At 50.2% G+C, this 71865-nt stretch overlaps 1 protein-coding gene and 1 pseudogene across 1 annotated transcript; one reads left to right on the forward strand and one right to left on the reverse strand.

The window, feature by feature from the left end:
- The first annotated feature begins 17548 nt into the window (after positions 1-17548).
- LOC141917822 (B-cell differentiation antigen CD72-like) lies at positions 17549-38129 on the forward strand. The gene is made up of 7 exons (XM_074811419.1): positions 17549-17633; positions 17719-17808; positions 18047-18136; positions 18686-19000; positions 19258-19406; positions 24499-24650; positions 37991-38129. The coding sequence occupies exons 1-7, from the start codon at positions 17549-17551 to the stop codon at positions 38127-38129; spliced, it is 1020 nt and encodes a 339-aa protein (XP_074667520.1).
- Positions 38130-39721: 1592 nt separating this feature from the next.
- On the reverse strand, positions 39722-52636 carry LOC141917726 (dual specificity testis-specific protein kinase 1-like; annotated as a pseudogene).
- Positions 52637-71865: the final 19229 nt, after the last annotated feature.

Here is a 71865-nt window from a genome sequence, read left to right on the forward strand (position 1 = left end):
GGCCTGCGAGGCTGCGGCAGCCACACCCCGTCAGCAAGGAGATCCTCTATATGGGGTGCAAGCTCAAATTCTGACGGGTGCAGGTCCTTTTGCTAGCCCCGATTGGCAAGTAGGATTTCAACCAGAGGCGTTACGGTTAACCCAAGAATTGGCCTTAAAAACGATTCTAGCCGTACATGATGAATAAGCAGCGCAACAGGGGTCCACGGAGCCCTATCCAAAATTTATTGCTAGACTACATGCCGCTATTGATGTTAATCCTGAGGCTTGGGGGGCTTGGGACTTTCTTAGTTTTCTCATTAGCATTACTTATGATGGTGCTGATGGGTGGGCTGAGAAAGACTTCAGTCTCTTACCCACCTGCGGCTGAGCCCGGCACCGCACTCTCAGCCCTCCTCCGCCACAAGTGGCAGTTTTTACAGAAGGTGCTGACACTGGGATGCAGCACCCCTTGTCTGCCAACACCACATAATCAATAAGCAATGGCTTTATATATTCTTAACAGTGTTTTGATGTTTGCAGCGTTTATCATTTTATGTTGTGTGAGTAATAAGGGTAAGAGGCCTCTTTGTGTGATTGTTTTGCGTGTGCGAGACGCGGCAGCTGCAGACTGCGGACTTCTCTGACAGAGTGCCATAGTACCCGCTGGGTCACTGGTGCTGCCTGTTTGTTCGGGCTCAGTGTTTGAAGTGTCATAGGTGAAATATCTCCTCTAGCAGGAGGCAGTAATTCTGTGTTAATTGTTGTCTTGAATTTAGGTGCATACTCTGCGGGGAGAGTGCACCCTTGTACCATCTATCTGAGAAGGGTATTGTCATAAAAATCATCTACAACCTTACAGGGGTTGTTCGTTTTAACAGAGGTCAAACTTACTCAGCTTGTTTATTTTACTACAGCTGGGGTGACTCAGGATTTGGATCAGCACATACTCCTCAAACATTTTGAGCTCAGACAGGGAGACAAAGTCAACCTCTGATAAAATGTGCCCTCACTAAAGCAGAAGAATCTGTTGAACTAACAAGCATTTTACATACTGGCGCAGATGTGACTGTAACGTCTGCGAGCAGATTGGCCATTAGCTCGGGTAACTCAAGCGTTTTTCGGGGTTGGTGGTCATGCTGCAATGTTTCAAAGCAAATAACTCATTCATGTAAGGGGCCCAGAAAACTGGGTAGCAAATATTCATCCATTTATATTGGAAACCCCTACTACATCATGGGGTCGTGACTGTATGGCTCAATGGGGAACTGAAATTGGATCAAATTTGTCTTAATCGCCACTGCAGCACAACCCACCCCTAAACCCACCCTGAAACTAACCTGGAAAACAGAATCACCTGTGTGGGTGGGTCAGTGGCCCTCGCCAATGGAACAGTTGTGCCACCTTAATGATTTAATTCAGGAACAATTAAGTGCAGGACATCTCGTACCTACCACCAGTCCTTGGAACCCCCTGGTGTTTGTTATTTGAAAGAAAAGTGGTAAATGGTGACTTTTACATGATCTCCAACACACTGATTCCCCTAAACTGGCATTTTCTAATAATTGATCTGAAAGATTGATTTTTTCTCCATTCCCTTGCATCCGGATGATGCACCTAAATTTGCCTTCTCTGTTCCCAGTATTAATGTTAGTAAACCTGCAACACGGTACCACTGGGTTGTTTTACCATAAGGCATAAAAAATAGTCCCACGATGTGTCAGTGGTTTGTTGCAAAGGCTTTGAGCCCTGTTAGAATGCAGGTCCCCCAGGCTGTTATATATCATTATATGGATGACATCCTTATAGCAGCAGAAACACAGGAGATCATGGAAAAGGCTCTTGCTTTAACCAAAGACTCAGTATCTCAAATGGGGTGACAAATAGCACCTGAAAAGATACAGCGATCATCACCATGGCAGTACCTGGGGTGGAGAATTTGTGAACAGACCATTGTCCCCCAACACCTTAAACTTAAAACTGATGTTAAGACTTTAAATGATTTACAGAAACTGTTATGAACCATAAATTGGATACAGCTGTTGTTGGGCCTAACTAATGATGATCTGCATAGCTTGCTTTATATTTTGCGAAGAGATCCTTCACTGACATCACCCAGAGTACTTACAGAGAAAGCGAAACAAGATCTCCACTGTGCAGCTAATGCCATCTCAGAAACACAGCAAGCACGGCTTTCACATGCAATTTTTCCACCAAAATGCCAGGGCAATACAAAACCAGTTTTCTTTATCAAGGCCTCAGGCTAAAGACATCATTGCGATTTGCCCTGAATGCCAGAAGGACTCTCTCTCTTCAACAGCTAGTAGTGTCAACCCTCAGGGACTCACCTCCTCAGAATTATGGCAATCTGACGTCACTCCCTTTGCTGCATTTGGATCATTAAAATAGGTGCCGTCAATATTGCACCACTTCTCATCACAGATATCAGATCAACAAGAAGTCCAGGGCAAGGTTCAAGTCCTGGAAAGTGGTAACTGGGAAGGACCATATCCTTTAATAACCTGGGGAAGAGGTTATGCTTGTGTCTCCACAGGTCACGGTCCCCGGTGGTTACCAGCAAGCTGTGTGCAATCACACCTGAGGCGTGAGAGGCAGCTTTTGGTGGACACTCAGGAGCCGGCTGTGGGTGCTGTGGGTGCCCCTGTGCCGACAGTTCGCCATCTCTTCAACTGATCATTTAAGCAGAATGTATGGGTAATGCTTGCTGCTGCAATAGGACAAAATACACTATCTCGGTCCTTAATCACACTACAGTTGCCAACTCTTTTAAGAGAAAATGCTGACAGTAATTGCAACTCCTTAATGAAATATATAGGCTTACTAGTCACTAGTGAAGGATGTAGCTTAGATAAAATGTAGTTATTAATAAGGATGAAATGCTATAAGAATGTGTGTATTCAACTTCCTTTGTTTAGCAATATTAAGTATTAGGAACTCAAGTGTTTAACCTTATTAGAAACTCCCTTGGTTTTCCCCCTTGAGTGGTGGCCAGGCTCTGGGTGGAACCCAACAGATGAGATCAGATGTTTCCGCTCAAAGAAAATTGCCAGTTATTTTGGCCTGTTGATTTAGAGGCTGGACCTGCTTGCAGCGATGTTGGATGCCTCACCTACGGATGGACGCATCGCGTAGGATTTCCGGTTTGCGAGGAAGGGCACTCTAAATTCTCGCTGCATCCAGGGTTCCCCAGCAATTGCGGATCTGAATGTTAGTACCCCATTAAGTAAGTGTGCTATTCCATATTTTCCTTACTGTTTATTTTTGTAGTATTTAGTCATATCCCTTAGTTATGGGTACTGAAATTAGCCTACTCTTTTTTACCTAATAACTGTAACTGCTGTATTGTTTCTAGCATTCTGTGAAACTGTTTTAAGTATGCTGTGTTTTTTGAAGTTTGCCTAACCCTTAATTGATAAAGTCTCGAAATAAGTCCTGCAGGTGCAGCTGCAAAACAAAGAAAGGGGAGATGTGGGAGGCATTGGCCTGTCAGCCTTACACAGCCTATAAGCAATATCTAGTGTTGATGAAGAACAGGCCTTGGAAGATAGATAAGAAATTGCTGAGTTGTGCCAAGGTAGCAGGCAAAAACAGCAGAAAGCTGCAATACTGAACTGTGAAAAAGTACTAAGCTGTGAGAAGTTACCGTCGCGGTAGGGCGGGATGCGCCAGGGAATATGGGAAATTAGTTGAGTTGACCCATGAAACTGATAATGGACCAGCCTATACCTCTCAAAAATTTGCTCTCTTTTGTCAACTCTGGGGTATACGTCACATTACAGGTATACCACATTCCCCCACGGGGCAAGCCATAGTGGAGAGAGCACATCAAAACTTTAAAAGTGCTTTGGCAAAAACAAAAAGGGGGAGAGGTCTTGGCTGCTGCAGAACCACTTGCAAAAGCGGTGTATGTGTTAAATTACTTACGGCTCACAGGTGATAGGTAGGAACCACCAGTAGTAATACATAGTTTGGGTCTGAAATCCGGTATAAGCCGGTGTGGAGATAGTGCTTTTGCTCAGTACAAAGATGTTGCTACAGGAGAGTGGAAAGGACCTGTGGAACTAACAATGACGGGTCGAGGCTATGCCTGCCTTATTACCGATACCGGCACTAGATGAGTTCCGAGTCAATGGGTGCGACCCTGGAAAAAGGAAGTTAAGAAAGATGAAACAGAAACCGAATGAGATATTAACTTGGAGCAGGGGTTATGTTTGTGTCTTCACAGATGCCGGCTCTCGCTGGGTTCCTGCTCGGTGTGTTCGGCCTGTATTGGAACCTGCCTCAGGGTGAAGGATGGGTGGTCTCACAACCAAATACCACCGCAAGCCCTGAAAAGCCGTTCTCTACATGCTTGGTAGAAATACCTGTGGATACATGGCCGAACCCACTGCAGTTTTGGCTTGGCAAACAAACTAATGCTACTTCTTTGGCTTTAAGTGGTCTTTTAACTGTTGCTGATAGTGTTAGACATGCTACGTTATAAAATAGAGCTGCGATTGACTTTTGCTTCTAGCGCAAGGACATGGTTGTGCTGAATTTGGAGGAATGTGTTGTATGAATCTATCCGATCATTCAGAATCTGTTTTTAAAAGCATTTAGCAATTGAAGGATGGAGTCAAACGCTTAACAGAAGATGATGGCTTGGACTGGCTGACAAGGATGTTTAAAGGTTGGGGATTATCTGGTTGGTTGATAACATTAGTCAAAACTGTCGGAGTAGTCCTTTTGATTGTAGTGACTGTGCTCTTAACGTTGCCTTGCCTTATAGGCCTTCTGCAAAGGGCCCTGCAGAGGACTGTCGGTGCAATGTTTTTAGCACAGGACCACAGGGGGGTCTGGATCGCTCAAAAACAAATAGGGGGATTTGTGGCATCGCTGGAGAACAACGGACATGTTGTGAGCGATCCAGACCAAGGGGCCTCACTGTAACAGCAAGCTGCAGCTGTGTTCAAGGACACAAACAAGGCCGAGATGGCCTGAGAAACTACATTCCTGCCCAAGAGATAAAGATGTTGGAATGTCGAAAACAGGGGGTCTACCTGGGGGGAGAGCAGCGCGTGGACACCACACCGGGACCAATCATAGAGGGCAGAAGGGTGCGTGAACAAGTAGCTTTAGCCTATTAGCAATAAGATAGTGGCGCGTGAAGCTTGTGATAGAGTATAAATTGCTGTGTAGCCTTTAATAAAGTGGCATCAACTTGATCAAATTGGTCGTCTAAGTTGGGTCCAAGACTTCCGCGTCGGCACATCACTACTGCACTTCACTCGGTTTTATTAAAGTTCATTCTTCATTAATCTGGGTGATTCTTACTGTAATACCATTGATATGGCATATAACAACTATAGTAGTGATGACATACTGTGGCAGGGTTATATAGCAATTAACATCATACAGTTTAATTCATTGGCTATTCTCACCTAAAATCACCACCCTTTGAGGTACACATTGGACTTACCCATTCTCCCGCATCACCCACCAAGTGCACCCAGGTCCTTGAGCAAAAGCAATCCCGCGGATGGGTTTGCCTTTGCCTGAGGAAGGAGTGACCCAGACTGTCTTCCCTAACATACTCTTTATGTGCACTACAGGGACTTTATCCCCTTCTACAGGATATGGAAGTTTTAACTGGGCAGGGCCAGCTCAGTTGGTAGATCCCCTAGTGTTAACTAATCAGGTGGCCTTTGCTAAATGTGTATTCCAATGCTTGAAGATCCCACCCCCCATTGCTCTCAGGGTAGTTTTTAGCAGTCCATTGTCTCATTCAATTTTCCCAGAGGTTGGTGCACAATAGGGGATGTGATATATCCACACAATATCATGCTCTTTGGCCCAGGTGTCTGTGAGATTGTTCTGGAAATGAGTCCCATTATTTGACTCAATTCCTTCTGGGGTGACATATCACCATAAGACTTAATTTTCAAGGCCCTGGATGGTGTTCTGGGCGATGGCATGGGACACGGGATATGTTTCCAGCCATCTGGTGGTTGCTTCCACCATTGTAAGCACATGGCGCTTGCCTTGGTGGGTTTGTGGGAGTGTGATATAGTCAATCTGCCAGGCCTCCCCATATTTATGGTCCACCAGCCGTGGTCCTCCATAACACAGAGGCTTTAACCTCTTGGCTTGCTTAATTGCAGCTCATGTTTCACATTCATGGATAACCTGTGCAACAGTGTCCATGGTCATGTTCACCCCTTGATCACGAGCCCATCTATATGTTGCATCTCTTCCCTGATGGCCTGAGGAGTCATGGGCCCAGCGAGCCATAGATTGTTCACCCTTATGTTGCCAGTCCAAATCCACCTGAGCCACTTCAATCTTAGTAGCCTGATCCACCTGCTGGTTGTTTTGATGTTCTTCCTTGGCCCAACTCTTGGGTACGTGGGCATCTATGTGATGTATTTTTACAACCAGCTTCTCTAGCTGGGACGCAATATCTTGCCACAGTGCTTCAGCCCAGATGGGTTTGCCTCTGCACTGCCAGTTGCTCTTCTTCCACTGCTGCAATCACCCCCACCAGGCATTTGCAACCGTCCATGAGTCAGCGTAGAGATAGAGCACTGGCCACCTTTCTCAATCAGCAAGATCTAAAGACAGTGCAAACTGACTTGATTCACCTTCTCCTTCAGCAGTTTCTGCAACTTGTCATGTAGCACTCCACACAGCAGACTTCCACCTCCGATGATTTCCCACAATGCAATAGGACACATCAGTGAACAGGTCATATTGCTTCTCATTTTCTGGCAATTTATTATACAGTGGGGCCTCTTCAGCACGTGTCACCTCCTCCTCTGGCAATATTCCAAAATGTTTGCCTTTGGCCAGTCCATGATCACTTCCAAAATTCCTGGGCGACTGGGGTTTCCTATTTGTGCCCATTGTGTGATCAGTGTGACCCACTTACTCCACATGGCATCAGTTGCATGGTGTGTAGAGGGGACCCTCGCTTTGAACATCCAGCCCAGCACCGGCAGTCGGGGTGCTAAGAGGAGCGGTGCTTCAGTACCAACCACTTCTGAGGCAGCTCGAACCCCTTCATATGCTGCCAATATCTCCTTTTCAGTTGGAGTATAGCAGGCCTTGGATCCTCTGTATCTCAGACTCCACAACCCCAGGGGTCAACCTCATGTCTTCCCTGGTGCTCTCTGCCAGAGACTCCAGGTAGGGCCATTCTCCCGGGCTGCAGTGTAGAGCACATTTTTAACATCTTGTCCTGTCTGGACTGGCCCAAGGGCTACTGCATGGACTGTTTCCTGTTTAATTTGTTCAAAGGCTTGTCATTGCTCAGGGCCCCATGTAAAATCATTCTTTTTCTGGGTCACTTGATACAGAAGGCTTACAATCAAACTGTAATTTGGAGTATACATTCTCCAGAAACCCACAACGCCTAAGTGTTTTGCTGATTAAGGATACCAATTAAACTCGGACAGCAGAGTGAAAAGAGCAGGCGTATTTTACTGGGGATAACTAAATAATGTAACAGAGTAATACAGAAAACATACAGTAAGAAAAGACAGAATAGTGCACTCAAACAAATAGGAAAATACAGGGTAATGCATCAAATCATTACTACGAGAGAGAGAGAGAATAGTGATTAAGAAAGATCCATCACCACCTGCATACGTTACCATCATCCAGATCCTCAGTCGCTGGGGAGCCCCGGTTACAGCGAGGATTTGGAGAGCCTTTCCCGTCAAGTGAGAAGTCCTACATGGTGCATCCACCTGTAGGTGAGGCATCCAAAGTCGCTGCAAGTGGGTCCAGGCTTATATACTAAAAATCAGCAAGCCAGAATAGCTGGCACCTTTGTTTTAAGCAGAAACATCTGGTTTCACTCTCACATTAGATTCCCCCAGAGCCTGGCCAGGGCTCAAGGGAGAAGCTAAGGGAATTTCTCTGCTTATCTAATTGATTTATGAGCAAGGTCACACATCAGGTCACAAGGCCAGACAACTGTCTCCATGACCCTGTTATCTTGTCACACACAAAGAAAGATAAAGATATATTCAGGATAGACATGTTTTATGGTGTTTAAGCTACATCTTCTATTAACGAGAATGCATATTTCACTAATGACTACATACTAAGTTAGCAGCTTTGGCTTGGGGCCTGTTGTTCAGGCTTCAATACTTCCACTTTTTTGTGGCAGGTGCACCTGCCCAATGAAAACAGAGCTTCTTGGCTGCTGAAGTGTAGCAGCTCCTGACTGCCTTTGTTCTCAGGGCTTCGTGGTAATTGGGCCTTTGGCCAATGGGAGCTGCTATTGACTACAGGTCAGAATCGGCCTGGGTATAAATGGAGTCCCCTGGGGGAGTCATTTGGAGCTCGTCCCCTGGAGCTGCACCCTGCAGTCAAGGATTCTCCCTTTGGGTCAGGACGCTGCCCAAGGAAACTCCTCGAGGGGCCTTGGGTCGGGACGCTGCCCTGAGCAGGTCCTCAAGGTTGAGAGCCCTCACTTATCAGGTGAGTGATAGAGCATTTTGGGTTGCCGTTAAACCCTAGGGAGTGGGGCTTTGTAAAGCATTTTGGGTTGTCGCTAAACCCTATAGAGTTCTTTGTAAAGCGTTTTGGGTTGCCGTTAAACCCTAAAAAGTTGTTCTGTTCTCCTCTCACAGACATTCGAACCTGTAATTTACGGAGAGCTAGTTAACTGTGTTAATAATGAATTTTTTTATTATTTTTGGTGGTTGGTTGTTTATTTGAGAACCTCCATAACAATTGGCGTAGTCGGCAGGATGTCGATAGAGGAGTTATTACAGAAATATAGTCATGCCCCTTCTCCCCCAGAGATACAATGGGCGAAGGAGAGGTGGTTTGATCCAGTGGAAGTTGCGAGAAAGTTGGAACAAAGCCGGGGAAGTTGGTGGAATAGTGGAAGTGAAGGAAAAATGTCCGCGATTTTAGGTGCCTGCTTGATTCAGGTGCAGGATTACTTTGTAGCAGTGGAGAGAGATGCCTTAGAGGAGCGGTTGGAAATCGATCATTTAAAGACAGAATTATTACAACAAAGAGAGAGAAGGCGGTTATTAGAAAAAAAAAATTGAAATTATGCTGGCACGAGCAAAAAAGCCCCCTAGTGTTGTTCAGATTCGAAAGTTAATTACCAGTGTAGATCTTGAGGAGTGGGATGGAGATATTTGGGCAGACTCTGATGAAAGTGGCTCGGAGAAAATAGAGGAATTGGAGGAAAGAAATGTGCGACCTCTCATTAAAACAGAAAGGCATACAGGTCCACAAGGTGGGAACCCCCGAACCACTGTCTGTACAACCCCCTGGACGGGACCTGAGCTTAGTGAACTTCAGGTTAAATATTCACGTAAGCCGGGTGAAACTGAAACTGAGTATTTGTGGAGAGTTTCTTTAACGGGGGGGGGATCGAATTTTGTTGAGTGATGACGAGGCGGGAGGTTTCTGGGGTCCCGGAGTGTTTTTAAGTGATGGACCAGCGGGTAACCAGTTGATAACATCTCGAGTGGCTTACTGGGCTGGGGGTGTGGACCCTAAGGAGAGGGGAGAACCTGTTACCATTAAAGTAAAGGGACTGTTGGAGCTGGCAGAGGGAGTACAAAAGGCGGCTGGCATTCAGGTGATGTATGAGAGGGGGCAGTGCGGAATACTGCTTGTGGTGCCGGTGGATCCCAGCCACCTTAGACCTCTCATCAGAGGGCTCCCAGATGCCTTAAAGATACATGTCCAGTCCCTCAGAGAAAGGGTGCAAAGAGCTATGGAATGCAACCAGCGAACCCCCCCTGCCCTTCACGTGCACGTGTTAACGTGGGCAGAAGTGTTACATGATCTGGTTACTTATGGGCGAGAAATGGGCTGGACTGACCCGGGTGGGGGCGAAGATGGAAGCCGGAGGGTTCGGCAAGTCAGTCGGAAACTCCCCTCCAAGCAGCCTCCTCGTAGAGAGTTTAAACCGCCCCGGGATAAGTCAGGTCGATTTTACGATTCAGGAAGGAATCATCTTTGGCGGAAGGCGTTGGCACTGGGGGTACCCCGAGCAATATTACATGGGCAATCTACTGGTAACATCTCGAATTTGGTGCAATTGATACCGAAAGAGCCGGTCGAAGAAAACTCTCTAAGACTCAAAGTCAGAGTGCTAGAAAGCAGGCATTCTTTATTGCAGCACTGGGTGCACGGGGGATCTCTCCACCTATCATGCACACCTAAGCCTGTGGATTTACGGTTTAAATGCAAGTATCTTATACATATTCATGAGGTTTCACAACACAAACATACATATATTTATAACAAAAGTGTAATTAGTTCTAAAGATTTGTATCAACAGTTCCTTCCGCCTTATCTGAAATGTGATGCGTATCCTTGAGTTGGGAGTCATCATTTTGGGTCATAAGCGTGTCAACATTCTCATGCTCTCTTCCACCTTATCTGAGATGTGATGCGATGCGCATCCTTGAGCCGGGAGCCATCCCTTTTGGTTCCCATGTTTGATATGCGATGCACATCCTTGGCAATGTCCTGTTGGTTCCCATGTTTGATATGTGATGCACATCCTTGGGTTGGGAGTCCTCCATCTCCAGGTGCCGGGGGCCCAGACCCATTCCATTGGGTCATAAAATGCTCGTTTAACTTCTGTCACCATGACGCTACATCCTCTGTCCTTGGGGCCTCTATCTTTGTTTATGCATACTTGTTTCTTTGTTCTCACAGTTCAAAAATGCCTTGTTCCCACAGCTCAGGATACTTGAGCTTAAACAGACAACTCTCAGGTTTACTATAGCTAACCATTCTTTAGTTATGTGCTTAATTTCTTAACATTTCTATATCACAATTGCTGGAGGGCAGAACTCGAGAACAAAGGACAAATATTAGGGTTTGATGTTTTGGCAGGTAAACAGTGGTGTTTACCACACGGCAGTGTAGAGTTTTGGAGTTAGGGGGACAGAAGTTACCTGTGTCTCTCAATATCCACTGCCAACTGCTGCCAAACAGGGTATTTTTGAGGTGATTCATGATACTGAAAAAAGATTATAAATCGTACACATTCCCCTTAGAATTCTCCGGTGTGACCAGTCCCAAACCAAACAAAAGGTGGCAATTAACAGTCGATTATGGGCGGCTGAATGCCCATCCAGGCCATTTGTCAGCTGCAGGGCCTGGCTGGGCTGGGCGCAGCCCTGCAGGAGCGCGCCCACCAGCCAGGTCTGGGACGGGCTCTTTGTGGTTTCTTTGTCAGAAGCAGAGATCGCTTTGCTCCCACGCGGGATGGCGGGCAGTTTACATTTGCATGTCCTGTCCGGGCATATCGGCACTTGCCGACAATTGCTTGCTATGCACTGGCTCAAAAGCTCGCTAAAACCACGCCTGGAGAAGGGGTTAAGAGCTCTGGAAACCCCCCCTCCTGTGGGAGTCCGACAATGAGAAACTGCGAGGAAGCAAAGCGCTGTGTGCAATTGGATCATTATTGCCACACATGGCAGATGATAGAGAAGGAAACACCCAAATCAATTTAATCAGGTAACAGGAGCCACTTTATTGCCAGGGTGGTCCAGGAGTGGGCACACAAGGCATCAAGTGGGTGTTTCATACACCATATTACCCTCAAGCTAATGGCATGGTTGAGCGAATTAATGGCTTGATCAAGAGACATGCCAATGTTTCACGACCTAACTGGGATATAAGGTTGGCACAAACGATTTTTATTGTTAATAACCGCTAGGGACATTATGGGAACCCAAAAATATGAGCATTTTGTCCTACGGGATTATCAGGTGATGATGCTCCTATATTGGACAATCATAATGGCCAGTTCCCCCTGAAAATATATGCAGGCCAACCTGTCATGGTGAAGTTGCCCTCAGTTGGCATTGTGCCTATGCCCTTGGTAAAATCTAGGGGGTTTGCACACCCCATACTATCCTCAGGCTAATGGGCATTGTCAACATGCTTGGGAAGCCTTAGGGAAAGGTGAAAAAACTCACCATATTAGTGCCCAATATATAATTACTAATTTTTAACTTGATGCCCCGGTTCTGATCCGAGGCCTAGATCTGGTTTTTTGTTAGGATCTTGAAGGAACAGGTGACTTCGACATCCTGACTGGCAATGGGGATCCATATGGACAATCAAGACTTGGATGACAACGTGGTGGTGAATGAATCTTGTGAAATTGGCAGCATTCAGAAGAATGTGATTGGACTTGGTGCTATTGTGTTAATGTCACTTTAGGTCAAAAAATGAAGAAAGTGGCAAGAGACTTGAGGCAATTGTTGCTATATTAAGCATTAATTGATTAATTGGATATGTTTGAATCTTCCTTGTTAGAATGGTTAATCAGCTTCCTTCAATTTTGATTGTAATACATTGTATGGTTGGAGGGTTGGTTTTTTTTAAGATTTGATTGTATAATCATCTAGGGATGACAACCCACAACAAGTATGGAGACTCACCAGGACCGCACTCCCTTTTAACCTTGGAGGCAAGAGGTGACTGTACCACCACTTCAAGGAAACCAGCCGAATCATGACTGTAGTCACGGGGTGGATTGTGGCAGGTGCATCCACTCAATGAAAGCAGAGCTTCTTGGCTGCTGAAGTGTAGCAGCTCCTGACTGCTGACGTATGGAAACAAACTCTACAACTCGGAGAGAGTTATAAAGCAGGTATGTTTATTTTGGCTGGGGTGCAAGGGGATTTCTCCACAAAGCTTGCACACCGTCTCTGGCAAGTAGCAAAATATTTATTACACCAAAGCATACATATTCATTAGGAAAGGCTGGGTTATTACAATTAGTTTGGGGGATAGGCGTGATTATTATAATTATTTCTCAGAACTCATTTGCATAGTCTGAGCATGCGTCTTTGGTGGTCAAGGGGAGAAGTACGTGGTCTTCCTCACGGTGTCCACTCTTTCCAGGGCATGCACTCTGAAGCAAAGTCCAGGTGTCTTCTTCCTAAATCAGTGAGATCATCCTCCCTAGATAGCATCTCTGAGTCCTTTTGTTCAAGTTTAAATTTGCCTAAGTGCCCATTGAGGGCTTTGAGTGAGTGCCCATTGAGGGCTTTGAGTCTACTATCAGTGAGTTGTCTTTTTAATTCATACCCCAGGGTTACCTGCTACTTTTTATCATAGCCAATCCCCAAACTATCTGGGTAAGCTTCACTGAATCCACAAAACAGTCTGGGCAAGCAGGATTCTTAGGCAACGTTCAGAAATCATCATATGTTTTTATAAGTAAATAATTTGCAAGGAAAGTGTATCACTGCCTTTGTTCTCAGGGCTTCGTGGTAATTGGGCCTTTGGCCAATGGGAACCGCTATTGACTACAGGTCAGATTCGGCCTGGGTATAAATGGAGTCCCCTGGGGAGCCATTTGGAGTTCGTCCCCTGGAGCAGCACACTGCGGTCGAGGATTCTCCCCTTGGGTCAGGACGTTGCCCAAGGAAACTCCTCGAGGGGCTTTGAGTCGGGACGCTGCCCTGAGCAGGTCCTCGAGGTTGAGAGCCCTCACTTATCAGGTGAGTGATAGAGCGTTTTAGGTTGCCATTAAACCCTGGGTAGTGGGGCTTTGTAAAGCGTTTTGGGTTGCCATTAAACCCTATAGAGTTATTTGTTATGCATTTTGGGTTGCCGTTAAACCCTAAAAAGTCGTTCTGTTCTCCTCTCACAGACATTCGAACCCGTAATTTACGGAGAGCTAGTTAACTGTGTTAATTAATTTTTTTTTATTTTTGGTGGTTGGTTGTTTATTTGAGAGCCTCCGTAACATTTTTACATAAGAATAGGTGGTTTGTTATAACTTAGTATAATACCTACTAGCACAATGGTTATCAGTTATAAAATATACAGGATTCATCTATAGGTCAACTCTGGCTTGGGTCTGTTGTCCAAGCCTTAGCACTTCACTAAGAAAGTGTTTCCTTTTTGCTAGTTAGTGGAGACATAGCTGCTATTTTGCTGATCATATCCATTGGGATCTGACGATGCCCAACTTACCATTTTTTTCCTAAAAACTGAATCTCCTGTGCAGGTCCCTTAACCTTACCTTGTTTTCTGGCAAAACTAGCTTTGACTCCTGTTTGTATTAAAGTTCTAGCATGTCCAGCACGACAGCACTCAGTGGCGGCATGACTTCATTCAGGTCACGACAGTCTACTGTCAATCTCCACTCTCCATTAGGCTGTTAAAGGGTGAGCGAGTCTTGCTGATCACCCCTTCGCTCTCCAGTAGATGAATCAGCTTATGGATGGCAATCAGAGTCCCAACTGGTGTGATATTGCTGCCAGTACACCATTGTGGTAGCAATTGGCACCTGCTGTTCTTCAACCTTCAGCAACCCCACAACAGAAGGGTTGAGAGACCAGGCAAGGTGGACAGCTTTTCAGTTTCTTCCGTCTCCAAGGCAGCTATTCCAAAGGCCCACCAGAACCCCTTTGTGTCCTTGAAATACCCTCTCCTGAGGTAGTCTATGCCAAGGATGCACAGGGCCTCTGGGCCAGTCACAATGGGGTGCTTTTGCCACTCATTCCCCATTAGACTCACTTCGATTTTTAACAGTTAGCTGTTGGGATCCCCCTGTCACTCCAGAAATACAGATGGGTTCTGCCCCTTTATAACTTGACATCATCAGGGTACACTATGCACCAGTGTCCACTAGAGCCTTATACTCCTGTAGGTCTAACGTGCCAGGCCATAGAATCCACAGAGTCCAGTAAACCTGGTTGTCCCTTTCCTCCACCTGGCTGGAGGCAGGGCCCCTCTAATCCTGGTCATAGTATTTGTTACTCACTTGTAAAAATGAATTAGAAGTCCTTTGAAGATCAGCCCTTTTAATCTGTCTGGGGAACTGCCCACTGGAAAATGGAGCGACATTTTTCCTGGAAGAACCCACATTTGTGATTGTTTTTCCTTGCAACTCACATACCTGTGCCTCTAGGGTTGAAGTAGATTTTTCATCCCACTTTCTCATGTCCTCCCTGCGGTCACGCAGTTAAAACCACAGGGTACCCCTTGTTGTGTACCTTCTATCTCCTCTCTCTTGAGGAGAGGAATGCTTACTCCTAATAGCTGAGATATGGGCTCATACAGATGGGGGGAAGAACTTATCCTCAAATCGCTGGAACTCTCAGGACAGTTTCTCAGCTAGTATGTCTAGCAGTTTCTCCACAGCTGAGATGAGGGAGGAAGAGAGACTTTCTTCGTATTGCTGGAGTTAGTCAACCAATTCATCCACCATTGGTGCCTCTTCATCTTTCCAGTCCATTATTGCCAATGAGTTGGCATACGACAATGCTGCACTCTGTAGAAACTTCTGCCACACGGGTTGTGTGCATTGGACTTCATCTGGATCTGTGGGCAACTGCACATTGTCTGGGTCATAATAAACTATCTCCTTTACAGCTAATTCCCTCATGTACTGAATACCTCTCTCCATGGCAACTTGGTGAAGCTTGGGGTTGGGGCACTGGGATGGGCCATGGCTCAGCATACCGAGAACCAACCCTGGGACAGAGGAGAGACGGGCCAACTTCAGCATGGGAACGGGTCACTCTGAGATTGGCCCCATCCAGGATGCAGGTTCCCCCTCTCTGTGCTCTGCTTCTTTGAACATTGTTGTTGTGCAGAAATGTTTGCCCTTATGCCTAAAAGGAGTTTCCACATTGCAGCTTGAACTCTTACTCTTCTCCCCTTCTCCTGGCCATGTCTCCCCACTCTGCCAGAGAGGACACCATGGGGAACCATGTCCCAAGACCTCGAAGGGTCACAATAAATGGCCCCCATTGCTCTCTCCTTGTCCCCAGCCCAGTGCTTCCATGGCAGCAGGCAGGCAGGTTGGGCGGGTGCCACCTTGCCCTTGGTAAATCCCACTGGGCTCCCCCCAGCCACCACCATATCCTCCCTGGGCCTGGACCACCACGTGCCCAGGTCATGATACAAGGAAATGATCACCTGCTGTGCAACTTCTTTACTTATAGCAACTTATAATGATTTCTGAATATTGCTTAATAATCCTGCTTGCCCTGACTGTTCTATGGAAACTTACCAAGGACTACTGTGTTCATCAAAACAAAGCAGTTTTCTGTGGAAACTTACCAAGAACTACTATGTTCGGCAAAAATAAGAGACATGTCCTTGGAAAACAGATATGTTCTAACAAGTTGAGTCTTTGTAGACTATATATGGACAGTAGAAACTAATAAGCTAGTGCTTTTAGATAAGATAGAGGTGGTAAACCGGCTGGAACCACTCTTTTTATTCAATAAATTATTTAGGAGAATCTGCGCATGCTCCGAGGAAAAGTACAAGGTGAGAAAGACTGTGAGCCTTCCTCCAAAAGACCCCCGAAGACGCCCACCAGGAGGCAAATGCGCAGGTGCAAAGATAACATAAACTGTTGATACCAGCCTTTTGAACTAACCCAGCCTTTCCTATGCATATGTATATTTGCATTATGTAATCCAATAAATATGTATATCCATACTCTATAAGTTTCTGGTAAAATGTGCTGGGGGTGTGTGCAAGCTTTGTGGAGAAATCCCCTTGCACCCCGGCGCTGGAATAAATACCTGCTTTATAACTCTCTCCGAGTTGTAGAGTTTGTTTCCGCGCATCAGTCATACCCCATCTCTTTCCTGGGGATTGGGTGGAAGCTGCTCAACTTTTAGCTTTCCAAACCTCCTTCTTGCCCTCTTTGAAGTTGGCTGTGATTTTTGCCTTTCTCCAGTCATGAAGTACTTCTGCTCTTGTAGAGATGATGGAGAGTGGTCTTTCAATGCTGTGCTCCACCAGCACCCCTGCACACCTCCAGTCCTGTCCCAAGAATTGGCTGTGTCCAGCTGGTCCCCAGCTCAGTGCCCCTCTCTGAAACATGCCTTTCTCTGGATGTGGTTCAGTAGAGGCCTCTGAGATGCTGAGGGGCTGGAGGTCAGGACCAAGGAGGAGATGCTGTGAGCGCTGGGGTTGTGGTCTGGGGAACGGAAAGCAAAATGGGTGTCACTGCTTTCTGCAACTCTCTGGTGGGGGTTTGGAGCAATGCCAGAGCCGGGGTCTTCTAGGAGGGGACTAGGGAGAGGACAAGAGGCAGCGGCACAAGCTACATCATGGGGAAATTCTTATTCTCAGAGGCTGGGAGGGGAAATCTGCATCTGCAGAGACCTTCAGCCCTCCATGGGTCTGGCCCCAGGGCAATGTGCTCCTGTGTCCAGGCTGGACCTGCTCTCCTCCAGCTATCCCCTGGCCCAGGGATTTGGGTCCGTCCTTGCTCTGCCAGTGTCCTGACCTCAGGCTGCGCTGCCCTGTCCCTGCCACGTGCCCAGGGGGACCATGAGCGCTTTCAGGGCATGGGAGGGGACAGACCGGAGGTGCTGGGACCAATGAGAGGGTGCTGGTCCCCACAGTCGTGCGTTGCTGGTCCCATCTGCTAGAGCTCAGAGTAAACTTCTGCTTCTGCAGACGCTGACCGCACTTCTCCTTTGCACCCCCGAGAGACAGCGCAATCACCACAAGCAGGACCATCCCTGAAAGGCATCCCAAAGGCAGGGTGGGAGCCAGCAGGACTTAGGGCTTGCCCAGCACCCACATGGCCCAGAGCATGGATTATGCTGACCTGAGGTTTGCCAAGGTGATGGGGGGCTGGAGCATGGCCAGCCAGGCACTGGAGGCAGGTGAGAGCCCACGGGAATGCCCCCAATGCCCCTGCCATGCCCAGCCCCATGGACTCAGCCACTCTCCCCTGCCTTCCTCCAACAGCCCTTGGCATGGGCGAGGCAGAGAGCCCATATGAGAATGTGCAGCTGGTGCCAGTGGGGCAGGATGGGGACGGGGCCCAGCCTAGCCCAGGTGAGTGCCTGGCTGGGGCCCAGGGGACCCAGGGAGGTCCTGGTACAGGTAGTGGGTGGTGTTTTAGGGTGCTCCCGCTCCCATCCTTGAAGAGAGGAAGCACCCACATGGTGCCACCTGTGCCATCATGCTGCCATTCTGCTACCTGCAGGCAGGAGGTCTGGGGGCTGCCAGGGGTTTCCTGGTTTCCAGTTGGAGCTGGCAGCAGGTGATGCCCATGGTCGATTGTGTCTTGCAGGGCACTGGTCCCAGCAGTGGTGCATCCCTGTGGGGCTGCTGGCAACCTGCCTGCTGCTGCTGCTGGTCACTGTGGCCCTGGGGGCTTGCTGTGAGTCAGGGGGGTAGGCACTATGGGGCTGGGGGTGGCTGGGCAGCACAGGGAGAGAGAGGCAGTTGGGCTGGAGTGGGTGCCGCAAGTGAATAAGTGGGTGAATAGAGGGAAGCCCACACACGTTGCTTGGGGCTAGGTCCCTCTGCCCCATCTTCCCCGTGCTGTTCTGTATCCCTTGCATGTCATGGGTGCCTTCCTTGCCTCCCATCACTCATCTTCCCCACCTTGTTCTCCCTTTCTGCTCCTTTCCCTTCCCTTCCAGGCCTTGCCCAGCCTAGTACTGCTGTGCTCTCCCTGTCCCTGCCATGCTCTGTCTGCTCCTACACACTGTCCTGCCTTGCCCTGCTCTCCCCTGCCAGCTTCTGACCATACATTTCCCTGATGGGTCTTTCCCATCCTTTCCTATCCAGCATGGACACCTCCCTGACTTACCGTGCCCTGCCTGACCCAGCCATGCCCACACTATCCCCTGAGCAGGGTCAGTCCCGTGTCCCCCTGCCTGGGCTGTCCCATCCCCATGCCCCAGCTCACCCAGTCTGTCCCCAGACTGGCAGGTTGCTTGCAGCCTGCGGGCTGCCTCCCGTGAGCACGCGGCCAAGCAGGGCCGCCTCTTGCAGGAGGTGAGTGTGCGGGAGCAGAGCCTGGAGCAGACCTGGCTGGAGCTGGCATGGGCCAGAGCGGAGCTGCAGCAAGTGTGGTGGGAGGGCAACAGCAGCTGGATGGAGCTGAGGAGCCTGAATATGGAGCTGGGGCACATCATGGGTGTCCTGGGGAAGACAGAGAAGGAAATGCAGGAGGTGCAGGGGAAGCTCAACAGCAGTGAGAGCACTGTGGCCATCCTGCGCTCCTACACGGCTATAGGTAGGGCGATGGTGGACCAGGGATGGGGTGCCCCAGAGGACCCCAGCACCCCTCAGCAGATGCAGTGCCAAGGCATGGGCACTGGCTTTTTGGCCACATGGTGGGGATGGGGTGGTCCAAAGGTTGAAGCTATGCCTGGAGCAGAGGCTGAGCCTGTGATGTCTGCTGGGCAGATGTGGGGGCTGTTCCTGGTCCAGGCTGGACCCCATGAGATATCTGTGGCTGAGCAAGCACCTGAGCTGTACCCCTGTCCCTAGACTGCTGCCCCTCAGGCTGGCTACTGTACAGGGTCAAGTGCCTCTTCATCTCATCAGAGAAGAAGACATGGAAGGACAGCAGAGATGAGTGTGAGAAGAAATATTCTCAGCTCCTGGTCACCAAATCCTGGAGTCACTGGACCATGCCGGTAGGATGCTGGGGGAGCCGAGGGCAGGAGCTGGTGCATCCAGCCCTGGGCTCCCCAGGTGGGCCACCACTGCTCTGGGGGCCCCTACCCTGCCAAAACATTGGAGGGTACAAGGCCGATCGCTGGAGCACATGGCTGGTGGTGGATGTGGGGTGGAGAGGCTCTGGCACCCCTGGATGCTGCTCAGGCTGGAGTGGGGCACCGGGGCTGCTTAGCTGTCCTACCCCATGGAGCTCTGGCCCCAGGGGCTCCTTGGGGAGACAGCCACTCCCTGTGTAGGGAGTGGCGCTCGGAAGATCTCGCGATGTATGGAAGGAATAGCTGTAGCCCCCCTTGTTACGAGGTAAGGTGATGGATAGGCTTGTAACACTAAGGGCACACCCACGGAGGAGGTGCTTGGCGAATGTATATAGGTAAGATACACAGTTTAATAAACGGACATTTTGTATCCATCATATTGGTGTTTGTGCTGATGTCCCCGAGAAGGTCTTAACCTCCTGCAGTATTAGTCTCTGCGATCTGAGCGCCACTAACACGTGGAGAGGCAGGTTTAATGAGGCAGAGCTAACTGCAACAAATGGTGACCCCGACGTGATTTATGACGTGATTTGAGCAGAAACGAACTGTGGCAGTTGGTGGTGCATAGCAGGAGGTGAAGGAGCTCCATGCAGGACGGGAGACTCCACGGTACGCCATAGATGTCACAGTTAAGGTACTAAAAAGATGGGGTAAACAAAATAAGACTTCTATGAAGTCGAGAACATTAAAAGCAATGCTACAAAGATTGATAAGGCTCGGCGTTTTAGCAGAGCCGATAGACTGTATGAAGCCAGAGCTCTGGCCACAAATAGAGGCAGAATTAGCAGAACAAGCGAAATTAGGAAAGCCAGAGCATTTAATGGCTTGGGGGGAGATGCAGGGGGTGGAAACTGAGGTGCATAGGGGAGAACTAGCAGAAAAATGGAAGGCGGACATGCACCGTTGGGGGGCGGAGATGTGGGAGGCATTGGCCTGTCAACCTTGCACAGCCTGTGAGAAAGTGCTAGGCTTTGATGAAAAACAGGCCTTGGAAGAAAGATAAGAGGCTGTTGAGTTATGCCAAGGTGGCAGGGAAAAACAACGGACAGCTGCAACACTAAACTGTGGAAAAGTATTGAACTGTGAGAAGATGCTACCGCGAGAACAGCGCGTGATCAAGAGGGTGATTGGCCTGCAAGCGCGGAGTTGGCGGCGGCGGCCCCGGGCCTTCCCAAGCCCCCCCCTCCAATGCCAGAAGCAGCAGTTTTTACAGAAGGTGCTGATGCTGGAATGCGGCGTCTCTTGTCTGCCAAGACCACATAATCAATAAGCAATGGCTTTATATATTCTTAACAGTGTTTTGATGTTTGCAGGGTTTATCATTTTATGTTGTGTGAGTAATAAGGGTAACAGGCCTCTTTGTGTGATTGTTTTGCGTGTGCGAGACGCGGCAGCTGCGGACTGCGGACTTCTCTGACAGAGTGCCATAGTACCCGCTGGGTCACTGGTGCTGCCTGTTTGTTCGGGCTCAGTGTTTGAAGTGTCATAGGTGAAATATCTCCTCTAGCAGGAGGCAGTAATTCTGTGTTAATTGTTGTCTTGAATTTAGGTGCGTACTCTGTGGGGAGAGTGCACCCTTGTACCATCTATCTGAGAAGGGTATTGTCATAAAAATCATCTACAACCTTACAGGGGTTGTTCGTTTTACCAGAGGTCAAACTTACTCAGCTTGTTTATTTTACTACAGCTGGGGTGACTCAGGATTTGGATCAGCACATACTCCTCAAACATTTTGAGCTCAGACAGTGAGACAAAGTCGACCTCTGATAAAATGTGCCCTCACTAAAGCCGAAGAATCTGTTGAACTGACAGGCATTTTACATACTGGTGCGGATGTGACTGTAATATCTGCGAGCTTTGGTAACTCGAGTGCTTTTCAGGGTTGGTGGTCATGCTGTAACATTTCAAAGCAAAGATCTCATTCATGTAAGGGGCCCAGAAAACTGGGTAGCAAATATTCCTCCATTTATATTGGAAACCCCTACTACATCATGGGGTCGTGACTGTATGGCTCAATGGGGAACTGAAATTGGATCAAATTTGTCTTAATCGCCACTGCAGCACAACCCACCCTGAAACCCACCCTGAAACTAACCTGGAAAACAGAATCACCTGTGTGGGTGGGTCAGTGGCCCTCGCCAATGGAACAGTTGTGCCACCTTAATGATTTAATTCAGGAACAATTAAGTGCAGGACATCTTGTACCTACCAGTCCTTGGAACCCCCTGGTGTTTGTTATTTGAAAGTAAAGTGGTAAATGATGACTTTTACATGATCTCCAACACATTAATGATGCCATGGAGCATATCTATCTACACCTCACGAGAGGCTAAATAAGGCATTATATGCCATGAACTTTTTAAACATCTCCCCTGTCTCACAGGTACTATCAATATTGCATCAGTTCTCGACGCACATATCAGATCAACAAGAAGTCCAGGGCAAGGCTCGAATGTTAGCAAAAACCTGGAAAGTGGTAACTGGGAAGGACCATATCCTTTAATAACCTGGGGAAGAGTTTATGCTTGTGTTTTCACAGGTTACAGTCCCGGTGGTTACTAACAAGCTGTGTGTGACCACACCTGAGGTGTGAGAGGCAGCTTTTGGTGGACACCCAGGAGCCGGCTGTGGATGCCCCTGTGCTGACAGTTTGCAGTCACTTCGACTGATCATTTAAGCAGAATGTATGGGTATTTCTTGCTACTGCAATAGGACAAAGTACACTACTGTTGCCAATTCTTTTCAGAGAAAATGCTAACAGTAATTGCAACTTCTTAATGAAATATATAAGCCTATTAATCACCAGTGAAAGATGTAGCTTAGACAAAATGTAGGATGGAATGCTATAAGAAAGTGTGTATTCAACTTTCCTTGTTTAGCAATATTAAGAATTAAGGACTCAAGTGTTTAACCTTATTGGAAACTCCCTTGGTTTTCCCCCTTGAGTGGTGGCCAGGCTCTGGGTGGAACCCAACAGGAGGATGAAATCAGATGTTTCCGCTCTAAGAAAATTGCCAGTTATTTTGGCCTGTTGATTTAGAGGCTGGACCTGCTTGCAGCGATGTTGGATGCCTCACCTACGGATGGACGCATCGCGTAGGATTTCCGGTTTGCGAAGAAGGGCACTCTAAATTCTCGCTGCATCCAGGGTTCCCCAGCAATTGCGGATCTGAATGTTAGTACCCCATTAAGTAAGTGTGCTATTCCGTATTTTCCTTACTGTTTATTTTTGTAGTATTTAGTCATATCCCTCAAAGTAGTGAAATTAGCCTACTCTTTTTAACTAGTAACTGTAACTGCTGTATTGTTTCTAGCCTTCTGTGGAACTATTTTGAGTATGCTGTGTTTTTTGAAGTTTCCCTAACCCTTAATTCATAAAGTCTTGAAATAAGTGTTGCAGGTGCAGCTGCAAAACAAAGAAAAAGCCCGCTGTGGGAGGCAGGTGTCAATCCACGGGGTCTCTCTTCCAATCAGATATGGCAAACTGATGTAACAGTATGTGAATTGTTAAAACCAAATAAGTATCTCATAGTAACCATTGACACCTTTAGCTCTACAATATTAGCCACAATGGCTCATAAGCAAACAGCCAGACACATTATTGTGCATTGGGAGGGCGTTATCGCCTTGTTAGGGAAGCCACAAGAGATCAAAACATTTAATGGCCCTTGTTTTGTTGCTAGACGCACAAAAGAATGGTGTGCATTGTGGGACATCAAATTAGTACACGGCCTTCCTTATAACAGTCACGGACAAGCGATAGTGGAACGTGCACATCGCACCCTGAAAGCAAAGCTCCAACAGCTTGGGGAGGGGGAAGGTCATAGAGGGACAATACCCATAGACCACCAACAGGGTCTTTTGTCACGCGCTTTGTATACCTTAAATCATTTTGTTCGAGGTGATGAGTCTACACCTCCCCTGTGGAAACATTTTATACCAGCCCAGGCGACGAAGAACTATCCTTTGGTCCAGATCAGGGAACCGGGCACGATAGCTTGGGAGTCAGGGTGGTCACTGAGGGTGTTTGGGCGTGGGTACGCAGCAGTGGAAAAGGACGGCCTAATCAAATGGATACCCGCACGGTGTGTAAAACCTGATCTAACATAAGATGGAGTTTTGTGTTACAGCGTTGGTGGTGGATCACCCTCCTTGGTTGCATGTTGCCAACTCACGCAGGATATTGGAGAGAGCGGGCACGAGCACATCACCGCGAAGACGTCTGTTTTCCTCTGGATACAGGGGCAGAATCTTGCTATGTCTTCATCACAGCCACCTTTGTAAAACCAGAATGGTTTGGGTGGCTTGACAACGTGTGGACTTAGATTACTAGTTAGCTTAGTTGGGATTGGCTCATTTGGGGAATTATTAGAATATGTAGTGTGCTTCTTGCTATTTGTATTGCCTTTACATGTATTAGTGCCGTAGTTCGTAGATTGTTTAAGAAGGTTAATGTTTTGGTTTTAGACCGACATATGGGTCTTGCTCATCACCGCTTGGAACAGCGCAATAATGACAATCAATCAGGAATAATGATGTTATAAAGCATGGGGAGGGGGAAGTGTAGGGAGTGGCGCTCGGAAGATCTCGCGATGTACGGAAGGAATAGCTGTAGCCCCCCTTGTTACAAGGTAAGGTGATGGATAGGCTTGTAATGTTAAGGGCACACCCACGGAGGAGGTGCTTGGCGAATGTATATAGGTAAGATACACAGTTTAATAAACGGACATTTTGTATCCACCACATTGGTGTTTGTGCTGATGTCCCCGAGAAGGTCTTAACCTCCTGCAGTATTAGTCTCTGCGATCTGAGCGCCACTAACACGTGGAGAGGCAGGTTTAATGAGGCAGAGCTAATCACGACACTGCAGTATTAGTCTCTGCAACCTGAGCGCCACTGACACGTGGAGAGGCAGGTTTAATGAGGCAGAGCTAACTGCAACATCCCTGCAGACACCACAGTCCATAGACGCTGTGGAAAAGCCATGAAAAAAGCCCTTTTTCCCCTTCCCCAGACCTTCCTGAAGAATGCAGACATCCTGTACTGGATTGGGTTGCAGAAGAGCAGCTTCCCCTGGTACGACTATGGTTGGCTGGAAAAAGGGGACCCAGATGGCAAGGGGGTCTCAGACACCTGGTTCTGGGTGGGCAGTTCCCTTTATGAAAGGTACCTGGTGGCACAGCCTCTTGACGAAGCCCCCTCTCCTCCAGCACAGCTTTAGGAAGCATTTTAAATTCCAATTGTACCCAGTCCTGGACACAAGCGCTGGGCAACAAAGAGCATCAAAGCAGCTGAGGCTGAGGAGAGGCAGGTGCAGCAGTGTGATGAGATGCTCAAAGGCCGTGCAAAGGGACAGTCAAGACTTGAGGGGCACGTGCAGGGCTTGCACAAGCAGGAGGCAGCAAGAGGGGACAAAAGAAACCGCAAGTTATATTTGGGGTCTAGACAAAGCATTCAAGCACCACCTCTATCACCCACATCCCTCCTCAAGGGGAAATCAAGCCTTCCCACCTGCAGAGAGTCTTGAGTTCCTCCCCTGTTGCTGTTAGCTCTGCCTCTTTGAACCTGCCTCTCCACGTGTCAGTGGCGCTCAGGTCACAGAGACTAACACTGCAACACCGCAATTAGCCTGCCTCATTAAACCTGCCAATCCACATATCAGTGGCGCTCAGATCGCAGACTAATGCCGCAGGAGGTTAAGACCTTCACGGGGACATCAGTACAAACACCAATATGATGGATACAAAATGTCCGTTTATTGAACTGTGTATCTCACCTATATACGTTCACCAAGTACCTCCTTCGTGGGTGTGCCCTTAACATTACAAGCCTATCCATCACCTTACCTCGTAACAAGGGAGGGCTACAGCTATTCCTTCCGTACATCGCGAGATCTTCCGAACGCCACTCCCTACACTTCCCCCTCCCCATGCTTTATAACATCATTATTCCTGATTGATTGTCATTATTGCGCTGTTCCAAGCGGTGATGAGCAAGACCCATATGTCGATCTAAGAACAAAACATTAACCTTTTTAAACAATCTACAAACTACAGCACTAATGCATGTAAAGGTGATACAAGTAGCAAGAAGCACACCACATATTCCAATAATTCCCCAAATGAGCCAATCCCAACTAAGCTAATTAGTAATCTAAATCCACACGTTGTCAAGCCACCCAAACCATTCTGGTTTTACAAAGGTGACTGTGATGAAGACATAGCAAGATTCTGCCCCTGTATCCAGAGGAAAACAGACGTCTTCGCGGTGATGTTCTCGTGCCCGCTCTCTCCAATATCCTGCGTGAGTTGGCAACACGCAACCAAGGAGGGTGATCCACCACCAACGCTGTAACACAAAACTCCATCTTATGTTAGATCAGGTTTTACACACCGTGCGGGTATCCATTTGATTAGGCCGTCCTTTTCCACTGCTGTGTACCCACACCCAAACACCCTCAGTGACCACTCTGACTCCCCAGCTACCGCGCCCGGTTCCCTGATCTGGACCAAAGGATAGTTTTTCGTCGCCTGGGCTGGTATAAAATGTTTCCACAGGGGAGGTGTAGACTCATCACCTCGAACAAAATGATTTAAGGTATACAAAGCGCGTGACAAAAGACCCTGTTGGTGGTCTATAGGTATTGTCCCTCTATGACCTTCCCCCTCCCCAAGCTGTTGGAGCTTTGCTTTCAGGGTGCGATGTGCACATTCCACTATCGCTTGTCCTTGACTGTTATAAGGAAGGCCGTGTACTAATTTGATGTCCCACAATGCACACCATTCTTTTGTGCGTCTAGCAACAAAACAAGGGCTGTTATCTGTTTTGAGCTCTTGTGGCTTCCCTAACAAGGCGATAACGCCTTCCCAATGAACAATAATGTGTCTGGCTGTTTATTGTGGAGCTAAAGGTGTCAATGGTTACTATGAGATTCTTATTTGGTTTTAACAATTCACATGTTGTTACATCAGTTTGCCATATCTGATTGGAAGAGAGACCCCGTGGATTGACACCTGCCTCCCACAGTGGGCCTTTTTGACAGTAGGGACAAAGTGCCACTATGTTTTTTGCTTGTGACAGAGAAATATGACATGTTTTTGCTAAGGCTTTTGCTCCAAGGTGTAAAAAGGCATGTAAACTCTTTGCGGCGTCCAATGATGACACACTCCGTGCCGCTTGGTCAGCCTTATGATTGCCTTCTACAATCGGACCTGGTAGGGATTGGTGACTGTAGGGAGTGGCGTTCGGAAGAACTCGCGATGTACGGAAGGAATAGCTGTAGCCCTCCCTTGTTACGAGGTAAGGTGATGGATAGGCTTGTAATGTTAAGGGCACACCCACGAAGGAGGTACTTGGTGAGTGTATATAGGTGAGATACACAGTTTAATAAACGGACATTTTGTATCCATCATATTGGTGTTTGTACTGATGTCCCCGTGAAGGTCTTAACCTCCTGCGGCATTAGTCTGCGATCTGAGCGCCACTGATATGTGGATTGGCAGGTTTAATGAGGCAGGCTAATTGCGGTGTTGCAGTGTTAGTCTCTGCGACCTGAGCGCCACTGACACGTGGAGAGGCAGGTTCAAAGAGGCAGAGCTAACAGCAACAAATGGTGACCCCGACGTGATTTACGACATGATTTTGGGAAAAGATAAGCTGTGGCAGTCGGCGGTGCACAGCAGGAGGTGAGGAGCTCTACGCAGGACGAGAGACTCCGCGGCGCGCCATAGATGTCACAGTTAAGGTACTGAAAAGATGGGGTAAACAAAATAAGACTTCTGTGAAGTCGAGAACATTAAAAGCAATGCTACAAAGATTGATAAGGCTCGGCGTTTTAGCAGAGCCGATAGACGGTATGAAGCCAGAGCTCTGGCCGCGAATAGAGGCGGAGTTAGCAGAGCAGGCGAAGTTAGGAAAGCCGGAGCATTTAATGGCTTGGGGGCAGGCAAATGCAATGATGAATGCTACCCCGGAGGAGCACTCAGCGAGCTCCGACGATGGGGCGGACCCCCGGAGGAGCACTCAGTGAGCTCTGACGATGGGGAGGGGGAAACCGAGGTGCGTAGGGGAGAACTAGCAGAAAAATGGAAGGCAGACATGCAGCGTTGGGGGGCGGAGATGTGGGAGGCATTGGCCTGTCAACCTTGCACAGCCTGTGAGAAAGTGCTAGGCTTTGATGAAAAACAGGCCTTGGAAGAAAGATAAGAGGCTGTTGAGCTATGCCAAGGTGGCAGGGAAAAACAACAGACAGCTGCAACACTAAACTGTGGAAAAGTACTGAACCGCGAGAAGATGCTACCGCGAGAACAGCGCGTGATCAAGAGGGTGATTGGCCTGCAAGCGCGGAGTTGACAGCGGCGGCCCTGGGCCTTCCCAAGCCCCCCCCTCCAACGCCAGGAGCGGCAGTTTTTACAGAAGGTGCTGATGCTGGAATGCAACGTCCCTTGTCTGCCAAGACCACATAATCAATAAGCAATGGCTTTATATATTCTTAACAGTGTTTTGATGTTTGCAGGGTTTATCATTTTATGTTGTGTGAGCAATAAGTGTAAGAGACCTCCTTGTGTGATTGTTTTGCGTGCATGAGACGCAGCCCAGCTGCAGCTGCGGAGTGTGGAGTTGTCTGACAGAGCACCTTAGTGCCCGGCCTGCTGGGTCACTGGTGCTGCCTGTTTGTTTGGGCTGAGTGTTTTAAGTGTCATAGGTGAAATATCTCCTCTAGCAGGAGGCAGTAATTCTGTATTAATTGTTGTCTTGAATTTAGGTGCATACTCTGTGGGGAGAGTGCACCTTTGTACCATCTATCTAAGAAGGGTATTGTCATAAAAATCATCTACAACCTTACAGGGGTTGTTCGTTTTACCAGAGGTCAGACTTACTCAGCTTCTTTATTTTACTACAGCTGGGGTGACTCAGGATTTGGACCAGCATGTACCCCTCAAACATTTTGAGCTCAGACAGGGAGACAAAGTCGACCTCTGATAAAAAGTAACCTCACTAAAGCCGAAGAATCTGTTGAACTGACAGGCATTTTACATACTGGTGCGGATGTGACTGTAATATCTGTGAGCTTTGGTAACTCGAGTGCTTTTCAGGGTTGGTGGTCATGCTGTAACATTTCAAAGCAAAGATCTCATTCACGTAAGGAGCCCAGTAAACTGGGTAGCAAATATTCATGCATTTATATTGGAAACCCCTACTACATCATGGGGTCGTGACTATATGGCTCAATGGGGAACTCAAATTGGATCAAATTTGTCTTAATTGCCACTGCAGCACAGCCCACCCTGAAACTAACCTGGAAAACAGAATCACCTGTGTGGGTGGGTCAGTGGCCCTCGCCAATGGAACAGTTGTGCCACCTTAATGATTTAATTCAGGAACAATTAAGTGCAGGACATCTCGTACCTACCACCAGTCCTTAGAACTCGCTGGTGTTAATTATTTGAAACAAAAGTGGTAAATGGTGACTTTTACATGATCTCCGATGCATTAATGATGCCATGGAGGATATGGGTACATTACAGCCAGGCATGCCCTCCCCAACAATGAGTCCCTGAAACTGGCATCTTGTAATAATTGATCTAAAGGATTGGTATTTACCATTCCCTTGCATCCAGATGATGCAGCTAAATTTACCTTTTCTGTTCCCAGTATTAATGTTAGTGAACCTACAAGACGGTACCACTGGGTTGTTTTGCCACAAGGCATGAAAAATAGTCCCTCGATGTGTCAGTGGTTTGTTGCAAAGGCTTTGAGCCCTATTAGAATACAGGTCTCCCAGACTGTTTTATATATCATTATATGGATGACATCCTTATAGCAGCAGAAACACAGGAGATCATGGAAAAGGCTCTTGCTTTACCCAAAGACTCAGTATCTCAAATGGGGTGACAATTAGCACCTGAAAAGGTACAGCGATCATCACCATGGCAGTACCTGGAGCGGAGAATTTGTGAACAGACTAATGTCCCACAACAGGTTGAACTTAAAACTGATGTTAAGACTTTAAATGATTTACAGAAACTGTTACGAGCTATAAATTGGATACAGCTGTTGTTGGGCCTAACTAATGATGATCTGCATAGCTTGTTTGATATTTTGGGAGGAGATCCTTCGCTGACATCACCCAGAGTACTTACAGAGAAAGCAAAACAAGATCTCCACCAGGTAGCTAATGCCATCTCAGAAAGACAAGCATGGTGAGGTGTGCCTGGCCATTCGTATCAACTGATATTATTTAATCCTTCAGGGCAGTCCTATGCTCTGCTGTTTCAATGGGATGAAACACTTAGTGACCCTCTTGTTATTATTGAATGGATTTTTTTTTTGTCACACCAAATGCACAGGATGGTCACTACTCGTCCAGAAATGTTTGCCAAACTGATCATGAAAGGTGCCACCAATATTGTGTCACTTCTCATCGCAAATACCAGATCAACAAGAAGTCCAGGGCAGGCTTCAAGTCCTGGAAAGTGGTAATTGGGAAGGACCATATCCTTTAATAACCTGGGGAAGAGGTTATGCTTGTATTTTCACAGGTCACAGTCCCGGTGGTTACCAGCAAGCTGTGTGTGACCACACCTGAGGTGTGAGAGGCAGCTTTTGGTGGACACTCAGGAGCCAGCGGTGGGTGCTATGGATGCCCCTGTGCCAACAGTTCATGATCTCTTCAGCTGATCATTTAAGCAGAATGTATGGGTAATGCTTGCTGCTGCAATAGGACAAAATATCTCTGTCCTTAATCACACTATGGTTGCCAACCTTTTTAAGAAAAAATGCTAACAGTAATTGTAACTCCTTGATGAAATATATAAACTTATTAGATACCAGTAAAAGATGTAGCTTAGATAAAATGTAGTTATTAATAAGGATGAATTGCTATAAGGATGTGTGTATTTAAGTTCCTTGTTTAGCAGTATCAAGAATTAAGGACCCCAAGTGTTTAACCTTATTAGAAACTCCCTTGGTTTTCCCCCTTGAGTGGTGGCCAGGCTCTGGGTGGAACCCAACAGGAGGATGAAATCAGATGTTTCCGCTCTAAGAAAATTGCCAGTTATTTTGGCCTGTTGATTTGGAGGCTGGACCTGCTTGCAGCGATGTTGGATGCCTCACCTACGGATGGACGCATCGCGTAAGAATTCTGGTTTGTGAGGAAGGGCACTCTAAATTCTCGCTGCATCCAGGGTTCCCCAGCAATTGCGGATCTGAATGTTAGTACCCCATTAAGTAAGTGTGTTATTCCGTATTTTCCTTACTGTTTATTTTTGTAGTATTTAGTCATATCCCTCAAAGTAGTGAAATTAGCCTACTCTTTTAACTAGTAAATGTAACTGCTGTATTGTTTCTAGCCTTCTGTGGAACTATTTTGAGTATGCTGCATTTTTTGAAGTTTCCCTAACCCTTAATTCATAAAGTCTTGAAATAAGTGTTGCAGGTGCTGCTGCAAAACCAAGAAAAGAGGATGTGGACTCAGACTAACAAATCTGCACAATGGTTAGAGGCCAAAGCAGTCCAAATGGCACTCCAGCAAGAGGCAGAGAATCCTGTTAATATTGTTACAGACTCTTTATATGTTTATAAACTTGTACACAAAATGACAACAGTAGGATTTGTGCAGACAGAAGTGTCGACCTTACTTTATGAAGCTCTACAACAGCGAATACGGCAGGCCTTTATTACACACGTGAATAGTCACCAATCCCTACCAGGTCCGATTGTAGAAGGCAATCATAAGGCTGACCAAGCTGCACGGAGTGTGTCATCATTGGACGCCGCAAAGAGTTTACATGCCTTTTTACACCTTGGAGCAAAAGCCTTAGCAAAAACATGTCATATTTCTCTGTCACAAGCAAAAAACATAGTGGCACTTTGTCCCTACTGTCAAAAAGGCCCACTGTGGGAGGCAGGTGTCAATCCACGGGGTCTCTCTTCCAATCAGATATGGCAAACTGATGTAACAACATGTGAATTGTTAAAACCAAATAAGTATCTCATAGTAACCATAATAAACAGCCAGACACATTATTGTTCATTGGGAAGGCGTTATCGTCTTGTTAGGGAAGCCACAAGAGCTCAAAACAGATAACAGCCCTTGTTTTGTTGCTAGACGCACAAAAGAATGGTGTGCATTGTGGGACATCAAATTAGTACACGGCCTTCCTTATAACAGTCAAGGACAAGCGATAGTGGAACGTGCACATCGCACCCTGAAAGCAAAGCTCCAACAGCTTGGGGAGGGGGAAGGTCATAGAGGGACAATACCCATAGACTGCCTACAGGCTCTTTTGTGACGCGCTTTGTATACCTTAAATCATTTTGTTCGAGGCGATGAGTCTACACCTCCCCTGTGGAAACATTTTATACCAGCCCAGGCGACGAAGAACTATCCTTGGGTCCAGATCAGGGAACCGGGCGCGATAGCTTGGGAGTCGGAGTGGTCACTGAGGGTGTTTGGGTGTGGGTACACAGCAGTGGAAAAGGACGGCCTAATCAAATGGATACCCGCACGGTGTGTAAAACCTGATCTAACATAAGATGGAGTTTTGTGTTACAGCGTTGGTGGTGAATCACCCTCCTTGGTTGCGTGTTGCCAACTCACGCAGGATATTGGAGAGAGCGGGCACGAGAACATCACCGCGAAGACGTCTGTTTTCCTCTGGATATAGGGGCAGAATCTTGCTATGTCTTCATCACAGCCACCTTTGTAAAACCAGAATGGTTTGGGTGGCTTGACAACGTGTGGATTTAGATTACTAATTAGCTTAGTTGGGATTGGCTCATTTGGGGAATTATTGGAATATGTGGTGTGCTTCTTGCTACTTGTATCGCCTTTACATGTATTAGTGTTGTAGTTTGTAGATTGTTTAAGAAGGTTAATGTTTTGTGTTAGATCGACATATGGGTCTTGCTCATCACCGCTTGGAACAGCGCAATAATGACAATCAATCAGGAATAATGATGTTATAAAGCATGGGGAGGGGGAAGTGTAGGGAGTGGTGTTCGGAAGATCTCGCGATGTACGGAAGGAATAGCTGTAGCCCTCCCTTGTTATGAGGTAAGGTGATGGATAGGCTTGTAATGTTAAGGACACACCCACGAAGGAGGTACTTGGTGAGCGTATATAGGTAAGATACACAGTTCAATAAACGGACATTTTGTATCCATCATATTGGTGTTTGTACTGATGTCCCCGTGAAGGTCTTAACCTCCTGCGGCATTAGTCTGCGATCTGAGCGCCACTGATATGTGGATTGGCAGGTTTAATGAGGCAGGCTAATTGCGGTGTTGCAGTGTTAGTCTTTGCGACCTGAGCGCCACTGACACGTGGAGAGGCAGGTTCAAAGAGGCAGAGCTAACAGCAACAGGTGACTATTCACATGTGTAATAAAGGCCTGCCCTATGCGCTGTTGTAGAGCTTCATAAAGCAAGGTCGACACTTCCGTCTGCACAAATCCTACTGTTGTCATTTTGTGTACAAGTTTATAAACATATAAAGAGTCTGTAACAATATTAACAGGATTCTCTGCCTCTTGCTGGAGTGCCATTTGGACTGCTTTGGCCTCTAACCATTGTACAGATTTGTTAGTCTGAGTCCACATCCTCTTTTCTTGGTTTTGCAGCAGCACCTGCAACACTTATTTCAAGACTTTATGAATTAAGGGTTAGGGAAACTTCAAAAAATGCAGCATACTCAAAATAGTTCCACAGAAGGCTAGAAACAATACAGCAGTTACATTTACTAGTTAAAAGAGTAGGCTAATTTCACTACTTTGAGGGATATGACTAAATACTACAAAAATAAACAGTAAGGAAAATACGGAATAACACACTTACTTAATGGGGTACTAACATTCAGATCCGCAATTGCTGGGGAACCCTGGATGCAGCGAGAATTTAGAGTGCCCTTCCTCACAAACCAGAATTCTTACGCGATGCGTCCATCCGTAGGTGAGGCATCCAACATCGCTGCAAGCAGGTCCAGCCTCCAAATCAACAGGCCAAAATAACTGGCAATTTTCTTAGAGCGGAAACATCTGATTTCATCCTCCTGTTGGGTTCCACCCAGAGCCTGGCCACCACTCAAGGGGGAAAACCAAGGGAGTTTCTAATAAGGTTAAACACTTGGGGTCCTTAATTCTTGATACTGCTAAACAAGGAACTTAAATACACACATCCTTATAGCAATTCATCCTTATTAATAACTACATTTTATCTAAGCTACATCTTTTACTGGTATCTAATAAGTTTATATATTTCATCAAGGAGTTACAATTACTGTTAGCATTTTTTCTTAAAAAGGTTGGCAACCATAGTGTGATTAAGGACAGAGATATTTTGTCCTATTGCAGCAGCAAGCATTACCCATACATTCTGCTTAAATGATCAGCTGAAGAGATCATGAACTGTTGGCACAGGGGCATCCATAGCACCCACCGCTGGCTCCTGAGTGTCCACCAAAAGCTGCCTCTCACACCTCAGGTGTGGTCACACACAGCTTGCTGGTAACCACCGGGACTGTGACCTGTGAAAATACAAGCATAACCTCTTCCCCAGGTTATTAAAGGATATGGTCCTTCCCAATTACCACTTTCCAGGACTTGAAGCCTGCCCTGGACTTCTTGTTGATCTGGTATTTGCGACGAGAAGTGACACAATATTGGTGGCACCTTTCATGATCAGTTTGGCAAACATTTCTGGACGAGTAGTGACCATCCTGTGCATTTGGTGTGACAAAAAAAAAAATCCATTCAATAATAACAAGAGGGTCACTAAGTGTTTCATCCCATTGAAACAGCAGAGCATAGGACTGCCCTGAAGGATTAAATAATATCAGTTGATACAAATGGCCAGGCACACCTCACCATGCTTGTCTTTCTGAGATGGCATTAGCTACCTGGTGGAGATCTTGTTTTGCTTTCTCTGTAAGTACTCTGGGTGATGTCAGCGAAGGATCTCCTCCCAAAATATCAAACAAGCTATGCAGATCATCATTAGTTAGGCCCAACAACAGCTGTATCCAATTTATAGCTCGTAACAGTTTCTGTAAATCATTTAAAGTCTTAACATCAGTTTTAAGTTCAACCTGTTGTGGGACATTAGTCTGTTCACAAATTCTCCGCTCCAGGTACTGCCATGGTGATGATCGCTGTACCTTTTCAGGTGCTAATTGTCACCCCATTTGAGATACTGAGTCTTTGGGTAAAGCAAGAGCCTTTTCCATGATCTCCTGTGTTTCTGCTGCTATAAGGATGTCATCCATATAATGATATATAAAACAGTCTGGGAGACCTGTATTCTAATAGGGCTCAAAGCCTTTGCAACAAACCACTGACACATCGAGGGACTATTTTTCATGCCTTGTGGCAAAACAACCCAGTGGTACCGTCTTGTAGGTTCACTAACATTAATACTGGGAACAGAAAAGGTAAATTTAGCTGCATCATCTGGATGCAAGGGAATGGTAAATACCAATCCTTTAGATCAATTATTACAAGATGCCAGTTTCAGGGACTCATTGTTGGGGAGGGCATGCCTGGCTGTAATGTACCCATATCCTCCATGGCATCATTAATGCATCGGAGATCATGTAAAAGTCACCATTTACCACTTTTGTTTCAAATAATTAACACCAGCGAGTTCTAAGGACTGGTGGTAGGTACGAGATGTCCTGCACTTAATTGTTCCTGAATTAAATCATTAAGGTGGCACAACTGTTCCATTGGCGAGGGCCACTGACCCACCCACACAGGTGATTCTGTTTTCCAGGTTAGTTTCAGGGTGGGCTGTGCTGCAGTGGCAATTAAGACAAATTTGATCCAATTTGAGTTCCCCATTGAGCCATATAGTCACGACCCCATGATGTAGTAGGGGTTTCCAATATAAATGCATGAATATTTGCTACCCAGTTTACTGGGCTCCTTACGTGAATGAGATCTTTGCTTTGAAATGTTACAGCATGACCACCAACCCTGAAAAGCACTCGAGTTACCAAAGCTCACAGATATTACAGTCACATCCGCACCAGTATGTAAAATGCCTGTCAGTTCAACAGATTCTTCGGCTTTAGTGAGGTTACTTTTTATCAGAGGTCGACTTTGTCTCCCTGTCTGAGCTCAAAATGTTTGAGGGGTACATGCTGGTCCAAATCCTGAGTCACCCCAGCTGTAGTAAAATAAAGAAGCTGAGTAAGTCTGACCTCTGGTAAAACGAACAACCCCTGTAAGGTTGTAGATGATTTTTATGACAATACCCTTCTTAGATAGATGGTACAAAGGTGCACTCTCCCCACAGAGTATGCACCTAAATTCAAGACAACAATTAATACAGAATTACTGCCTCCTGCTAGAGGAGATATTTCACCTATGACACTTAAAACACTCAGCCCAAACAAACAGGCAGCACCAGTGACCCAGCAGGCCGGGCACTAAGGTGCTCTGTCAGACAACTCCACACTCCGCAGCTGCAGCTGGGCTGCGTCTCATGCACGCAAAACAATCACACAAGGAGGTCTCTTACACTTATTGCTCACACAACATAAAATGATAAACCCTGCAAACATCAAAACACTGTTAAGAATATATAAAGCCATTGCTTATTGATTATGTGGTCTTGGCAGACAAGGGACGTTGCATTCCAGCATCAGCACCTTCTGTAAAAACTGCCGCTCCTGGCGTTGGAGGGGGGGGCTTGGGAAGGCCCAGGGCCGCCGCTGTCAACTCCGCGCTTGCAGGCCAATCACCCTCTTGATCACGCGCTGTTCTCGCGGTAGCATCTTCTCGCGGTTCAGTACTTTTCCACAGTTTAGTGTTGCAGCTGTCTGTTGTTTTTCCCTGCCACCTTGGCATAGCTCAACAGCCTCTTATCTTTCTTCCAAGGCCTGTTTTTCATCAAAGCCTAGCACTTTCTCACAGGCTGTGCAAGGTTGACAGGCCAATGCCTCCCACATCTCCGCCCCCCAACGCTGCATGTCTGCCTTCCATTTTTCTGCTAGTTCTCCCCTACGCACCTCGGTTTCCCCCTCCCCATCGTCAGAGCTCACTGAGTGCTCCTCCGGGGGTCCGCCCCCCAACGCTGCATGTCTGCCTTCCATTTTTCTGCTAGTTCTCCCCTACGCACCTCGGTTTCCCCCTCCCCATCGTCAGAGCTCACTGAGTGCTCCTCCGGGGGTCCGCCCCATCGTCGGAGCTCGCTGAGTGCTCCTCCGGGGTAGCATTCATCATTGCATTTGCCTGCCCCCAAGCCATTAAATGCTCCGGCTTTCCTAACTTCGCCTGCTCTGCTAACTCCGCCTCTATTCGCGGCCAGAGCTCTGGCTTCATACCGTCTATCGGCTCTGCTAAAACGCCGAGCCTTATCAATCTTTGTAGCATTGCTTTTAATGTTCTCGACTTCACAGAAGTCTTATTTTGTTTACCCCATCTTTTCAGTACCTTAACTGTGACATCTATGGCGCGCCGCGGAGTCTCTCGTCCTGCGTAGAGCTCCTCACCTCCTGCTGTGCACCGCCGACTGCCACAGCTTATCTTTTCCCAAAATCATGTCGTAAATCACGTCGGGGTCACCATTTGTTGCTGTTAGCTCTGCCTCTTTGAACCTGCCTCTCCACGTGTCAGTGGCGCTCAGGTCGCAGAGACTAACACTGCAACACCGCAATTAGCCTGCCTCATTAAACCTGCCAATCCACATATCAGTGGCGCTCAGATCGCAGACTAATGCCGCAGGAGGTTAAGACCTTCACGGGGACATCAGTACAAACACCAATATGATGGATACAAAATGTCCGTTTATTAAACTGTGTATCTCACCTATATACACTCACCAAGTACCTCCTTCGTGGGTGTGCCCTTAACATTACAAGCCTATCCATCACCTTACCTCGTAACAAGGGAGGGCTACAGCTATTCCTTCCGTACATCGCGAGATCTTCCGAACGCCACTCCCTACACTCCCCACCACATGTAACCCCTCCTCGGCTCACCACCACTTCCTCTTGCGGTGTCTGAGAGCAGTGGGGAGGAACAGACCCGTCTGGCCTGGGTGCTGGGTACCCAGCCCCTGCTCTCTGCCTGTCCCTCCATCCTCAGCCCCACAGCTCAGGGCAATGCTGCAGCTGCTAGATGGGCAGCTCCTCCAGCTGTCCATGTGCCCTCAGGGAGCACCGGGCTCTGCCCACCACTGAGCACTGCAGGGATGAAGTATTCCCCAGCCGAGAGGCTGAGATTCAAGCAGGGGGGAGGCTAAACAGAGTCACAAGTAATGCAAACCTCGGGCAGAGGGGTTTCTAGGCCTGCCCGAGGGAGGGCAGGGATGCATCCACGGAAGTTTCAGCCTGTGAAATCAGTAGGGCAGGACTGGGGGATCCCCCCCTTTGACTGCATCATTTAAGCCCTCCCTATCAAGCATGCAAGAGGGAACACATCAGTGGGCCCAACTGCCTGCAGCCCTCAGTAGGGCACGGTGGATAGAGTGGTGGCAGACCCCTGATTTGCCATTTCCCCATCCAGGGCATGGCAGTCAAAGTTGAACAGGTCCTGTGCTATAATAAGCCACGGGATCATCAAACCCACCCAGTGCACTGGTCCCAATGACCTGCACCTCTGGATCTGCGAGAAGGCAGTGGGGCAGAGCTCCCCCTTCATATGATGATGGCTGATGGCCCTGGCACTGCTGCAGTGAGTATGCCCACGCCAGGCTCTGCTGTGTCCTGGGGTGTGTGGGGCCCATGGAGTGTGCATGGAGGAAAGTGGGGAGCCTGAGCCTCTGCATGGGTCATGTTGACCCCTGACTTGTCAGGAAAGGGAGATAGATGCAGGCACATCTCCATGCAGCCCCTGGTCTGTGGTAGCTCAAGAGACACCCCACCCCCGCCAAGCTGTGGGGCAGCAAAGGGGCAAGATGGGGGAAACCCCTTTGCAAACTGCCTTCCCAGTCTCACTGCATGCAGGGGAAGCTGGGCAGCACCTCACCTTCACCCTCTGCCTTCCCTTGCAGCACCCACGCTGACTCTGCTTCAGCCTTGCTGCATCCCTGCCTGGGATGTCCCATCCACACAAGCAACCCCTTTCCCTCTTGCAGACCCCTGCTCAGGGGCCACCTGGTTCCTTCCTGTCTGCTCCCCTGGCCACAGTGATGCTTGGGCATCATGCAGGCCAGGGGAGGCAGTGGTGGTGACTGTTTTCCCCCAGCTGACATGCTTCAGCAGAGTGGTACAGGCCTCACAGCTCAGCCCCACAGTTGCACAGGGTACACTGGGTATTCCTGAGCACAGGGGCTGGCGTACCATGGGGAGCATGTACCCCGCTGCAGAGCAGAGCGAGCCCTGATGCTCAGCACTGCAGCCGTGCAACAGTCCCAGCATGGAGCAAGCTGTGGTGCAGGGATGCAAGGATGTGGGAGCAGGGGACTGCACAGCCCCACACCTGGCCAGGTCCCCTCCCCATGGCAGGGACTTTCTGCCTGGCCCCATCCCAGGAGCAGCTTGGCCCTAGGTTTCAGGCAAGCCAGCAAGCAACAGGCTTGGCAAAGGAGAGAAGTTGCACCTGAACTGGCTGACGCCTGTGCTGGCAGTTGTGGGTTTTTTGCTAATTAGGAAGTAGAGCAGTAACCTTTAGGATTGTATTATGTGATAGAGCCTTTCAAAAGCAAAAGCAACTCCAGCACTTGCAGCGGACTGATCCTTTGCGAGACAAATCATCAGGATTTACTTCACATGTGCATGTGCATTAAGCAAAATAGCCCTGATGTAACACGGCAGCCAGGCAAGAGCAGAGGAAGTCATGTTCAACGAGACAAAGACACTGTCAGTTTCTTATGGGGTCATGTGTGCCATATATAGTTGATTAATTGCTATGTGAATTAGCCTGCTTGAAGAGCAAAAGGGTGTTAAAGGCAGGTGTTTTGGAGGTGGCATGTATCACTGTCTTATCTGCTGGCTGAACCCACTTTGTAGCAATAAAGAGACACAGCTTGTCTGCTCTTTGCTTTCTTGTGTACCACCATAAACATGGACTCAAGGGCACGAACCCAATGAACCTAAATAATAAATGGGAATTTGACTGAAGCCGTTTCAACTGAAATGGTCAATTCAGGGGTGTTAAGACCTGTGGCTGAGCCAGGCTGGTTCATGGTCCCTGAGGGGGGACACCAGAAGCCCTGGGCAAGCCCATGCCACCCTCTGGGGGTGGGGCTCCCCTCCCCATCCAACATGCATTCCAGAGACAAAGTGGCAGCCCAGGTTGCTGGAACATTCAGTTTTTATTGAACACTTTAAATAAGCTGGGTATATATTACTAGCAATTATTATTAATAGTAAAGAACTCCACAAGAGTTTTGCATTCACCAGTGCATTGTGTGGGAGGGCGGAAAGCCGGCCCCCAACCTTGCCAGGGGCCAGGCAACCTGTCCATGCTGTCCACCATCCCCTTCACCTCCAGCCACCTGTGAGGCTCTGGGGTGGGATACCAGGCAGGATGGCACCCTGGCCCCTCTGCCAGCACCCCACTCCTGACCCTGTGTGCTGGGGTGACACAGGGCACCATACTGGCTCAGCACCCAGCCCCCATAATTGGGCAGGCAGGGGGCAACTCCAGTGCTGGCAATCCTCCCTGGACACTGCCCCATGGGCATCATCCCTCTCCCAGGCCCTGCACTCCTCTCCCCATGTCAGGAACTGGGTACACTCCCCATGCTTGTGAGGAAGCATGGGGACACCCACTAGCCCCACAGGGTCCCCCAACACACACATACACACACTGACCCCTCTGCCCCAGCACAGCCCCGCACACCCCATGGCCTGGGGGGCCATGGGGGGCTCCTGGCTCATTGCACACCCCTTGGCAAGAACCCGCAGAGAGGTGAACCTTTGGGGAAGGGTGGTCCCTCATCCAGGGCTTGAATCCCGGGGGGCCCTGCAGGGGACCAGCCCTGCTGCCCAGGGCAGCACTGGAGCATGCCCAGGGAAGGGGTGTTATTGCACTTCAGTCCCCAGCAGGGACCCAGCCTGCCCCTGGGGCTCTCTGCAGACCCCTGAAGCTGATCCTGGTGGGACAGGTGCCTGAGCAGCACCATGGCGGCCACAGCCTAGGGCACCATGGCCACCAGCGGCTACGAAGCGCTGAGCGAGCAAGGATACACTGCAGGGATGCACCGGGCTCCCGTACCTGCCCAGTTCTGTGGCCACAGGCGGGTCCGAGGGGCAGCCAGACACAGCCCCACTCCCCAGGGGTCCAGCACTAGGACTGTGCCTCTGGCAGCTTCAGGCTGGACTCCATCAGCACTGGCCCCAGGGCATTCTGGTGGCAGCCCTGGTCATGGGTGAGGAGGCTCTTAGCCTTGCAGCTGAGGTTCTGGTAGCTGGGCAGGCTGGGTGCTGGCTGGTGGCAGATGGAGATGAAGCTGAAGGGACCCAGGCAGCAGCCAGGGCAGGACAGCACCTCATCCTGCTTCAGCACGGTGCCAGAGCTGTGCCCAGGCAGCATGGCTATGCACTTCATCTGCTCCAGTGTTGTCGCACAGGGGATGCTGAGCTCGGAGAGGCCACGCTCCAGCCTGCTGCCCCAAGCCAGGGGTTTACTCACCACCACGTGGTGGTTGTTGAAGAGGAGCCTGTTGAGGGATCATGGCTCCAGCTCCCAGGGTCAGGCACCCAAGGCTGCCGTGTGGATTAAGTTGCTGTTGGGGGGTGGTGGGGGAGGCTGCGGCAGCTTGGGGCTGTCAGGGCCACAGTCCATCCCCTCCTCCACCCCGGGGCTGGGGGGGGGAGGCTCGTCCCCAAAGCAGGGGGAGGAGGGCAGGGGGCTGGCGGTGGGACAGGGGGACCCCATGCCCAGTGCCAGGCCCCCTCAGCAGGGCAGCTCGGGGGAGGCAGGCAGAGAGTGGCACTTGTGGGGGGTGGCAGTGAAGGACAAGAAGTCACACTGCACCTCCACAGCAGGCTTGGGTGTCACAGGGGTGCTGAGCTGGAGCAGGGCAAGGGGTGGCAGGTCAAAGGTGAGCAAGATGACTGACTTGCTCAGCATGTCAAAGAGCCTGATCTTCCCTCCCTTCAGGTCCTCGCACTGGGAGAAGGAGTTGACACAGGGTGGCAGCTCCTTGGTCCTGGCCCTGCTGTAAGGCTCCAGCGGCTGCAGTAGGGCCAGCGATTTGGGGGGGAACATGTTGGACTGGCTGCAGGACAGGCACTGGTCCGGCTGCAGGTGCTGTGTCCCCAGCTCACACAGGGGCAACTGCTCAGCACAGCTGGCTGCCCTCCCAGCTACCCCTGGGCACGGGCACACGAGTGGGTCTTTGGGGTGCCCATGTACCATTGAGTGTGGCTGCCGTCCCAGGTGTGGGCAGGCTCTCCCCGACGCCAAAAAGGGTGGCCCCAGTGCCCTCGGTGCTGGGCTGGTGCTGCAGGACGCCCTCCAGGCACTGCGTGATTTCCAGGAACGAGAGGTGGGAGGTGGGCTCCATCTGCGGACAGGAGGGGTTCCCTGTGAGGTCTGCATTCCCCCCCCGGCACCCCAGGGTGCCCTGCCCAGCAAAGGCAGCTCCCTGCCTCTCCCTCTGTACAGGCAAGGCTGCCTGTCCTGCCTGGCTGCCCTGGCAGTGAAGATGGGAGGCTCACACTGCAGCAGTGGAAAGCAAGCTGGAGGAAGGCTGCCGGGCACTCAGTTCCCACCATGGTGCGGAAAGCGGTGACGTCCAGGCCAAAATCCTGCAGGGAAAGGAGGAAGTGTGAGACCGGGTCCCCCAGAGCACCACATAGCTCAGAAGACCCAGGGTGGCTGGCCTCCCACACCCACGGCACTGACTGCATGTCACCCAGGGCTGCAGACCTGGCAGCACCCCAAATTAGATCAAGGCTGGGGGATGCTGGGACACAGATCCCTCCTGCTCTCTGCCTGAATCCAGCCATCCCCTTCTCCCACCCAGGCTGACTCTGGGCTTCGAGAACAAGTTATCATCAGAGAACATCCCTCCCTGGGCAGCAGCACCTGCTGCCAGGAGACATTTGGGACACAGCACCCCTGCCCCGAGACATGGGGCAGCTCCTGCACATGGGGCTCTGCCCCATGCAGAAGGATGGTCCCCCTAGTTTGGTGAAGTGGCCCCAGCCACAGTGCCGCTGTCTGTTGCCCTCTTTCCCCGTCCCTATCCCAGGAAGTCACCTTGGTGCAGGGCAGGTAGTCGGGGTCAGTGGGAATGCGAGCAATGGTCTCGCACAGGATGATGCTGTACGCGAACACATCGGCCTGCAGAGAACCGGGAGTCACTGGGGGGGGACCCCACAGCCCCGAGGCGATGTGCCCACCCTTCTGTAAACCCATAGCCCCCCTCCTCCCCACGGAGCCATACCGGGGTCCCTGCCACCTTGCTCCTGAGGGATGCCCAGTTCCTTCCCTCCATGTGCCAGACTGCCCCCAGGGCCGTAAATCCTGCAAACCGCCAGCGGCACAAGCCTGGATAAAGCCCCACATGCAGCAGCCATGGCGCATCACCTTCTCATTGTAGATCTCCCCTCGCAGCACCTCAGGTGCCATCCAGTACGGTGAGCCCACCACGGCCAGCGGCTCCTTCTCGCTGCCCTCACTGGGGGACATGGTGGGACATCAGGGGCCGCCTGCAGACTCCTGCCCCTGTCCTACCTCCCATCCTCCCGCTGGGGCAGCCCGAATCACCATCTCCATCTCCCTTCCTGGGCCAATCCTCCTCCATGCACCCCACGAACTCATGTCTCCCCACCCACACCATCCCCTTCTCCATCCCCTCCTAGTCAGCCCCAAATGTGTCCATCTGTCTAATGAGTCCCCACCGATGAGGACCACTCCCACCATCCCCGCCCTTCTAGCTGCACCCCAAATGTCCATCCCTCCCCAGCTCCTGCTCCAAATGGGCCGTAAACCCCCCAAGGACAGAGATGGACGGGTGGATGCTACCCACGCACCTGTAGGTGGGGATCTTCTCCGCCAAGCCAAAATCACCCACCACAGCTGTGTAGCCATTGGCCTCGCAGCGCACCAAGCAGTTCTAGGGGCACAGGAGGACTCCTGTCACACTGCCACACCAGCCCTGCCTTGCCAGCCACTGCTCCCAGGATGCCCTGGGCACAGCGCAGCCTCCTGTTCCCCGTCCAGCTGTGCCCGGGCAGCAACGTGTGTATGGGACAACGAGGGCAGCGGCATGCCCCATACCTTGGAGGTGAGGTCACGGTGGAAGATGCCCTTGGAGTGCAGGTAATGCAGGCCACAGGCGATGTCAAGGGCCAGCTTGACACGCACGGACCAGGAGAGGGGCACAGGGCTGTCCAGCAGCTGCTCCAGGTTCCCACCGTTGATGTACTGATGGAAAGAGCCAGGTCATTGCATCACTGCACCCCCCCCTCCCATAAAGCTGGATCCCCATCTCTCACCCCAACGCATCCTCCAACCACCCCACAGCACAGCCCCCCAGCAGACCTTGCCCTGCACATGTGCCACTGGCCAAGAAAGTGTCCCCATAGCAATTGCCATCCCCTCCCTAGGCTCTGCCTGCAGGAACCCCAAGACTTGTGGCTGTCACCCCACTCACCTCTGTTAGCGCGTGCAGCTGTCCCTGGTGCACACACACCCCAATGAACCTGTGAGACAGAGGGGACCCAAGGATGGCTGCGGCAGGGACCAGACCCAGGAGCTTGCCCAGCCCCAATAGCAGGTCCTACCTGAGAATGTTGGGGTGCGAGAGGCGGTTCATCAGCTGCACCTCCCGAAGCATGTTGCTCCGGTTGCTGGTCAGCTTGTTCATCTTCAGCACCATGATCTGCCCAGACTGGCGGTGCTGCACCTGGAGGGGGGTGCAGGGGTGGTTGAGCCCCACATGTCTCCACAGCTCCCCCAGATGCCAGCCTGAACCTGGCGCCCACCCCCAGCCCTAGAGGTTGGAGCTAAGCACCCCACACACCCAAGGCATGGGGCACCTCAGGGACTGCTAGGGTTAGGGGGACCCCCAATGCCGATGATGCACAACTCCATCCTCCCTGGGGCATCCTGCTTGTCGCACTCCCCCCACTACACTACACTGTCCAGCCCTCCAAGAGAGGCAATGACAGCTCCTGCAAACCGTGACCCCAACCCCACTGCAAGTATAGGCAGGTGCAGGATTGGGGCGCACCAGGGAGAGCTTTTTCAGGTCAGTACCACCCAGCCAGACCCCACCAGCATGGGGTGGAGGACAGAGGGGGCACATTGCCCCCAAACCAGGCCTGAGGGTGGCCAATGCTACCCTGGTGCACGACCCCAGCCCCATGAGGCACAGTGCTCAGACAAGGTTGTATAATTAGCCATCCCCAGCCTGACACTGTCATGTGAGCTGGGGACCTGGCCCCCCACCAGGAACAGCAGCTGGGAGCACGGCCAAGCATGGACACGCCTGTCCTCTGGCAGCCCCCAGTATGTGTGGGGCGAGGGACGGACATGGGATCCCCTGCCCCAGCACCGTGCCAGGGGGCTGAGCCGATGCTGGGGGTTCCCTCCTGAGCAGGTGCTGGTGGTGGGATGGGATCCCCCCAAAGCAGCAGTTGGGGGGGAAGACACCCTGATGGGTCCCAGCTGCCCCCCAGCACACACTGAGCCGTGCACAAAGGTGCAGGCATTCCTCGGCGCTACCATCAGCTCCCTGCTCTTCTCCTTTTTAGTTGATGCTGGTTGAAGCTGCTGTGTCAGTGCCAGCCACTGGCCTGCCCCATGCCCCAGGGGTCGCATCCCCAGGAAGAACACAGGAGGCTGGCTGGAGGCAGGGTCCCCAGTGCCCCCAGTCTGCTCTCAGTTTGGCCCCTGTCCCCATCACAGAGGGGGGAGGCTGATGTGCTTGGCCCTCTGGAGCTCTCTTCCCACCCCATGACAGGCATCGCTTCAGGGAGCATCCTGGGGTGCACACAGAGATGGGGACCTGTCCAGTATCCAGTACCCAGGGGATGGGCAACAGCTCCCCACCACCAAAGGGCCTGGGGGAAAATTAGGTCTTTATGAAGATCCCTCTTCATGCCTGGGTGCACCAAGGCCAAACCAGCCCCAGGCTGAGTAGAAGCAACAGGCAATAGCCCAGCCAACCCCTTTGTGCCACCATCAGCTCATTGAATTCATGGAGAGGCTCTGAATAATTCAGCAGCCACCTGCCCACGGGCACCCTGCTCCAGTTACACCTGCGTCACCTCCAGGGCAGCTCCAGCCAGCCTGCTGGGACCCCTGGCCTGCCTCCTTCTTGCTGAGCACTGGACAAAGCATCTGGGCTTGGAGAGAGCCTGTCTCAGGGTGACAGCACAGTCCCTGCTGCAGGGAGCACACTCCTCCAGCCCTGTGTGCACCCAGGGTGACCCATCTAATGGCACCCCAGGTCCTCCCCATGTCCACCACACGGCTCACCCCACCCTATCACTTGCAGTGCCTGGCACTGCTGTCAGTCCCATCCCAGTGCCTGGGGGTCCCTGCCCACACTTGCACCAGCAGGCAGAGCAAGGGGCACCCCCACACCATCTCCACTATCCCTGCTTTCCTTCCACTCCATCCCCACACACGGGGCAGCTGGAGGCAGCAGCAGTCACAGAAACGGGGCTCCCAGCCTGGCCACAGTGGCTGTGTGTGCTTTAAGGAGAGGACCTGCCTGGCCAAAGCAGCCCAGGTCAGAACCTGCCTGGGAGCACCCCACTGCTGGCCCCACAGATGAAGCCAGCGGGACCCCCCAGCCCTGCCTGGCTGGGTGCTGCCTGGCAAACCCAGTGCTCCCAACCCAGCTCACCCAGTGGCAGCGCTGCCTTCGCATTGCCACAAGGGACTGTCAGGACTGGCTTGCTTGGTTTGGCTGGCAACAGCAGCTGCCAGATGCCAGGACCTGGCTCGATGGTGCAGGCAGGCTCAGCCCCACCAGGATGGCTGTGGGCAGTGAGGCTCCAGCACCACGTGCCCACGATGGGAATGCCAGGCAGCACACATAGCACTGGTACTCGGTGGCCATGTACTGTGGGGCTGGCCGGGTCACCGCCAGCAGCAGTGTCCCTGCATCAGGGAACAGCCCCTGGCAGGCACCAGCTCAGCCCCACATAGCTGGGACGTGCCTGTGGCTTAATTCCTCATTAATAAGCCTCCTGCTATTGCAGTAGGCTGGATCAGGTCCAAGTGCAGCCATATGACATCTAATGCCTTAATCCTGGAGGAGAGGCAGCCTGGGGGAGGGAAGGTCTGGTGAAAGCCCCTTCTCTGGGCTTTCTCCCAGGGACCCCAGGAGCCCTCAGCCAGCACAGCCCTGCCCTGGTGCCCTGCTCCAGGACTTCATCCCCAGGGGTAGGGAAGGCTCCAGGGGCTCCCAGAACAGCCCCCCACACACAGGGCATGGCCTCATCAAGGGTGTTCAGCACCCTGAGCTCGTTTGTGAGGCCCCATCCTACCGTCTCCCCTGCATGCTCTGTGGCTCAAGGCCAGTCCCTGCTCGGGCTGGCAGAGAAGAGGCTACACTCCCCTGGGCTCCCTGCGGCCTCCCACATGCGCTGGCCAGTTTATCCAGTCAGGCCAGGTGCTAGCAGCAGCCCAGCACCCTGGCCACCCTCCTCAGGAAACAGATGTAGCAGAGGAGGGAGCATGCCATGACTCCAGGCAGGATGCAGCCCCTTGCTAAGGGAGTTTCCTTCCCTGGTGCTGTCTGGGGAAGGCAGCAGGCAGTAGAGCCTCCCCAAGCAGGACCATGTTCCCCCTCATCTCTCCACGCTCTGGCATGGCACCCAGGAATCCCAGTGCATTCCCCAGAGCTGAGCTCAGCCTGGCAGCCACGCCAGGGTGCGGGGGAGATGACAAGATGCCAGCCCCCACCCAGGAGCCAGGCAAGCCCTTGACCCTTGCCAATGTCCCCCAGCATCCTGCATGGCTCCTCCATCAGGCACCTCGTGGAGGTACCACAGCCAAGCTGGGGTGTTGCGGCACATTGGTCCCCATCCCATCTGTTGCCAGCGTGCAGGGCTGGGGAATGGGATGGGCCTGGTTGTGGCCCCAGCCTGGGCACAAGGGATCTGAGCTCTTTTAACAGTGGAAATTAGAGTCTTATTTAAAGAGCATGCTAATCAGAGCAAGCAGACAGCCTGCTCCCTCCCTACAGCCCATGCTCCCATCTAGACACAGGGCAAAGCCCCCACCTGCCCCCCCCCCCCCCACCCGGGGGTCTCAGCAGTGATACAGAGAAATGATTTTTAAGAAATAAGTTTTAAGACTTATTTACTTATTTACTTATAGCAAACTGCTTAGCAACTTATTTACTTATAGCAACTTACAGTATTACTTATAGTATTTCTGAATATTGCTAAGAATCCTGCTTGCCCACACTGTTCTGTGGAATTTTACCAAGGACTACTGTGTCCATCAAAACAAAGCAGTTTACTGTGAAAATCTACCAAGAACTGCAGTGTTCAGCAAAATATCATGTGTTTGTCCTTGGGAAACAGATGTGCTCTAACTAGCTGGGCCTTGGTAATGAGTAAAGATAGCCATATACAGACGGTAGAAGTTCCATTGGTTCTCTTAGATAAGATAGAATGAATAAACCGGCTGAAAAACACTCTTGTTATTCAAGAAATTGGCCAAGAGAATATGCGCATGCTCCAGGGAAAAGTACAAGGTGAGAAAGACTACGAGCCTTCCTCCCAAAGACCCCCGGAGACACCCCCCAGGAGGCAATGCGCAGGTGCAAAGAGAACATAAACTGCTGACACCAGCCTCTAGAACTAACCCAGCCTCACTCATGCATATGTATGTTTGTGTTATGTAATCCAATGAATATGTATATCCACACTCTATAGGTTTTTGGTAAAATGTGCGGTGGGTGTGCAAGCTTTGTGGAGAAATCCCCTTGCACCCCGGTGCCAGAGTAAACATACCTGCTGTATAACTCTCTCCGAGTTGTAGAGTCTGTTTCCGCAAGTCAGCAGCCAGCCCCCCTGCACTCCGCACTGGGGCCAGGCTCACATATTGCCCCACTCAGTGCACGTCCCCTTGTCCCATCTCAGTGCAGGCAAGGCACCGTCACGCAGGGACATCATCTTGCACCCCTCACCCCTGGCAAGCCCAGCGGAGAAAGACAGGAGGGCAAGTAAGGGAGCTAGCAATGCCACTGATAATCCCATAGCTGCCTGAGACAGCTGCATCTGAGCTCATGAGAATCCCAGTAGTGCAACAGGTCTTTTACTAAGAAGGACTGGAAAACCTGCTCACCACACAGAAAAAGCAGAACAGAATTGGTCAAGACATACTTCCTCCAAGGAAGCAAAAGGAGCAGGGCACACAGCACCTGCTCCCGATGAACACTTGAGCGTCAGCAGCCCTCACCTCCCATGCTCTCAGAAGTGGCACTGCAAGCACAGTGGGAGTCAGGGCAATGCTGGCATCACACTGCGGTGGTGGGGCATCATCAGCCCTCACCAGCAAGCCCGGAGCACACCCTGTGACAGTGCAGGAGAGGTGCCAGCAGGTCCCCAGCTAGTCAGCACGTTTCCAGCGCCCGGGGCTCCTAAATGGCAGCAGCAGGGCCAGGGCTGCTCCTGGCCTCACCACAGCTGGCTGACCTTGGCAAATTCACTTCCTCCCCACCTGCCTTAGTTTCCCCATTCGTGCTGTCAGTGTCACACCGCTCCACCCTCCTTTGTAAAACAAGGCAAGGTCCACTGATGAAGGGCAGCAGATAAGAGGGAGGGAGTTATATCATTAGTTGCACTGGTAAATTGGGAATAAATGCAAAATCTCAAAGGTTGGCAAGGAAGCGAGCAAAGATGGGTGGGCAGCAGCAAAGGGAGCTGCTAATCCCACCCCGGCACCGTGGAAATGGGGTGCTGGGCTGAGCACACTGAAGGGCTGCGCCCTGGGAAGCAGCATCTCTGGGAGGATGTCCAACAGCGGGGCATAAGGGGCAGAGCTGGATAAGCAAAGACCTCTGGATACAACCCCTGGGAGAGTGTAGCCAGGATACTGCCCACAGCCCCTGCGTCTGCTGCAGACTGCACATGGGAAAGTAAGAGAGAAATTTGGGGAAGAGATGGAACAGTAGTTTAAGGGCTAGAGAAAATGTCTAGCACAAACACACCCAGCTCAATCTGCTCAGTCTATTGGAGATGGAGAGGCAGCTCGCTGCAATGTCTGTGTACCTGAGAAAATGGGTGGGCCTAGTGCCTCTGAAATTGTGCAGGGAAAGGCAATGGGAACCAGCTGCTCCAGAGGGAAACGGCCCAGCTCTACAGCACAGAGGGGGATCGGCAGGGAACAACTCCCATGGAAAAGGGCAGCTTTCCATCACCGGTGTCTCCTGTCTGCTCTGGACAGCCTTCCCAAGAGAAGTGCTTGGCTGGAGCAGGCTAAAGGTCAACTCAGGGGCAAGCTTGGGACACCAGGGCTCAGACGCTGAGCCCTTTGGCTTTAATGCTGGAATCACAGTCAGATGCCCATGCCAGTGCCCCAGCACCCTGCCTGGCCCTGGCTCAGCTGTGCACCAGAACTGAGCTATCTGCATAGGGACACATGTCCAGGTCCCCTCCCCATCCCCCATGCCCACTAAGGCTGGAATGAGGCAGGACCCAGCAGCCACACAAAGGAGCCGTCAATGCTCATGGCCATAGAAAGCACAGCAGGAACAAGGGAGGTGGGAGGAAAACGGGTCCCATGCTGCCCTGCCAAGCTACATACTCCTCACAAGCTCAGGCAGCCAAACCCCAGCTCAGATCCCAGGCCTGCCCCACGATCCTGCTGAGATCTTGGACTCAACCAAGCACAAGCACAAAGCCCCATCTGGCCCCCTCCTGCCCCCCTGCCTCCTCTCTGGCACACACACATGTTGACTCCTGCCACCTGATCCTGCTCCCACCCCCCAAGTTCCGCTGCTCCCCCAAATCCTACATGCAAGTGGCCCCACAAGAACATGAACAATGGGTGGGAGAAGGAGCATTTTGTGGCTCCCACAGGGTCTGGGGAAGCAGAAACAGCAAGGCAAGGAGAGACCATGGCCTGACCAAGACACAGGAGCATCCATTATTAAAGAGCCATATCCATGCCTGACATTATTAAATGCCTCCCTCTGCTCCAAGGTGCTGCCATGTGCTCCAAGCCAGAGATCAATAGCAGGAACCTGGCCATCAGAGAGGCCACATCTCTGCAGGGGCATGAGGGAGCACGGAGGAGGGGGACTCCTCTGCATGCCTGCCACTGCCCCTCACAGGACACCTCTCCTGCGGCTGCAGAGGAGCCAGGTCTCAGGGTCTCCTTGCTGAGTGGGGAATGGCACCAGGGCTGGGAAGGGACTCCAGGTTCCTGCTGGGATGTGGCTGCCCAGCCGTGCTGCACATGGGAGCATGGTCCCACACAGGGGACGCAGCATAGCACTGCCTGGGACCTCAGCAACTGTGGTGGGAGGTGGTGGGGGTCCTACCCAGTCCAAAGCTGCTCTTTGAGGGGGATGAAGCCACTAGAAGCATAGCCCGATACCTTGCCTGATGCCTTGTGGCGCCTTGAGTGATGCCAAGGACGAAAACAACACATGCACACACCTCCCCTCAGACAGGGAGAGGCAGCTGTGGCAGTGATACCAAAAACTTAAACAATTTAGTTAATATACCAATAACGGGCCCCTTCGTATAAGCTCTGTACCAACAAGATAAGCAAGCCTATGTTCCAAAGAGCGACCCTTCCCCAATTCAGTATGCTTTGTACTGACAAGATAAGCAAGTCTGCATGTGTGTAGGCAGTCTCACAATGTATGCATTAGGTTTCCTGGAAATGGGCAGGTATTCAACATATGCATTAGATTCCCTGGAAATAAGCAGGTACTTCTCTGGAATTATATAAATATTCATTTTTAAATGTACATAATGAGTGTGCCTTTGTCTTTCGGTATGCAGTTAGGTGGAGTGATCCCCCCATGCATCCAGCGCTGAAATAAAGAGAATGCCTGCTTCGTAATGCTATATTGGTGTTAAGAGGTTTATTCCCGATTTTGGTGACAGCAGCAGGGCAGGGCACAGCCCCTCATGCCCCAGCAGTAGTGCATGGGCTGGCAGGGTATTGTCACCATGCACCTCTGCTGCGCTGTAGGGACCCCAAGCTCCCTGCCAGCACCCATGCACCCCTAACCAGGGACCAGGGTGCAGGCCACACATGGACATCACTGCTCTGGCAGTCTCAGAAAAGACAGGGGACAAAGGCAGCTCAGGGGTTCCAGCCGAGGGCCAGCCCCCGTACTGCTCTACAGCATCACACCTCACTCCAGCATCACACCTCTCTCCCAGACCCGGTCACCTTCGGGAGGCTCCCGTGGGGCACCCTTCACATCTACCTGCCCAGCGCAGGCTAGAGCAGGCCCAAGAACTCTGGAAACCACCTCGGACTGGCTGCAAACACTGCCTGCATCCCCCGCCACAGGCACACCCTGGGCTTGGAGGGATCGGGGCTCCAGACTTTTGACAGGGGTTCCCGGGGCTGGGATGCTCGCCACCCCATCGGCGCCCCGGCCCCCCATGCGGCCCCGTTATGACCCACGCCGCAGCGCTTCGGAGCGCTCAGTCTTCCCAGGCTGTAAACAGAGCCGACACTCCCCTCCCTCTGCACGGAGGGACAGAGCCACAACACCCCCGGCGTGGATTGGGCTCCCCGCACCCCAGGTACCCGCTGCATGGCACCGCCTCGCCCCCACCCCCCCTGACCTCTCCCAGCTGTTGGGGCAGGGGGCCCAGACCCCCCCCCCCCCCGCACCCCACTGAGGGCCTGGGCAAGGCTGTGGTTCCCGGAGGATGCCCAAACCCGGCGGGATGCCTCGGGGACCGCCATCCCCGCTCCTACCCCGCACACCTTGAAGATCTCGGAGAAGAAACCGGCTCCGATCTTCTCGCAGTAGAAGTCGTCGATGCGCGCCAGGGTGGAGACGGCGCTGCGCAGCGCCCTGTACGAGGAGGGCCGCAGCCGCTCGCAGTCCGGCCAGGGCCCCGCCGCCGCCTCCCCCTTGCCCTCCCCTGGCCGCCGCAGCAGCTTCTCCCATTCCATGTCGGTCCCGCTGAGCACACCCAGCGCCATTGACGTCCCCGGCCAGGCGCGGCGCGGCTGGCCATCCCCACGGCTGGAGCGCCGTCGCAGCCACTGCCGCCACCACCACCCCCCCCTCCCAGGCGTTGCTGGCAGCAGGAGCGGGGCGGGGCGCACGGCTATTATGGCCCGGCAGCGGCTTCCGGATCCCCGCCGCGGCCCGGCGCCTCTGCCGCTCCAAACGCTGGTACCGGCGGGGCGGAGCTGGAGCGGGGACAGCCCTTAACTCCTTGGAACCCGCCACCGCTGAGCCCTGCTGGAGCCCCCCTCGCACCGCCGGGCAGCGGGGACCCTGCACGCCCTGATGTCTGCATGCACCAGCCCCGGCCCCTGTGGAGGGTCCGTGGGTGCTGAGCTGCCAACTCTGTGCATGCCCTGAGCGCCCCGTGCACGGCTTAGACTTCATGGACACAGTGCTCTAAACCTCCACTACTCTAAACCTCCAGACTTTGTAGATGCGGAACTCTTTCTCCGCATAGCACCCGGTCCCTGAGCGGATGGGCCAAGGGCATGGGGATCTGATCACCTCATATATCCAGCCCCACCCTGAAGGGAAGTTGCTACAAGTATACTTGAAATTACAAGACCTCCTGACCTTGCTAATGTATAGAAACCAGTAAAGTAGGACATTTAGTTTTAACGTTAACCATCATTTGTGTTTTATGATTTGCGGAAACAGACTCTACAACTCGAATAGAGTTATAAAGCAGGTATGTTTACTCCGGCCGGGGTGCAAGGGGCTTTCTCCACAAAGCTTGCACACTGTGAAGAATATGGTAGTGATTCATGTTAAGAAATATAATGACGTTGATATGGAGAGCAGGTGTGCTGCTGGTATTTTGCAATGTATATATGTTAAAAGGGGATTTACCGTGGTTTTATTGTTAAAATGCTTTGGAGAGTTTTTTTTCCTCAGTAAACACAGACTCCTATGGACTGTTATTGCACAAGTGGAAAAGTACTGGAGGGACCCCTGTCAGAAGCCCCTAGCAACACCAGAAAGCCCAGGAAAGTTTGAGGGGCCCTGCTGCGCATGTGAAGACTAGGATAGGACTATAAAAGGGAGTGACGCAGCACCATCTAGTGTTCGTCGGTGCGGAGCAGAAACCCCCCCTGCTCCTCAAGCGTACCGAGCCTTTTTGTTTTACTTGTTCTTATTGCAGTAAATTTATAAAAGTTATTTTCTGGCTCTGCCTCTGCATTTATAACACACACCCACAGCACCTTTTACCAAAAACTTATCGAGTGTGGATATACATATTCGTTGGATTACATAACACAAACATACATATGCATGAGTAAGGCTGGGTTAGTTCTAGAGGCTGGTGTCAGCAGTTTATGTTCTCTTTGCACCTGCGCATTGCCTCCTGGGGGGCGTCTCCGGGGGTCTTTGGGAGGAAGGCTCGTAGTCTTTCTCACCTTGTTTTCTTCCCCGGAGCATGTGCAGATTCTCTTGGCCAATTTCTTGAATAACAAGAGTGGTTCCCACTGGTTTACCACCTCTACCTTATCTAAAAGCACCAGTATATCAGTTTCTACTGCCCATATATGGCTATCTATCCACTACAAAGACTCAACTTGTTAGAACCCATCTGCTTTCCAAGGACATGTGTCTTATTTTTGCTGAACATTGTAGTTCCAGCAACAATGTCATCATATGGGGGATTGTGGGAGGCATCGGCCTGTCAGCCTTGCACAGCCTCTGAATCAACAGCTAGGCTTTGATGAGAAACAGGCCTTGGGAGAAAGATAAGAAACTGCCGAGTTGTGCCAAGGTGGCAGGGAAAAACAACGGACAGCTGCAACACTGAACTGTGGAAAAGTACTGAACTGTGAGAAGTTACCGCCGCGTGAACAGCGCGTGAACAAGAAGGTGATTGGTCTGCACAGCACGTGTTAGAGTGGTCTTATGCTGATAGGAGAGAAGGTTGATAGCTGTCTAATTGCTGATTTGCTAATTATGAAGTAAGAGCTTTGGCGAGAGCATAAGTATGTACTATTGGAAAAATAAACGGCTTTGCTTGATATGACTCTCATAGAGTTGTGCAAGTCCGATATCCTCCCATAACAAATCCCTGGGGTAGCACAGTCCATGTTAATTGCATCTTCCTTCTGGACTCTGGGTTTTCCCATTCAAATGCAAACAATAACTGACTTTCGGAGCTCAAAGGCAAGCAAAACAAGGCATCTTTTAGATCCAGCATGGTAAACCAAGACAATTCAGGTACTAATCTGATCAGTAGTGTATATGGGTTTGCTACAACAGGATGCAGATCTCCTCCTCTCTTATTGCTATATACTCTCCATGCTCTGTCCAAGAAGGTCTCCAAATTCCTACTCTCTGGCAGTTTCAGCTTCTGCAGCTTCTTTTGAATGTCACGTGCTGATTGCCCTATAAATAATGACACTAACTGTTGTATTCCCACCTCTGATCCTGGATCTAAGGGTGTGTCGCCTCATGGTATCCCGCAGCTTCTCCAGGAATTCTGATGGAGTATCTTTAGGTCCCTGTCGAATGGCGTATAGGGCCGAACAGTTAATTGCTTTCAGTATAGCCCGTTCCATGCCCCTTACAATCCAATCTCTATATGCATTTAGCAATCTCATGTGGGCTCCTCTGTTGGGGTCCCAGCGTGGGTCCTTGTACTGGGTCTGGCTGAGCTGGAATTGGTTTTCCCCTATAGCAGCCCTCATGGTGCTGTGTTTTATGTTGGGAGCTGGCAGGGTGTTGATAGCACACTGGTGTTGTGGCTACTGCTGAGTAGTGCTTACACAGCACCAAGGCTCTTTCTGACACTTTCCCCCTGCAGTGGGACGGGGTGGGCAAGATCTTGGGAGGGGACACAACCAGGACAGCTGACCCGAACTGACCAAAGGGATATTCCATACCCTGTGATGTCTGCTCAGTATAAAGCTGGGAGAAAGGAGGAAGCGGGTGGGGTCACCCTTGGTCCTCCGAGGCAACCACTACGTGTATCGGAGCCCTGCTTCCTGAGAAGGCCCGACATCGCCTGTTCATGGGAAGTAGAGAATAAATCTGTTTTCTTTTTTTGCTTCTGCGCGCAGACCTTTGCTTCTCTTTGCTTATATTAAAACTGCTTTTGTTTTACCCACAAGGGTTGGTTTTTTTTTTTCCCTATCTTATTTTCTTTCCCCTCTTTGCACTGTTGAGAAAAAAAGGGGGAAGAGGGGGAAGTGATAGAGCGACTTGGTGGGTACCTGGCATTTAGCCAAGGTCAAACCACCACAGTCCTGTAAGGGGAAGTGATCGTTTATATCTTCCCCTGTACTTTTGAGGTGATCGGTAGCCAGATCCTGGGCTGTTTTTAATATTAATTATTTTTCAGTTTCTGTCATGTGATCCAATAATAATTGTATGTCACTCCAATCCAGATCATGTTGTTTGATTAGAAACTGAAAATGCTTGGTCACCCCAACAGAGTCGCTTCAATACCCCTTCGCTGCACTTTTCCAAGTTTCGAGATCAAAGGAAGTGAATGGCACTTTTATTCTGACAGGGCCCCCCCATCCGGCCCTACGGCCTCTCTCAGAGGAGCTGGCACCACCGCTCGCTTCTCCCGTCTCCAGGTGAGAGGATACGGGGCTGTGAGGCGGGGAGCCTGGCTCTGGTTCCTCCGAACTTTCACTCTCCTCCTGTCGGCTTCCTACCAGTGGTTTATAGTACTCTGGTAAATCCTTTATTTCGGCCCCTTTCTCTTTCCCTTCCTTCTTATTTTCTTTTTCCAGTGCCAGCACTAGTGGATCTCATGGGGGTGCCAGGCCACTGTCTATTTGATATTCAGGATGGTCTCGGAGGGTGAAAAACATGTCTGCATAGGAGACTTCATCCCTCCTTAAAACAGCATCACTTGTAGCAGGGTGTTATAATTCAAGGACCCATTAAGGGGTCATTTTTCCCCTCATCCAATTTATATAGAGGCCACCACTGATTGCAATATTTTATTAGGGTCTTTTTATTCACACTTGCACCTGGAGGTCCCCCTATCTTCTTCCAGCATTTTAAAACACAGCCTAGGGGACTCTTTTTAACTATTCCCCCACTCTGGCCGCTGCCCATCTCGTCTACTTTACCTTAAAACACTCCTCAAGTAAGCTGACAATATCCCCTCAGGCAGATGGTACAAGGGTGCACTCTCCCCACAGAGTACGCACCTAAATTCAAGACAACAATTAACACAGAATTACTGCCTCCCGCTAGAGGAGATATCTCACCTATGACACTTCAAACACTGAGCCCGAACAAACAGGCAGCACCAGTGACCCAGCAGGCGGGCACTAGGGCGCTCTGTACTAAGGAATGTTCACTGGTCCTGCACTACCCCCCAATTGGTACAGAGTCTGCCCTGCGCTTCGTTCCTCTCCGGCCACTTCCCTCGCGGGATAACGGAACTGCGGGTCAGAGAACTCCACACTCTGCAGCTGCAGCTGGGCTGCGCCTCACAACCGCAGAACAGTCACACACCCACACAAAGGGGCCCCTTACACTTATTACTCCTACAACATCAAATGACAAATACTACAAACATCAAAACACCAATTACAACAATTGCTAAATCAGAAAAGTCATAAATCAAAGCCAAAAGCATAAATCATATACCATGAGCCGTTTGTCGTTTATCATTTACCACAGATCCACACCTGATCGATATCGACTAAATTATTATAAACGGTACCAGATTTTACATTTGATGGTAACACGGCAATGCCACATCACTCCTGTACCCCTGTACTAGGAGTACCCAGGTCGACCCAGGATACCAATGTGGTCAGAGTGTCGAAACCACCCTGCCAGCCACGGGCCCACCACCACTTGGGGACTCGAACCCCAATCCCAGGGGCGAGCACAAAGGCTCTTCACCTCGCGTAGGACGTCTCCTCACAACTTACAGGTCTCCCCCTTCTCCAACCTACCTGATCCACTGATAGATGGTCCTTGTCTGCCCCTGCTGAGATCGGGAGAGCGAGGGAGGTTCTCCGAGAAAGAAACCTCAGGGCGCGCCTAAAACTTCCCCCTCTCAGCCGGTCCTGCAGCCAGCCAGAGAGGGTCCCATCTGGGTGCAAACTGATTTGCAGAAACAGACTCTACAACTCGAATAGAGTTATAAAGCAGGTATGTTTACTCCGGCGCTGGCGTGCAGGGGGATTTCTCCACAAAGCTTGCACACCAACAGCACATTTTACCAGAACCTTATAGAGTGTGTATATACATATTCATTGGATTACACAATACAAATATCCATATGCATGAGTGAGGCTGGGTTAGTTCTAGAGGCTGGTGTCAGCAGCTTATATTCCTTTTACGCCTGCGCATTGCCTCCTGGTGGGCGTCTTCGGGGGGCTTTTGGAGGAAGGCTCACAGTCTTTCTCACCTTGTACTTTTCCTCAGAGCATGTGCAGATTCTCTTGGCCAATTTCTTGAACAACAAGAGTGATTCCCGCTGGTTTACCACCTCTATCTTATCTAAAAGCACCAGTATATCAGTTTCTACTGTCCATATATGGCTATCTATCCACTACAAAGACTCAACTTGCTAGAACACATCTGCTTATCTGCTTTCCAAGGACACGTTTCTTGTTTTTGCTGAATATTGTAGTTCGTGGTAAGTTTCCACAGAAACTGCTTTGTTTTGATGAACACAGTAGTCCGTGGTAAGCTTCTGCAGAAGTCAGGGCAAGCTGGATTATTAAGCAATATTCAGAAATCATTATAAGTTGCTATAAGTAAATAAGTTGCAAAATAGGTGATCATTTCCTTGTATTAGTTTCTAGCTTTTATTTTTCCCATATTTTGCTGCAATGCTGTCCTGGTTTCATCCAGGATAGGGTTAACTTTCCTTGGGCTGAGAGGGAGCACAGCTAGAGGGCCGGGTCCGGATCGATCATTGGAGTATTCCATATCATGTGACATCATGCTCAGTATATAGGCAGACACATGCTCTCTCATGCACCGTTTTTTCCATTTATGGGTCAGCGTGGCGGGATTTTCTGGTGCGGTCAGATCACTGCTGTGGGGGGGCAGGCTGCATACCTGTCGCAGCACTCGGTGAGCCACTGCTTCATTTTTACCCGTTTTGGACCTACTATTGTTACTGCTGATTTTGTTACTATTACTAATTTTTTTTTATTCAACCTACAGTTTTCTTCTTTTGTCCCTCCCCTATTAAACCAGCAAGGGGGTGGGGGGGGAAGTAAAAAACTGGCCACATGGTGACTGGCTACCGGCTGAGTTCAAACCACAACAGTATTTGGCACCCAGCATGGGGCCTGAGGTTTGAGATAAGGACAGATGGGGTCATAATGCTGATTGCTTGACTCCTTAAAATTTTATCACCTCATTTGCAATATGTATTTCCCATGCTGTTGTTCACAGGCCCTGAGAGTTGGGTTAAGACTTTGTTTTTGCTGTACTATATGATACTCATCTATGATAGGGTGCAGTGATTGGCCCTGGGGCTATTTATTGTGTTTGAGAAATTCAGGAATTTCAAATATCCTTGGAATGTTGACATTAACATGGTCATCTTACTGCTAGGAGCTAGTGTGTTCCTGCATGTGGTTCAGGCTTAGTTCAGGGTTAAACAACTATTTAAGAGTATCACTTGGAAATCTACGCCAAGGCTGGAGAATTATGAGTGGCTGGGAGTGTGGAGTAGCATGGGCAAGTACCTAGAACAGTGGGCACCTCCGGTGTATTGGAACTTCACCCCCAAACAGGTGCAGAATCCTGAAGAACTAGTAAACTATTATGAAAAAATATATGTTGTCACCCAGGTAATTCCAGAGAGGAACAGCTCACTGCAACATGCTCGGGCCTAGCCCACGCTTACCGAGTGCTATTAAACACTGTTCAGCACCCTCAAGAGGAATAGAAGGGCTCTGGATCTGGTAACAAAGTAACAGACACTGCAGCAACTACAAGCCCGAGGAAAGGCTCTACAGCTGAACCAGAGAACCAACCCATGACAATGTCAGTTGCTCTCATACATAAGAAGAAATACACAAGAAAATCCCCTTGCAGTGTACAGGGTGACGATGAACCAGGCCCATCACGAGAACAGGAGGAGGCAGAGCCAGTGATAGTCACCCGATCCTTATCCCTGAGTGAATTGCGAGACATTGATTCATGGAAAAACAGACTCTACAACTCGAATAGAGTTATAAAGCAGGTATGTTTTACTCCGGCCGGGGTGCAAGGGGATTTCTCCACAAAGCTTGCACACCAACAGCACATTTTACCAAAAACTTATAGAGTGTGGATATATATATTCATTGGATTACATAACACAAACATACATGTGTATGAGTAAGGCTGAGTTAGTTCGAAAGGCTGGTGTCAGCAGTTTATGTTCTCTTTGCACCTGCGCATTGCCTCCTGGGGGGCGTCTTCGGGGGTCTTTTGGAGGAAGGCTCGTAGTCTTTCTCACCTTGTACTTTTCCCCGGAGCACGTGCAGATTCTCTTAGTCAACTTCTTGAATAACAAGAGTGTTTTCAGCTGGTTTACTCATTCTATCTTATCTACAAGTACCAGTGGAACTTCTACCGTCCATATATGGCTATCGTTATTCATTACTGTCCTGGTTTAGCTAGGATAGGGTTAAGTTTCCCCAGCAGTGGGGAGGGAGCTCTAGCCGGGTTATTCGATACCATGCTGACGTCAGGTCCGGGCGCCCAAGCGCGGGAAGAGCAGGGACGGGTTTTGTACGGTTGGTCCCCTCACTGCTGTATTTGTGCAGTATATATTTTGTTCTGTTCATTGTTATTACTGTTATTGTTATTGTTATTGTTATTGTTATTGCTGTTGTTGTTGTTGTTGTTGTTGTTCGGTTTGTTGTTGTTACACTGTTGCATTAAATTTTTCCTTATCTCAACACCGGGGCTTTGTATTTCACTCCCTGCCCCGTCCGGTCCGAGGGTGGGGGAGGGGCAGTGGCAACGTGGTCTCGGGTCCCAGCAGGGCCTAAACCACCACAGCCTTTTTGGCGCCCAACGTGGGGCACAAGAGGGTTGAGATAAGGACAAAAAAAAAAAAAAAAAAAGACAAACCCTCACCAGAGTGTGTTAGAGCAATCTGTTAGGTGCAATTTTTCTGTTTTTATTTGTATTGTTTGATAAGGAACATTTGCAATGCTGGCCAACTTGCTTGCGTGGTGGGGCTGGATTAATCTGTATATCCACTGTATGTTCCCAGTGCTGGTGTTTGTTGGCGGTGGAAAATGTGTCAAGGGTCTTATTTTGCTATACTGGCTACTGACTGCTTATAATGTGCTTGTATCACTGCTTGTGGGGGTGAACCGGTACCTGTTTGCTGCCTGGGCTTTTGTTAGGGGTCTCACCCCCTCTATGGGTGAGCCAGGGGAAGAGATCCTCTTGGGTTTTGAGAGTTTCAGCTATCCCTGGAGCATCCAGGCCAGTGTGTTTGCGGCACTGTGCTTTCTGAATGTCTGCCAGATCTTGTTTTGGGCCATGCGGTATTTCTCCAATGACAGCACCACCCGGAAACCTGCCCCGAGGGCAGATAGTTATAAATGGCAAGGTGTGTGGGAAGAGATGGGCAAGTGCCTGGGTCAGTGGTCACCCCCAATGCTTTGGGATTTCACTCCCGAACAAGTGCAGAGTCCTGATAAACTGGTGGAGTGTTTGGAAAAGGTGTGTTGCAAATCTGACAAACCCCGGGAGACACAACTCGCTCTGATGTGCTGGGGACTTGCCCATGCCTACCGTGTCATCTTTAACGCTACTCACTGCCCTCAAGGGGGAGAAAGGGCTGCAGGATCTGAAAGTGAACTTACTGGTACAGCAACTGGGCCAGGGGAACAGGCAGTGCCAGTATCAGTCACCCCGATACAGAAAACCAAATATACCAAAAAGTCAGCTCGCATAGTAGGGGATGGAGATAAGCCAGGCCCAGCACGAAAACAGGAGGAAGAGCCAGAGGTGATCACCCGATCTCTATCCCTGAGTGAGTTAGATATGTGGAAGGATTTCAGCTGCCTTCCAGGCGAGCAGATTTTCACCTGGCTGCTGCGATGCTGGGATAGTGAAGCTGGTGTTTTGGAAGTGGAGGGGAGAGAGGCCAAGCAACTGGGATCTTTGTCCAGGGAGGCTGGCATTGACAAGGCAATAGGGAAACAGGCTCAAACCCTCAGCCTTTGGAAGCGACTCCTGCTCGGTGTGAGGGAGAGGTACCCCTACAAGGATGATGTCCTATGTCGGTTAGGCAAGCGGACCAACATGGAGAAAGGCATTCAAAACCTCAGGGAATTGGCTGTGTTTGAAGTGGTTTATGGTGATCTGAATGATGAGCAGTCACCAATGGATCCAGATCAGGCCCCTTGCACACAGTTGATGTGGCGGAAGTCCCTGCAGAGTGCACCAGAAGCACACTCCAAAGCATTAGCAGTAGCATCCTGGTGGCGAGACACCCAGACTCAGACAGTGGATGAAGTGATTATCCAGCTCCGGCAATATGAGGGAAGTCTCCCTTCCTCCCAACATGCCTGGGTTTCAGCTGTAAGGGAACTGTCTCAGAGGCTCCAGAAAGTGGAAGAGGACATGTCCTACGTTCCACCTGCACGGGCCGATGTCTCAGCCATTAGAAGCAGGCGCTTCCCCACCCAAGAGAAGGGCAGTGGAAGGTACACACTACAGGGCACCTTGTGGTTCTTCCTCCGCGACCATGGAGAAGACATGAGGAGGTGGCATGGACAGCCCACTCCCGCCCTAGCTGCACGAGTACAGCAACTGAAAGGGAAGACCACCATGAAAGGGGAGTCTTCCAAGAGAAATGCAGTTCCAGTGTCTAGTCAGAAATCCCCCAGACAGAATAGAATGGCCAAGGTTATGCCTGACCCTCTTGAGGGGGCCTGTGAGTCATTCTTGCAGGAGTCACTCTTAGATCAAGTGAGTGATGGTGAGCGGGATTAGAGGGGCCCTGCCTCCAGCCAGGTGGAGGAAAGGGATAATCGGATTTACTGGAAGGTGTGGATCCGATGGCCTGGCACATCAGACCCACAAGAATATAAGGCCTTGGTAGACACTGGCGCACAGTGCACCCTGATGTCATCAAGCCACAGTGGGGTTGAACCCATCTGCATCTCCAGAGTGACAGGGGGATCCCAACAGCTGACCCTATTAGAAGCTGAAGTAAGCTTAACTGGGAAGGACTGGCATAAGCACCCCATCGTGACTGGCCCAGATGCCCTGTGCATCCTAGGTATAGACTACCTCAGGAGAGGGTACTTTAAAGACCCAAAAGGGTACCGGTGGGCCTTTGGTATAGCTGCCCTGGAGGAGGTTGAGCAATTGTCCACCTTACCCAGCCTCTCAGAGGACCCCTCGGTGGTGGGGTTGCTTAAGGTTGAAGAGCAGCGAGTGCCAACTGCTACCAAGATGGTGCACCGGCGGCAGTACTGTACTAACCGAGATTCCCAGATCCCCATCCATCAGCTGATCCGTCAACTAGAAAGCCAGAAGGTGATCAGCAAAACTCATTCACCTTTCAACAGCCCTATATGGCCAGTGAGAAAACCTAATGGCGAATGGAGACTGACCGTGGACTACCGTGGCCCGAATGAAGTTATGTCAGCGATGAGTGATGCAGTGCCGGACATGCTAGAGCGCCAGTATGAGCTGGAGTCGAAGGCAGCCAAGTGGTACGCCACGATTGACATCGCTAATGCGTTCTTCTCCATCCCAATAGCACCAGAGTGCAGGCCACAGTTTGCATTCACTTGGAGGGGTATCCAGTACACCTGGAATCGATTGCCCCAGGGGTGGAACCACAGCTCCACCATTTGCTATAGACTGGTCCATACTGCACTGGAGAAAGGTGGGGCTCCAGAACACCTGCAGTTCATTGATGATATCATTGTATGGGGGGACACAGCTGAGGAAGTCTTTGAGAAAGGAAAGAAGGTAATTGAAATCCTTCTGAAGGCTGGTTTTGCCATCAAGCAACAGAAGGTTAAGGGGCCTGGAAGGGAGATTCAGTTCCTAGGAATAAAATGGCAAGATGGGCGTCGCCACATCCCAATGGATGTGATAAACAAGATAACAGCCATAGCCCCACCAACCACCAAAAAGGAGACTCAGTCTTTCCTGGGCGCTGTGGGGTTCTGGAGGATGCACATCCCAAACTACAGCTTGATTGTGAGCCCTCTCTACCACGTAACCCACAAGAAGAACGATTTTGAATGGGGCCCTGAGCAACAAGAAGCTTTTGAACAAATTAAGCAGGAGATTACCCAGGCAGTAGCCTTCGGGCCAGTCCGGGCAGGACAGGAGGTTAAGAACATGCTCTACACCGCAGCCGGGGAGAATGGCTCTACCTAGAGCCTCTGGCAGAGAGCACCTCGGGAAACCCGAGGCCGACCTCTAGGCTTTTGGAGCTGGGGATACAAAGGCTCTGAAGCTAACTATACCCTGACTGAGAAGGAGATACTGGCAGCGTACGAAGGAATTCGAGCTGCCTCAGAAGTGGTCGGCACTGAGACACAGCTCCTCCTGGCACCCCGACTGCCGGTGCTGGGATGGATGTTCAAAGGAAAGGCTCCCTCCACACATCATGCAACAGATGCCACGTGGAGTAAATGGGTTGCGTTGATAACACAATGGGCTCGAATAGGGAAACCCAGCCACCCAGGAATATTGGAGGTGATCACGAACTGGCCAGAGAGCAAAGCTTCTGGGATGACACCAGAACAGGAGGTGACACGTGCTGAGGAGTCCCCACCATATAACGAGCTGCCAGAGAAGGAGAAGCGATATGCCTTGTTTACTGATGGGTCTTGTCGCATTGTGGGAAAACATCGACGATGGAAGGCTGCAGTGTGGCATCCCACACGAGAAACCACTGAAGCTGTTGAGGGACAAGGTGAATAGAGCCAGTTCGCAGAGGTGAAAGCCATCCAATTGGCTTTGGAGATTGCTGAGCGAGAAAAGTGGCTGAGGCTCTATCTCTACACTGACTCGTGGGTGGTGGCAAGTGCCCTGTGGATGTGGTTGCAGCAATGGAAACAGAGCAACTGGCAACGCAAGGGCAGACCCATCTGGGCCGCTGAAGTATGGCAGGATATTGCAGCCTGGGTGGAGAACCTCGTTGTGAAGGTGCTCCATGTGGACGCCCATATGCCCAAGAGTCGGGCTACTGATGAACATCAACACAACCAGGAGGCGGACCAGGCTGCTAAGATCAGAGTTGCTCAGGTGGACTTGGAGTGGCAGCGTAAAGGTGAACTGTTCATAGCCCGGTGGGCCCATGAGACCTCGGGCCACCAAGGCAGAGATGCAACATACAGGTGGGCTCGAGATCGAGGGGTGGACCTCACCATTGACACCATCGCAGAGATCATCCATGGATGTGAGACGTGTGCTACAATCAAACAAGCCAAGCAGGTGAAGCCCCAGCGGAATGAAGATCGATGGATGAAATATAAATATGGAGAGGCCTGGCAGATCGACTACATCACACTGCCACAGACCCGCCAAGGCAAGCGCCACGTGCTCACAATGGTGGAAGCGACCACTGGATGGCTGGAAACTTATCCAGTGTCCCACGCCACCGCCCGGAATACCATCCTGGGCCTTGAAGACCAAGTCCTGGGGCGACACGACACCCCAGAGAGAATTGAGTCAGACAATGGGACTCACTTCCGAAATAACCTCATAGATGCCTGGGCAGAAGAACACGGCATCGAGTGGGTCTACCACATCCCCTACCACGCACCAGCCTCCGGGAAGATTGAGCGCTACAATGGACTGTTGAAAACTACAGTGAAAACAATGGGAGGTGGAACCTTCAAACACTGGGACACACATCTGGCAAAGGCCACTTGGTTAGTCAACATAAGAGGATCGGCCATCGAGCTGGCCCGGCTCAGTCAAAACTTCCACGTGTTGTAGACGGGGATAAAGTCCCTGTGGTGCGCATGAGGGACCTGCTGGGAAAAATGGTCTGGGTTAGTCCTGTGCCGGGCAAAGGCAAACCCATCCACGGGATTGTTTTTGCTCAAGGACCTGGGTGCACCTGGTGGGTGATGCAGGAGGATGGAGAGGTCCGATGCGTGCCACAAGGGGACTTGATTTTGGGTGAGAACATACCATGAATTATATTGTGATTTTGTTAATTTTTTTTTTTTGTTATTGTTAATTGCTAAATGACAGATGGGCATGATGCAGATGGTATAGGATAAAGGGGTGGATTATGTCCTGGTTCAGTTAGGATAGGGTTAAGTTTCCCCAGCAGTGGGGAGAGAGCACTAGCGCGGTTATTCGATACCATGCTGATGTCAGTTCCGGGCGCCCAAGCGCAGGAAGAGCAGGAACGGCTTTTTTCCAAGTCGGTATCCTCACTGCTGTATAAGTGCGGTATATCTTTTATTCTGTTCATTGTTATTACTGTTATTGTTATTGTTGTTGTTGTTGTTGTTGTTGTTGTTGTTGTTCAGTTTGTTGCTGTTACCCTGTTGCATTAAATTTTTCCTTATCTAAACCCCGGGATTTGTATTTCACTCCGTGCCCCGTCTGGTCCGAGGGTGGGGGGAGGGGCAGCGGCAACGTGGTCTCGGGTCCCAGCAGGGTCTAAATTACCAAGACTAAAGTAGTTAGAGCACATCTGTTTCCCAAGGACAAAAACAATATTTTGCTGAACACTGCAGTTCTTGGTAGATTTTTACAGTAAACTGCTTTGTTTTGATGGGCACAGTAGTCCTTGGTAAAATTCCACAGAACAGTCTGTGCAAGCAGGATTATTAGCAATATTCAGAAATACTATAAGTAATACTATAAGTTGCTATAACTAAGTAAATAAATTGCTAAGCAGTTTGCTATAAGTAAATAAGTAAATAATCTCAAAACAAGTAATCATTTCTGTGTATCAACATGCGAAAGGATTTCAGCTGCCATCAGGTGAGCAACTCGTCACCTGGCTGCTCCGATGCTGGGATAGCGGGGCCAGTAGCATGGAATTAGGGGGTAGGGAGGCGAGGCAGCTGGGATCCCTGTCTAGGGAAGGGAGCATTGACAAAGCCACTGAAAAGAAGACACAAAATCTCAGTCTCTGGAGGCAACTCCTGTCAAGCGTGAGGGAGAGGTATGCCTTCAAGGATGATGCTATCTGTCCATCCAAGTAAGTGGACCACTATGGAGAGAGGCATTCGATACTTGAGGGAGCTAGGTGTGCGTGAGATGGTTTACTATGACCCAGATGATGCGTGGCTACCCACAGATCCAGATGAAGTCCAATGCACCCGGCCCATGTGGCAGAAGTTTGTACGGAGCACACCCTCATCATATGCTAATGCATTAGCAGTAATGGCCTGGAGAGACGAAGAGGGACCAACAGTGGATGAATTGGCTCACCGACTACGACAATATGAAGAAAGTGTCTCTTCCTCCCTCGTCGTGGCTGTGGAGAAATTATCTCAAGAGTTCCAGCAATTTAAAGAGGACATGTCCTACTCCCCACCTGCAGGGACTAGAATCATGGCTATTAGGAGCAGTTGTTTCTCTACTCAAGAGAACTGGTATACCCCACGGGGGAAGCTGTAGCATTGCCTGCATGACCATGGAGAAGACATGAAGAAATGGGATGGAAAACCTACCTACCTCCTAGAAGAGCGGGTATGTGAGTTGGAAGGAAGAACTACTACAAAACGGGGTCCTTTCAGAAGAAATGCTGCTCCGGTTTCCAGTAATCATGTACCCAAACAGAGCAGAAAGTTTCACTTTGCTCACGATCCTATGAGAAGAACTTCTGATTTGTATTCACAAGAAGTGAGTGATCAAGATGAGACTGAAACCTGTGCACACCACACTAACCCAGTTGTCGTTAGCTGCAGAAGATTGATGCGGGAGTTAAACGCATGCAAACCATCACACAGTGATTAAGCAATGCCTCTTTAATATGGTGGACAAGCCTTTTATCCTGAAGGTGAGAATCACGAGATACAATCACATGGTACAATTCTTTCTGATTTGACAGGTAGCTTTGCACATGGTCCTTAGGCTCTCTTCTGGTTGGATGAAAACTGCCACATCGACATTGTACAAACTTCTTCTCGGCCCATGCCATCACCCTGAAGCTGTTTACCTTCCTGGGTTCTTCCTCATTCTTCCAGGGTCAGTCCCTCGTCACATCCTCGCTCATACACAGGATTGCTCACACGTCCATTTTCTTGCAGGGACTCCTTCTGCGTCCCCACAGTTAGCGGGTATTATGACCAACATTAGAGGGGCCCTGCATCCAGCCAGGCGGAGGACAGGGACAACCGACTTTATTGGCCCATGTGGATTCGATGGCCTGGATCCACTGACCCCCATCAGTATAAGTTGTTAGAGGACACTGGTGCGCAATGCACCCTAATGCTGTCAAATTTTAAAGGGGCAGAACCCGTTCGTATTTCAGGAGTGACGGGGGGTCTCAACAGCTGACTGTATTGGAGGCCGAGGTGAGCCTAAGTGGAAAAGAGTGGGAAAAACACCCCATTGTGACTGGCCCAGACGCTCCATGTATTCTTGATATAGATTATCTCAGGAGAGGGTATTTTAAGGACCCAAAAGGGTATCGGTGGGCTTTTGGTATAGCTGCCTTTGAAACAGAAGAAATTAAACAGCTGTCTGTGTTACCTGGTCTCTCAGAGGATCCTTCTGTTGTGGGATTGCTGAGGGTTGAAGAATAACAGGTGCCAACTGCCACTACAACAGTGCACCGACGACAATATCTCACCAATCGAGACTCTGTAATCTCTATCCATAAACTGCTTCGTCAACTAGAGACCCAAGGAGTCATCAGCAAGATGCACTCCCCCTTTAACAGCCCCATGTGGCCAGTGCGAAAGTCTAATGGAGAGTGGAGATTGACAGTAGACTATCGTGGACTGAATGAAGTCACGCCACTGCTGAGTGCTGCTGTGCCAGACATGCTAGAACTTCAATATGAACTAGAGTCGAAGGCAGCCAAGTAGTACACCATGATTGATCTTGCCAACACATTTTTCTCCATCCCTCTGGCAGCAGAATGCAGGCCGCAGTTTTCTTTTACCTGGAGGGGTGTCCAATACACCTGGAATTGGCTGCCCCAGGGGTGGAAACACAGCCCCACCATTTGCCATGGACTGATCCAGACTGCACTGGAACAGGGGGAAGCCCCAGAACACTTACAGTACATTGATGACATCATTATATAGGGGAATACAGCAGAAGAAGTTTTTGAGTAAGGGGAGAAATAATCCAAATCCTTCTGAGAGCCAGTTTTGCCATAAAGTGTGGCAAGGTCAAGGGACCTGCACAAGAGATTCAATTTTTAGGAGTAAAATGGCAAGATGGACGTCGTTAAATTCCAATGGAGGTGGTTAATACAATAACAGGTATGTCTCCACCGACTAACAGAAAGGAACCACAAGCTTTCTTGGGTGTTGTGGGTTTCTGGAGACTGCACATTCCAAATTACACTCAGATGGTCAGCCCTCTCTTTCAAGTGACGTGGAAAAAGAATGATTTTATATGGGTCCCGGAGCAACAACAAGCTTTTGAACAAATTAAAGAGGAAATAGTTCATGCAGTAGCCCTTGGGCCAGTTCAAACAGGGCAAGATGTTAAAAATGTGCTCTACACTGCAGCCGGGAAGAATGGCCCTACCTGGAGTCTCTGGCAGAGAGCACCAGAGGAGACTTCGGGGTTGACCACTGGGGTTTTGGAGTCTGGGATACAGAAGATCCGAGGACCGCTATACTCCAACCGAAAAGGAGATATTGGCAGCATATGAAGGGGTCCAAGCTGCTTCAGAGGTGATCGGGACTGAAGCACAGCTCCTCCTGGCTCCCCGAATGCCGGTGCTGGGCTGGATGTTCAAAGGGAGGGTCCCCTCTACACACCATGCAGCCGATGCCACGTGGAGTAAATGGGTCGCATTAATCACACAACGGGCTTGAATAGGGAGCCCCAGCCGTCCAGGAATACTGGAAGCAATTGCAAATTGGCCAGAAGGCAAAGATTATGAAATAGCGCCAGAGGAAGAGGTGACGCGTGCTGAAGAGGCCCCACCATATAATAAGCTACTGGATAACGAGAAGCAATATGTCCTGTTTACCGAGGTGTCCTGTCACATTGTTGGGAAACATTGAAGTTGGAAGGCAGCTGTGTGGAGCCCCACACAACGAGTCACTGAAGTTGCTGATGGGGAAGGTGAATTGAGTCAGTTCGCAGAGGTGGAAGCCATACAGCTGGCTCTGAATATCACTGAGCGAGAAAGGTGGCCAGTGCTCTACCTCTATACTGACTCATGGATGGTGGCAAATGCCCTGTGGGGGTGGTTACAGCAGTGGAAACAGAGCAACTGGCAGCACAGAGGCAAACCCATCTGGGCTGCTGAATTATGGCAAGATGTTGCTGCTTGGGTAGAGAACTTGATTGTGAAAGTACACCATGTAGACGCTCATGTACCCAAGAGCCGGGCCACTGAAGAACATCAGAACAACCAACAGGCGGATCAGGCTGCCAAGATTAAGGTGTCTCAAGTAGATCTGGACTAGCAACATAAGGGTGAACAACTTACGGCTCACTGGGCCCATGACTCCTCAGGCCATCAGGGAAGAGATGGAACATATAGATGGGCTCGTGACCGAGGGGTGGACTTGACCATGGATGTTATTGCACAGGTAATCCATGAATGTGAGACGTGCTACGATCAAGCAAGCTAAACGGTTAAAGCCCATTTGGTATGGAGGACGATGGTTAAAATATAAATATGGGGAGGCCTGGCAGACTGATTATATCACGCTCCCACAATCTTGGCATGGAAAACACTATGTGCTTACAATGGTGGAAGCAGCCACTGGTTGGTTGGACACTTATGCCGTGTCCCATGCCACTGCCCGGAACACCATTTTAGGCCTTGAGAATAAAGTCTTATGGCGGCATGGCACGCCAGAAAGAATTGAGTCAAATAATGGGACACATTTCCGAAACAACCTCATAGACGCCTGGGCCAAAGAACATGGCATTGAGTGGATATATCACATTCCCTACCATGCACTAGCCTCTGGGAAAATTGAGCAATACAATGGGCTGCTAAAAACTACACTGAGAGCAATGGGGGGTGGAACTTTCAAACACTGGGACGTGCATTTAGCAAAAGCCACCTGGTTAGTCAATACCAGAGGATCTTTCAAGCAAGCTGGCCCTGCTCAATCAAACCTCCTACATACCGTGGATGGGGATAAAGCTCCCATAGTGCGCATTAGGAATATGTTGGGGAAGACAGTCTGGGTTACTCTTGCATTGGGTAAAGGTAAACCCATGCGTGGGATGACTTTTGTCCAAGGACCTGGGTGCACTTGGTGAGTAATGCAGGAGGACGGAGAAGTCTGATGCGTGCTTCAGGGAGATTTGATTTTCGTGAAAATAGCCAATGAATTGAACTGTCAAATACCCTGTTATTGCAATTGGTGCCTTGCCACATCCTCCTGCCACATCCAAATCCTCCTGCTCAACCGACTGAGCCAACTATACCTCATTCCTCCAGCCTTAAAGACTGTCATGACAGATGGAACCCAAAGTTATGGACTAAATGAACTCAGTAGACATTTTGGAAGGATGGCCCATAGACTGAGGGAATGATATCTGTGAGACCCGGGAAAAGGGGTGGTGATTCCTTAGAATGTATTTGGAACCTGAGCATAACGTTAATGGTAAGGAATAACGGGTGGAGACTGTCCTGGTTTTGTCCAGGATAGAATTAACTTTCCTTGGGCTGAGAGGGAGCACAGCTAGAGAGACGGGCCTGGATCGATCATTGGAGTATTCCATATCATGTGATGTCATGCTCAGTACATAGGTGGAGGCGTGCTCTCTCACACCACGTTTCAGTTTCCCGGTCGGCATGGCGGGATTTTCTGGTGCAGTCGGATCGCTGCTGTGGGGGGGTGGGGTGTGTACCTGTCGCCGCGCTCAGTAAGCCAGTGCTGCATTTTTACCTATTTTGGACCTACTATTTTTACTGTTGGGTTTGTTAGTATTACTAAGGGGTTTTTTTATTCAACCTTCGAATTTCTTCTTTTGATCCTCCCCTATTTCACCGGGGGAGGGGGGCAGGGGGAAGTAAAAAACTGGCCACGTGACAATTGGCTACTGGCTGAGTTCAAACCACAACAAATGTATATAATTTCATTTATAGTCTTTTCTTAACTACTCTCTGTAGTCTTACACACTTGTAAAATTTCTTGAAACCTGTAACTCCTTGCCTAGTGGAGATAAAACAGGCCTTGGACAGTCTGGTAAACTCCCTGAGTACATCCCTGATAACAGG

This window comes from Strix aluco, chromosome W, assembly GCF_031877795.1.
Source record: "Strix aluco isolate bStrAlu1 chromosome W, bStrAlu1.hap1, whole genome shotgun sequence".
Classification (NCBI taxonomy): domain Eukaryota; kingdom Metazoa; phylum Chordata; class Aves; order Strigiformes; family Strigidae; genus Strix; species Strix aluco.

Bases quoted from the DNA above. Each gene is read 5' to 3' on its own strand.
- LOC141917822 (XM_074811419.1), top strand. From the start codon at position 17,549: ATGGCCCAGAGCATGGATTATGCTGACCTGAGGTTTGCCAAGGTGATG. The intron at 19,001-19,257 runs GTAGGGCGATGG...CCCTGTCCCTAG, and splicing joins GCGCTCCTACACGGCTATAG to ACTGCTGCCCCTCAGGCTGG. The intron at 24,651-37,990 runs GTACCTGGTGGC...TTCCCCATCCAG, and splicing joins GGCAGTTCCCTTTATGAAAG to GGCATGGCAGTCAAAGTTGA.